Raw genomic sequence first — 72,089 nt, forward strand, 5'->3', positions numbered from 1 at the left:
TTATATGTAAATTTTGTGTTCTGCAACTTTATTGAGTTTCCTTATCAGTTCTAATGGTTTTGGGGTGAAGCTCTTAGGTTTTTTAATATACATATTCATGTCATTGACAAAAAGGGACAATTTGATTTCATCTTTTCCAATTTAGACACATTATTTTTTTCTCTTTCCTAACTGCTCTGGCTAGAACTTTCAGTACTATGTTAAATAGGAGTTGTGAAAGTAGGCATTTTTGTTTTGTTTCAGTTCTCAGAGGAAAAGATTTGTTTTCCCTGTTCAATATGATGTTAGCTGCAGGTTTCAAATATATTTCCTTTAGTGCACTGAAGTAAGTCCGTTCTTTACTTAATTTGTTGAAAGTATTTTTTATGAATGTGTGTTGAATTTTGCAAATGTTTTTTCTACATCTATTGAGATGATCATATGGTTTTTGTCCTATATTATGTTGATGTGATATATCATATTTATTGATTTGCATAATTTGAACCATCCTTCAATCACTGGGATGAATCCTACTTGATTGTGCTGAAAACCAAATCAAAGATTCAATACCTTTCATATTAGCAACAAAGAAAATAAAATACCTAGGAATGTTGAGCTAAGCAGGTGAAAGACTTCTACAGAGAAGTTTTCAGCTTGACTGTTGTTGGTGTATATGGTGTATATGAATGCTACTGATTTGTGTACATTGCTTTTGTAACCTGAGACTTTGCTGAAATTACCAATTCCAGTAGTTTTTTTTGGCATAATCTTTGGGGTTTTCTAGATATAAAGTCATATTTTCTGCAAAGAGTGGTAGTTTGACCTCTTCTGCCCCTATTTGGATAGCTTGATCTTCTCTTGTCTAATTGCTCTGGCTAGGACTTCCAGCAAACTTAAGCAAAAAGAACAAATTAGAACACATCAATTTACCAGACTTCAAGCTATACTACAAGGCTATAGTAACCAAAACAGCATAGCACTAGCACAAGAACAGAGACATAGACCAACAGATCAGAACAGAGAACTCAGATATAAAACCATTCCTCATATCACCATCTGATCTTTGACAAAGCAGACAAAAATATACACTGCGTAAAAAAATCCCTATTCAATAAATGGTGTTGGGAAAATTGGATAGCCACATGTAGAAGACTGAAACAGGATTTGTACTTCTCACTACTCACAAAAATCAACTCACAGTGGATAACAAACCTAAACCTAAGGCTTGAAGCCATGAGGATTCTAGAAAAAAATGTTGGAAAAACTCTTATAGACATCAGCCTAGGCAAAGAATTTATGAAGAAGAGTGCAAAAGCAATCACAGCAACAACAAAAATCAATAAATGGGACCTGATCAAATTAAAATCTGCACAGTCAAGGAAATAATCATTAGAGCAAACAGCCTACAGAATGGGAGAAAATATGTGCATGCTATACTTCCAATAAAGGGCTGATAACTAGAATCTATAAAGAACTTAAGAAAATGAACAAGAAAAAAAATCAAACAATCCCATTAAAAATGGGCAAAAGACATGAACAGAAACATTTCAAAGGAAGATACTAATGGCCAATAAACACCAAAAAATGCTCAACATCTCTAAACACCAGGCAATTGCAAATCAAAACCACAATGAGATATTGCTTAACTCCAGTGAAAATGACTTTTATCAAAAATTCCAGAACAACAAATGCTGGCATGGATGCGGAGAGATAGGAACACTCATACACTCCTGGGGGGACTACAAACTAATACAACCTCTATGAAAAGTAGTATGGAGATACCTCAAAGAACTGAAAGTAGACCTATCATATGATCAGCAATCCCACTACTGGATATTTACCGAAAGGAGAAAAGAACATTTTATGAAAAAGACACCTGCACCCGAATGTCTATAGCAATACAATTCACAACCATGAAGATACTTCAACCCAAGTGCTCATCAATACATAAGTGGATTAATAAAATGTGGTATTGTACCATGGAGTAGTACCATGAGGTACTACTCAGTCATAAAAAAAAAAAAAAAATGTTGTGCTAATACCTCTTGTATTAACCTGGATGGAACTGGAGACCATTCTTCTAAGTGAAGTATCACAAGAATGGAAAAACAAACACCACATATACTCACCATTAAATTGGAGTTAATCAAACAGCACGTATGTGCACATATGGAAATAAAACTCATCGGAAATCAATCAGGTGGGAGGGGGGAGGAGAGGATGAGTAAATTCACACCTAAGGAGTATAATGCACACTTTCTGGGTGATGGGCACACTTACTGCTTTGACTCAAACTATACAAAAGCAATTTGTGTAATGAAAATGGGTATACCCCATAATACTCTGAAATAAATAAATGAATAAATAGAAATTACCAAAAAAAAGTGAACTAAAATAAAATATTAAGCACCACCAGCCAACTGACTGGATCTCCTCTTGGCCAATCGTATTCCAGAAATACTCTAAAGCTGAGTTGCTGGCCATGAGAAGGGTAGTCAGACATACCTTGTCCTGCCCCTCCCCCATTCTTGGAGATATCCTTTGTATCTTATTAATAGGATGAAGGCCATTCAAAACAAAGCTTAAACCACACCTGCAGAGCATCATTTTACTTAACTGATTACTTGATTACTTGAGCCTGGGTATATGTCCGGGCTTTTCTTTAATTAACAGATTTCCTTAACTTAAAATATTTGATGCCTTTAGACAGAGCTTCATTTCTTTAACCAATTACAAATCAAAAACTCTTTAAACCCACCTATAACCTGTAATGCCCCACTTTGAGATATTTTGCCTTTTTGGACGAAACCAATGTGTGTCTTCCATGTATTGATTTATGACTTTACATGTAATTTCCGTCTCCCTGACATTTATAAAACCAAACTGTAGCCCAACCATGGTGAGACCACTTGCTCAAGGCTTCTTCCTGGCCATAGTTACACATATTCAGCTCAGAATAAATCCCTTTTTATATAAAAAATAATAATAAAAGGAGAAAACAGACCTACCATAGCAAATGTGAGATGCAAGTATTGTTTAAAATTATAAAATATGTAAGACATTTAATTTAACCAAAGATAGCAAAACAAATTATTTTTTCTGGTTATAAAATATAAAATTTAAAGCTAAATAGCAATAAAAATATGAGAACATTTAAATTATTTAAATTGATCTCAGTTACATAATAGATCTGTCAAGGTCACAGAAATAAATAAGAAAGTAAAACTTATGTGAATATTACATTTAAATGCTTGATATCTCATGTAAATAAACCTAATGTAAGTGGTCAATAATTATGCATGAATATAACATAAATTTAGATATAAATTAAAAATGATAAGATTATTTTTACCAGTAAGTTTAAAATCCTAGATTAAGTAATTTCTTAGAAAATATAAAGTATTAAAATGAAGTGAAATTGTCTATTTGCTACAAAGCAATAAACTTTAAAATGATTGAAGATTTGACATAGGAACAAAACTCTATAATCACCACATTTTATATTAGGTTATTCCAAATTTCAAGAAATAGAAAAATCCTTATTTTGTATAAAGACTTTCTGAGGCTATTACCTTGATATTTGAATGTTCTTAATATTTACCAATTTATCTTTTAAATAGGCATAAAACTCTATAGTACATTATTTTAAAATGACTATCTTTTTTAAATAATCACATTACCATTCTACACTTCAAAGCATTTAATTAGACTTGACAACAATGATAATAGGATTAATTTGATGCTCATAATAAAAATGTATTCACAGTAAAAATATAATCATAATAGTAAACTCATATTCATTTCAAGTTCTACTTTCTATTTTTTAATCTTCAATTTTCAGTAAAAACAAATATGTAAAACAGATGCGGTAGCTTTCATTGGATAGACTTCTGGATCCTCAAATGTCAGAATTTTGAATGACTAAGTTTACTTTTACTAACTTTCTAGCATATACTTCATTGTGTAACTCCTAATGAGTCTGTTTTTCATTTTTGTGACTTTTCTTTCCCCAATTAGACTGTCAACTCCTTGAAAAGATAAATCATTTGAGATACTACCTTGATTTCATGAGAAATGAAAACAAAATGTTCTATTTAATAAACAGTGCAGTTTTAAAAGTGTGAAATAAGATTATTGGAATACATTTCTCTAGTGAAATTACTTCCATATTTGCAATAAATAACCTTCAAATAGTTTAGACTTGTAATACAATTCCAAATTTTCAACTTTAAAATTTTTACTGAACCAAATTGCTTTCTCTTCACTCAAATGAAATACTTATGAAATCTGATTTTTTTCCTATCTTTGAATGTTGTCTTTGTTCTTATAAGCATTTTTTGTCTTATGTCACAAAATATTTCAAACTGAATTTTCAACCTTTTTGAATAAGGTATTTATCTTTTAACGTCCATTACTGTATTCCATCCACTTTGAAACAGATTATTGACTTGCTGATTGTTTTATCACCTTTCTTCCTAACCCTGGACACAACTATCAATAAATAAAAAAAAAAAAAAATGAACTGAAGGAGAAAACAAAAATAGATAAGTGGATGATAGGAGTGAATTCTGAATTTGGAAATCAAACATTATTACCACGTTTTTTAACAACAGCACAAATTTCCTTTTTTAAGAAAAAGTTACTTTTCTTGAAAATATTCCTCTTTAATGTGTATGCATATCAGGAGGTCTTGTTAAAACTGTATTGGATGCTAATTTTCTTTTCTAATTAAGTGAGGTACGCAATTGTTTCCACATGGTATAAGCTCTTTAAAGATATGCTGATCAATGTGTGGTTCCTAAACTAACATCATCATTATCACCTGGGGACTTCTGAAAATACAGAATCTCATTTACATAGAAAAAAAAATAAACATTACAAACATTAAGTGAATGTTACTGGAATCATTATTAATCTGTGCCAAAAAACCTATTTATTCTATTTTATAATCCTTAATTATATCAGCTTTATCTGCTTTACATCTTATTCCAGAATTACTCAAGGTGAATTCTAACTTGCTTGCTTTTGACTCGATTATTTGTGTCGTATTCAGTTACCATAATCACATAAACTCTTGGCCCAATAAACTTTCAGTGTACTTTATTTTACTGAAATAAACCAAGGTCATTTGTTTTATATTTAAGATTTGCCACAAAATGTTTCTTAACTTTTTTTTTCACATTATTATGTTAATACTTCTTTATATAAATACTGTATTCCTGGTAATCTGGCTGGTCTTCATCCTTCAAACATGCATTATAGTTTTCTAGTTTTAGCTTTAATTTTTTTTTTTTTAAACAAAGTCTCACTCTGTTGCCTGGGCTAGAGTCCCATGGCGTCAGCCTAGCTCACAACAACCTCAAACTCCTGGGCTCAAGCGATCCTCCTACCTCAGTCTTCCAGGTAGCTGGGACTACAGGCATGCACCACCATGCCCGGCTAATTTTTTCTGTATATTTTTAGCTGTCCAGCTGATTTCTCTCTCTCTCTCTCTCTCTCTCTCTCTCTCTCTCTCTCTCTCTCTCTCTCTCTCTCTCTCTCTCTTTCACCCTCCCTCCCTCTCTCTCTCTCTCTCTTTTTAGTAGAGACAGGGTCTCTTTCTTTCTCAGGCTGGTCTCGAACTCCTGAGCTCAAACGATCCTCCTACCTCCGCCTCCCAGAGTGCTAGGATTCTAGGTGTGAATCATTGAGCCCGGCCTAGTTTTAATATTGATTCCAGAAAAGAATAAAAGGTATGATTCAATGGTGCAAAAAAAATTTTAAGGAACCAAAAATGACTTCTATGTTTTATTTGAAGTTTGTCTTGTACCCAGAAAAACATCATATTTCAAAATACTAGGATATCTCTTAAATGAATGTAATTTGCATACATTATAAAGACCTGTGAAAAATCAGAAAAATATTTTTAAAAAGATAGTAATAAGTAGGGAAGAATTTCATTTTTAGGTAGAATCAAATATGTGCAAATCGTACCTCAATTGTATAAAAAATTATAGCAAGGATGTTGACAGAGTTGGCAAAGTTATTCATTCACGTAAGTTTCTAAATAGTACACACACACATGAAAACCATAGAAGACAAGAAAGCAGGAAGAAAAATGGGTTTTAAATTATCTGGAGTGATTTCTTTTGTGGTATATGTGTTCTTGCATCTAGTAGTTCAGATTAACACTTTTTCGCTTTTTTTGCAACTGTGAATCCGATTTTCTCTAGTTCTTCAAGAGAGGAGATGAGATTGTCTGGTAAAATATCCTTCCCTTTTATTCTTTCCCTGTTCGCACAACTGTCATACATTGCACATTTCACCCCTTATTTCCTTTTGCATGCCAGATTCAGATTTTCATACTTCAACTGGTGAAAGAACATTTTGAGCTATTACATGATGCTGCTGCCTGCTGGCTAACAATTATATTTTGGCAATGTCACTAACTTTTTACATCAGTATTTGTGTGCTTCTGAATAATTTCATTCTTATCATGTAACATTATAAAATGAATATAAAATGAAAACAGATATAAAATTCTTGTATTAGTTTTAAAAGCATGATTTATTTATCATGATTTATTTATCAAGCATGATGAAAGTAGACCCAAATTGAAATTCATTAGGCATGCCTAAAATTGTTTCCCTGAACTGGACAATTTCTGACTAAAAGTAGTCAACTATTGATTCAACTGTGAAGAAAAATAATGAAACTAAACTGTATGTCATTCTATAAAGATAGCATTAAAAATAATTTCTAAAGCAGCTGGTGTGATAATGAATTTTATTGTCTGTTTCTGTGTTGTGAACTCTCTAGAAATAGAACAGCACTTAGAATATTACTTTAATATCTTGATTTATTCAGTTTTTCTAGAATTTTTGATGAAACAAAATAAGGAACTTTAAAAGTCTTTTCATTATGTTAGAATACTTTTCTGTCATGAGCTCATGCAGCTCTTTTGCCATTAGTCCCTTTCTTCATGACAAGATTGACAGGGCTTTTCTGTAGTCCTCAGACTTCACTGTCGTTTTCCTCTTATGTCAAATAGAACCTTCCAGGGCCATGCTAGCCTATCCTCTGCTCTAGATAAGACACAGCCATAGCCTTTTGTGCCTATGGCACATAAACCTCAGGATAGTTATTCTTAAACTCTTTTCAGTTTAAGAGTAGAAAGGATAGGATTATTATATTCTAAAAATTCTAGCAAAAGCAAATTTTGCTAAATCTAGGAGTTTATATTTAAAGTATTTATTGTTTTTGTTTTCATGAGTATATTAAAAACAGAAAAATAATTCATTTTTTATGGCTGAAGAGTACTCTGTACCTTTGGTAGCAATCTGGATGGAACTGGAGACCATTCTCCTAAGTGAAGCATCACATGAATGGAAAAACAAACACCACATGTACTCACTATTAAATTGGAACTAACAGAACAGCACTCATGTGCATAGATGGAAGTAAAACCCAATGGAAATTAAGCAGGTGAGATAAGAGAGGAAGAGAAAGGTGAAATCATACCTTACTGGTATAATGTACACTGTCTGGGTGATGGGCACATTTACAACTTTGACTGAAGCCATACAAAAGCAATCCATGTAACCAAAACATGTGTACCCCCATAATATTCTGAAAGTTTAAAAATCAGGAAAATAAATGCAAAGAGCCTATACTTAAGAGCATATGTGGTACATGCATAAAAATGGACAAAATGAAAATTTATATTATTGAAGGAACCAAATATTTTTCCATAGGATTTCATCCAGAGTCAAAGTAACTGATAAATCTCTCCAAAAGGTAGATGCACTGTTTTTCTTTTCATGTCTATCTAGCAATGGCAAAGCGATTTTCTGTGTATCCTGTATATACTATATGAAAAACATATATAATATTTATATTTGAAGCTCTAAAATTTTCTAAAAGCTTAAATTATCTCATTAGCCTTAAGAATTTGTTGATTAAAAATAACATGGAGATATATGGGTTATTTAGAAAATATATTATTCTAGACTCTAAAGGAAATTTCAGGAAGGACTCTTAATTATCGATTATTTACATTGATCTATGCAATTGTTCATCTATCCACTACATGCCATCATAGTCTGCAAAGTTACTTTAATTAAAAAAGTGCTTTTAAATATTTTAAGACTTGAAGAAATTGATTTCTTTCAACAACCTAAGAATGACCTTGATATTTGGGATAGTCTAAAAGCTATTTTATGACTAAATATTTCTTCATATGATATAGCAATTTTCTTATACTTATTCTTACCTTTGAATTTAGAAAAATCTAATTTACTTGTCTTTTTATTGGAGTGCTTTCTAATTGACTAAGCTCCAATACAGCCAAACTTTCAATCATATTATGCATTATACTTTCAAGGTTCTTTATATAACCTAGTCATTCATCTGAACATTCTGCTAATATGTAGTCAATGGCATTTTAATATTGCTGAGCTCCCATAACTGTATATTTGCAAATGCTGAAAGTTCCTTATGACCTTTGTGAAAATTATAAAAATGATTATAAACGTCTGAACAGCTAGACAAAACAAACAGCACTGAGTATTTCAGGAGTGTAATATATAAGCCACAGAACATCTGTGCTATGAATGTTTAAATCCACATGAAATCTGCCTTCGTACAGCAAGCACCTAGTATACATAATGGAGGCTTTGTGAAACATATAGGTCCCAATGCAAGGATAGTCTATCTAAATATAATCAGAATCATAAAATATTTGCAAAGCCCTGATCTGGGTAGGATGGTATTCTGGTCAGAGCAGTGTATTTTGCCTTGTTAAGGTTTCTGTGAGTAGATAATTTTGTGTAAAACAAACAAAAAATGATTATTATCTTTTTAAATTGTCCTACAAATAGTGTATGTTTACCTCATATTAAAGAATCTTAAATATATGTCATTTTAATGATATCTGGTCACATCACATTAGCTGTTTCTTTGTTTTGTTTTGTTTTGTTTCATTCTATTGTCTGTAAACCACTGATTTGTATGCTTCAGCATGTTTATAGATTAAGGAGTAAACTGCTAGAAAGTAGAAGTTTTCATATACCTTTTTTATTTGTTTAGTAACCCAGTATTTCTCACATATTAAAAACATAGATAATATGACTCACAAACATGATAATGGACCTTAAAGTTAGTGAATAATTTTACATAGAGATAATATTGTTAATGAGTAGGAATGATTTTAACTGTTGAAATTTCAATATTTTGCAATTTTCTGTGTAACAATTGTGCTAGATTTTCTAAAGGTGCCTGGTCATTTATCGTGGAGAAAGTTAAGCATATTTGTATTGACAAATAAGAATCATGTTTTGTAAGAACTATTGGATAAATATACTCGTAAATGTAGAAGCATTCAAGGAAAGCTCATGTAAGTAAAAGTCACACCTAGCAACAAATATTGCTAAATCAAAATACATTAATGTCTTATCCTCCAATTTCATGAGACTAAGTAAAAACTAATATTAACTAATACTTCTCAAGAGCTGTGCTAAGTCTTATTACATCATTCATTTCTCTAAAAAATTTCATAGAAGCAATTATTAGTTCCTTGTAATACATCATAAAAGTGAGCCTTAAAAGGTAGGTAACTTGCTTAAGGTGCCATAGCTAGACCATGATGAGTCTCTGGATAGAACTCATCTGAATGCAAACTTTATGCTCTTAACCACTCGTTCTACTAAACATTCGGCAACTAATAATATCAATTATCAGGGACTGCATCCCCCTTTTTCTTTCAACACATTTTCATGCATAGAAAATGCTCTTCCATTGTTCTATGATTTTAAATTGAAACATAAATAACATAGGAGAAAATTTTCACACTAGTTCCAGTTGTACTTCTCACATAGACACTGACAGAAGGAAGCCATTTTATCACATTATGATTAGTCACACTTGCAAATGCCATTTGAAGTGTCAAAGTGAAAAAAAATCTGCTCTTTCTGCTGGTTTCCTGGATGAGTTATCTCTGTCATTTTATTTTAAAAAGCAAACGTATTGTCCTATACTGATGTTTCTGTTTATATATAAGCATAACAGAAAATGTCATGAATAGACAGTTTGTTTCTCACATGATTTAGATCATACTATGATTAATTAAAATTTCAAAAGCTGTCATACTATAGTGATCTTGTATGATTTGTATTCTCTAATTATCTTTAAGTGTTATTTCTCCTTTTATCTATATAAGTAAAACACAGGGCAGATCTGGAATTTGGAGAGTTGGAAACAGATTAAAAGAAAAACTTAACTATATCTTCATTTGATTTCCTTTTAAAGATATTGTGCTATTATACCCATAGAACAGAATTAAAATGTGTATACTCAAAATATTATGATTATTTCAATAGAAGTAAGATTTCTGATGTGAGGGAAAACTTTGAATTTTTACTAGTGAATGATCTACAGCAACCTCATTAGTCTATATAGAAGGTTTAAGAGCAAAAAAGTATACTACTAGTGCCATTGCTAGTACCATATTCCAAATTTCACTAATTCTGACTTATAAGTGTGTGTATGTATGTGTGTGGGGGTGTATTTTCCTGCTGAGAATATAGCATCTATAATGAACTATATTTTTTGATTTAGTCCAAGTGAGGCATAAGTTTATTTGGACTCCTTGGTAGTTATAATTATATTCTTGTAATGATAGGAATTTTGCATTTGTAGTTGCCTCCTTTTTCATTTCTTATGAAAACGGAGAAAATGGTAGATAATACTACCTAATTATATCAGTAAATGGAACTACCTCCAAAAATGTTTTAGTTATCATTAACAAGGTAGTCTTCCTTTTACTCACAGCATTCACTGGTTCAATGTAATTCGGTTTAATAAATCTATAATTTTTTTTCCATGTGGAAAGATAGTGTTTCATTATAGACTGGTTTTCTTTCATATTAATAATGGGCTATAAGAAATACATCTAATTATTACATTGAAATTCTGCAATATACTGTATTATCAAGTTTTTGGAATATAAGATATGAGTGTACAGGATTATAATTCTGTGCTCTTTTCTAAACTAATGCTCATATTCTTCAAATTCTTAAATGTACTATACTAAATCGGCTCTCTTAACACATTTTAGTGATGCTTATCTGAAAAAGAAAACACAAACCTGATATTAGACTAAACTGATTTTCCTAACTTTAGGGAATCTCATTCTTATTTCATTTTTTTTAATTTTTACTTTTTGATCTACATTATTACACCAACCATATATACACATTTCTAAATGTTTCTCCCTCACACCAAAACAAACAGCTTTATTTGATATTGTTTTCTGTATAGACACCCAAGACTCTTTTTTATGTAAGCTATGGGTGCAAAGTATTTTATAAAAATTCATTTTGATGTGAGCAGGGACCTAAGGTAATTTGTCAGAAACTAGCTATTACTTAGTGAAGAAAGTTTTTTTCACTGTCTGTGTAGTTAGTCCTGCCTGAGAAAGTCAGTCATGCCACTGCCAGAGGTCAAAGTATTCAGGAGAAGAGAGAGTTATTGGAAAGATTAATGAGGGCACAATAGAAAAAGTCAACACACCTGTACTTGGTAGAGGAATGCAGCCACTGGGCAAGAAATATATAGATATTAGAGCTCATCCTGGCTTCCAAAGCTGTCACTGTGGGCAATCTACAAAGCCCCTCTGCGAATATTACACAGGGTGTTTGTGTATATACACTTTAATGTTCCTCCCAGTTTAGTAATTCATCTTAACGTTTTATTTTCTAAAGACATCTCTGCTGTTATTCCATTCTAAGAAATGATAAGAAGGAAGGCAGAGAAGGGAGGAAATTATCCATCATTGATCCTGATTATACTGTAACTACCAGCATTGAATTTTAATAATAAAGAGGAAAGAAATCACACCATAAGCTGTGGCAGAAATAAAGGAGAAAAAATAAAGAGGAAGTTCCCTAACACTCAGTCATAAACTTATTGCTTCATCTCAGGCACCCCCAATCTTTCTTTTAAATGTCATCATGGGGAGACTCTCATAGGTTTCTACTTTTCCACACAGCTGGGTATGGTACAGAAAAGATTTATTTGGACAAAGTTAATTTGACACATATGATACCACCTGCTGCCTGCCCTGTATATGTTTTTGCTTCTTCTGAAATGCCTCTGATGTATCATCTTGTCTTCAGGTACAGAAGGAAATAAACCACCCCCCGCCACTACTTTCCCAATTTTGCCTTACCTGCCACTAGTTTCCCAATTATGCCCTCCCTTTTGAAAAACATGCGGCCATAAAAAGATGATTTGAGGAACTGGAATGAAGATCAGAATGTTATTTTTTTATTATGATGTTAAGAATGAAGCCTGCAATGCATGCACGGCCGGCCGCCAGCATTCTTTGCTGTGTGAGCCCAGCACCAAACAGAACAGTTGGCACTCGGTCCTTCTCACTGGCACATGTCTAGTCATTCATTACTGCCTCCTTCCTCCCACTTCTCACCCCTCCAGGCATGTCATAAACCAGTTATTAAGAAGCTCACATTTAAAAACCACCTAACCTGCTGCCTGATAAAAGGATGTTGAAAATGGACGGTCTGTTCCCTGGGAGGACATTATCAGCCGTGAATATGAACTCTGGAGTATTTTGTTATAACATCTCTGTTCCGTCCTCAGAGCTCACTTAGCAGCTCTCAATAGCTCGCTTCCTATCAAGCTGCGGATTGAAATTTGCTATTGTGAGAGTAATATTACTTCTTTCTATTTGTCTTCATCCTATGGTTTGAAAATTGGAAAGGATCACAGGCCTGAGAAAAGAAAAGAGGGTGGCCTGGTGAACAACCCAGGGAATCTCTGTGATGGGATGTCTAGGTGCTACCTATAAACCAGAGCAGGAAGGGCCACTCTTAATCTCTGCTTTCTTTGAGGCTTCCGTGGGCAGGAAACTCTGCCACCCAGCTGACAGCCAAGCTGAGATCACTCGCCACCTGTTGGCACGGCTGGAGCCCAGCCCCACTGAGACCCCAGCTCTGCTCCTATGAATGCAGCTTCCTCTGCCTCTGCTCATCCCTCTGCCTGGTTCTCGGCCTTCGTCCCAGACAATGATTCTTTGGTATGTATATTTGCACTTTTCTTGCTCACTCTTAATAATATTATTGTTATTTTCCACCCTCCCCTGTCCCGTGGTTTGTCCCAGGCCTCCTCTGGCAGGCAGGACCTCAAGCCAGCTAAGCTCCCCCATGACTCTGATGTGGGCCAGGAACTTCCCTGCCCAGAATCTTGGCCTGAACTCGGAGCACGTCCCTCCCATGGGTGCAGGGGTGCCCCACAAGCACACTATAGCTAGGACCCACACTGCACTCTGCCCGATGATCTGCCCCTGCGGGCACCTTGGAGACTAATTCTCAAATATCCCCTCTGTGCCCCAGGCAATGTAATCAAGACCTGGGTGTATGGGATCTGGTCTGTGGGCTTGTCCCCAGCCCCCGGAGATCAATCTCTGACCATACCAAGGAGAAGGATGCTGGTCCCATGTCACCCACTGGGTGTCCAAGCTGGTTCCATGTTCTTCTGCCTTGGGGTGTGCCTTGCTCTGCTGGAGTTGCTGGGCAAGCAGAAACAAGGAGGGCCAGTGGGCAGGGAGCTCACAGAATGAGCAACCCTTAGTCTGTTGCAGGACCACAAAAGGAAAGATCAGAGCCCTGTTACCTGTGGAAGCCACCATGTTGTGGCTTAAGTGTCTCTCTTGGCAGCTGTGGGGGCGGGGGGAGGGGAGCCGCAGCAGAGGAAGAGGTAAAAAAGAATCTAGGTGATTCTGCACCTAGTCGTCTAGGTGCAGAAAAGTCTGCACTCTGGTCGTCTCTGACCCTGTCTCCTCCGGGAGGCAGTCCCCCCCAAATGATGTGGCTCTGGAGTCACACAAATCACCTGGACCCCTGTGGCTCCTACAGTCTGGGCTAGAGTTGGGCAAAATGCTTTTTAATAAATATGGATTGGAATTATTCTAACTGGGAAAAAATAAAAGTGAAATGAATAGTTACTACCTATTACTTAAATCGAACCGAGTTCATGTGGATTTTTGGAATCATGACAATTAAATTGGAATGCTACTCTTGAAAAAAGTTAATATTATTATTGAATTTAGGGGAGTCTACATTTTATTTGTTTATAATTTTTGTCCTTCCTAGGGGCAGCTATAAAAATGTGCCACTCAGAGTTCGTGTGGGAAGAAGTATGGTTGGCTGACAGCTCCAGCTGCAGCCCCTGGGGATCAAGACCCCATTTGCGCTGAGTGAGGCCCAACTTTCCCAGATTATTCCCAGTTAATGACTGGGCATGTGAGGGCTGCTAGAGCTGTTCCATGCCTGTAGCTCACCTGCACAAACAGGCAATATTGGCTGTGCACTCGCCATTGTCTTGACAGAAACTTTCTGAGAACTGTGCTGAGACAGACTACACAATTCTCCTTTTCTTCCCCTGCGCTACTGTAGGCCAGTCCTACTTTGCAGTCCATAGGCTTTTTCTGCCAACTCCTGTATCCTCCCCCCTCTCTCTATCACAGGCATTTCCTCCCAGTAAGTGCCCTGCACAACTTGCAGTATCTTCACATCTACTTCTTGGAGAATCCAAACTGATGTATTTCCTAATTCTATAAAACAGTTGATATGACTTATTGGGAAAAAAAGAATAATGACATAAACACATGTAAAATCAAGTATAAAAAAAGAAAGTCTGACAGATCTGAATGTATAAAAACCAAAAAGACTCTGGGTAATAAGCGATTATAAACCAAGTGAGATATTTTAAATAGAAAATATAAATACAAAAAATATAAGGAAGGTAAGTGTAATTTTCAAATTTTATTCTGACCTTCCTGGAGGCTAGGGAAAAGGATACATGCAATAACTTACAAATATTTCATAGTATAAACCTTACTTATTTAGACCATGTGGTTAAAAAAATTTTTCCTCAGCTATAGACACTTGGCTGTTTTACCACATGATTCTTTTGGAAAACTATCCCTTTGGAGTCTTCTCCCTCCACTACCATCCTGTTTTCTGAATAGAAGCTTCCTTTTCTTTCATCACTGCACCTCCCTGGCTGCAGTGACAGTCTGACACGTAGACACATGTTCACCACTCTGGACCCAGTGAGTGGTTCTAATAGATGTATGATTCAAGGTTTGCCAACCAGAGTTCTTGCCTAAGATCTTTCCACTGAGGGTGGCAGGCAAAGTTCTTTTTAGTTCTTTGGCTGGACCTCTGCAGTCATGTGCATGAAGATGCCAATAATCACAGAATGATTAAAATAATAAAGTCTATATCTTGAAAACAACTGAGGTGAGAGATTTGAGTGCAGATGGTACTCGAATCAATAAGTGTTACAATTCCTAAGGTCAGCTTTGTTCCTATTCTGTCTATGGTTTGACTATATTATCCAATTAGTTCAACTTTTTGCTTAAGGTATTTTGATTTGATGTTCTATGGGTATAAGCCATAAGACTCATGTGCTATAATTGTCATTCTAATTCTGTTACTGTTTCCTTCAAAGCATCTCTCTAATTCTCGTTGTGTGCATTATATCCTAACAAGCCCTGCAGATATTTGAAAGAATATAGCGCTTGCACTTTATCTAATGAAATATTTCATTAGAAATATTTCATAAATTATCTAATGAATTTATTTCATTAAGTTTAACCATTTTATTTTATATTTTATCTTGTATATTATTTAAATATCTAATAAACTTTAAAAAATAGTGTTAGGTTTACAAAAATGTTTCACAAATTTTAGAGTTCCTGTATTTGCCATACCAAATTTTTCCTATTGTTAACATTGCAGTGGTTTATTTTTCACAATTAATGAACTGATATTGATACATTATTTTAACTAAAGTGAGCACTTCATTTATATTTCCTCAATTTTTTGCGCTAATGTCTTCCTCTGTTTCAGAATCCCATCTTAGTTGCCACATTACATTTAGTAATGTCTCTTAGGCTTCTCTTTGTTGTGATTGCATCTCAAATTTGTCTTGCTTTTGATGATCTTGACAGTTTTCAAGAGTGCTGGTCTGGTATTTTTTAGGATGTTCTCAGTTGGAATTCATCTGTTTTTCTCATGACAAGACAATGGTGATGGTTTTTTGGGAAGTCCACAGAGGTAAATTGCCCTTCTCCTGACATCGTATCAATGCATGTGCTGTTGACATGCTTTATCACTATTGATGTTAACCTTGACCACCCCACTGAGGTACTATTTGTCAGGTTTCTTCACCATAAGGTTTGTTTCTCTCCTCTTCTCCTTTTACATGGTGCACTCCTTGCCAGGACGTCACTATGTGCAGCTACACTTAAGGGCTCCAGAGTTTTATGCTCCACCTCTCTCCAGTAGAATTCTTCTGCACTGGAAATTTTTTTATTCTGCTCCATTTATTTATTTTGAAATGTATTTATCGTATGAACTCATGAATATTTATTTTATATATTGGATTATAATTTAATACTATGTTATTTTGTTTCTCAAATTATTCCAGATTTTGTCACTGGGAATTGCTTCAGAGTAGCTCTTTTGCCACTTTTACTTGCTTCTATGATCGTTTGTTTTTGTGTGTGTGCATGCACTTCCTTCCTCTCTGGCAGTGCAGGATAGTCCAGGATCATTTTGTATATTTCCTATCTTAGCTCTAAAATCGCTCATTATTTTTCACATGGAATCTAGTTTGTTTTTATTAGAAACCAAGATTTTGGTACAGAGATATACTCATTTACCATTTTGAATGCAAAGTTCAAAAAAGTAGTGTAAATACAGATAGAGAGCTAAGCATATTAACAGTTAGATGTGCGCACATATATACATCTAATAAAGGAGGGATTATGAGACAATGTAATTGTTGATATACTTGTGAGAAAGAATATTTCTTTTTTGTTTTCTTTTGAGACAAAGTCTTGCTCAGGCTGGAGTACAATAGTCATAGCTTGATGCAACCTCAAAATCCTAGGCTAAAGTGATTCTCCTGCCTTAGCTTCCTGAGTAGCTGGGACTACAGGTGTGTACGCCCATGCCCTGCTAATTTAAAAAAAAAAAAATCATAGAGTTGAGGTCTCCTTATGTTGCCCAGGTTGGTCTTGAACTCTTGGCCTGAAGTGATTCTCCCATTTCAGCCTCCCAAAGTGGTAGGCTTACCAGCATGAGCCACTACAACTGGCCTTATGTTTTATTATCATGAGTTTGAGTCTACTTTCTGACATTGTGTTTACACTATTATCTCTTACATTGCTTTCTTATACTTTTGTTATTTTTTGTCTAAATAACTTCCAATAAGCTTTGTGTCCCTCTTAGTTTGCAGAAGTAGGTGAAAAATGTTTTGGAAACGAGTCTAGCCCTCTATGTGTAAGGAGCCTTTTATAGAATTAAATATGCATGATATTAAAGCAGACATTTTGGCAGTCATTTACTCTGTTCCGAGTTCTTCCTTTTTATTCTTTTTGCTCCTTTTTCACTCCTTTTGTGTCTTGGTTTTTGCAGTTTTATTTTGGCTTTTATTTATTTTGTGATCCAGAGCCGCATTTTGTAGGACACCGTTAAAATAAATTTGATGTTATTGTGTGGTCAATACAAGTATAGAATCAAACCAACAATTTGTTCTTTCTCTGCTTTCAATTACTGCAGCAGGTAGTAGCAGCTCCAAACTTGGGGCCTTCCCATTCTTATCATGGCCCACATGGATGAAAACATTCCAAAAAATGTTAAACATTAAACTTCACAAAAATACATCAAATTCAATTTTAATATCCCCTATCTTTTAGGAAAATTTTGTATTCTCACAGGATCTTGAAAATCTTGCTTGCTTTCAATACTTATATGACAAAATGGCTTTACTCAAAATCTATGACTTTGCTATTACATTAAGAAACCCTTCTCCCTACATTTATTCAATTTGTTATTTATTTTCTGACCAACTATGTCATGATTAGATTTTTTTAATTTTTAGTTCTAAAATGCATATTGTACATCTTCTGCATCTCATTTCATGTTCTTAATTTTAATATATTTAACTTTGAAATAGTTTATACAACTTCTCAGTTGCATATACATTTTCATTAATGCCACTTAAATGTTATTTTTATGTCCAATTGATTTTATGTCCGAGGTCTTCTATGCCTCAGTTGTCAAAAGTTAATTTTTAGCTGTTTTGTGACAGTTCCAAGTTACCTAGACTATGATAAATGGCCTCAATTGAGATGTGAGGAAGTTGTATAAGATGGAGGTTAGGGAAGAGGAGTCTTGACAAGTTGACTATGCATCAGCCCTACCTAAAATGGCCTTAAATCTTATCTTCGCTTTCTTTTCAATGTGCTTATACAGCTGTAATCCCCATGAATGTCCTACTACTAGAGTATCAGCATCAGCTGGTTCTTACAGGTTGTATCTTTTCTTGCCACTTTCCCAGGAACCATGAGTTAACAACAATGCAGGAATCCTCTCTTTGCAGTTCTGGTCATACAAGTAGTGGAAGATAACAAGCTAAATCTGGTCCCGTGGGAGAAAAAGTTTACCTTTCCCTATTTCACTCCAGATATGTAAAGCACTATGAGGATTTAAAGATGGAGAACTGCCTCTGCTTCCACATCTGAGCTCTCGTAAATTTTATCCCCTGCCTGCTGAATGTGTGTAAGACTGGAAAAGGCAAATATAGCAGTAAATTTTAGAATTATTTATTGCCTTTCTGGAAAGAAAATCCCATTTACTATGTAATCTTACTTTTATACTTTCAGATGTTTGTCTTTAAATACATGCCAAGGGACACTTTCATCACAAATGATGGCGAATCTACATCTGATTAAGAGCATTTTGTTTGTATTTCATTCAGCATTAATGTTCTTGAAACACGTTTCCCAGTGAAGAATGATAGCAGATCATTTATCATTTTCATTGGTATCCTCCTACTCCAACTTTCTCCTGTTACCTTAATCAAACTAATTCATCATCTAACTTTCCTTTGATATTCCAGAGATTCATATATCTCTACATGAGTGTCGTATATTTTCTGATTGATTTTTCCCTATGTTCAGTATAAGTATTATAACTTCTGTTGGTTTTGATCTAGCTAAATTCAATGTTTTAAATTGAATTTTAAGTTATTTCTAGGAGAATTGAGATTTCACCCTGATCAGCACTGCTGAGAGTAAAATTAAAGAAACTTCCTAGAGCATTATTATGATATAATATATTCATGGATTTTATTGAGCACCGAAAAGGGTATTACATTAAATTTTATTTTATAATTATGATTTACAGACTGACTCACACCTTTAATGAAGTGTAGCCATAATTCAGTATGCATCAGTTATATATGGCAGTTAATTTATATGTGGAGTTGGTGGTTAATGGTGTTCTATGGTCATTGTTGTGACAACCTGACCTGAGACAAAATTCTAGGGAAACCATCTATATTTTAGGAGGCAATTGTAGGTTATATTTAGGGAGCAGTGTAACATATAATAGAGGATGCAAAGTTTTGTAGTCATAATTAATAAAAATGTTCAACATCAAAATATCTCAAACAAAATAATGGTGTCCCATTAGGAAAATAGAACATGAATAGATGTAATTATAAATGCAGGAAAGCTGTATTTTGTCATTTAGTTTATCTTCCTACAAATACTTGTATGTTAATATTTGGGAATTAACTTCAATTTTCAGAAAATAAGCTAGAAAAAAACAAAATAGGAATCTAGATCTGGAAAATGAATGGAGCAGGATAGTCTACTGGAATCTGAATTCAGAATCTGAACACACCTTCTGTGGACTGGGACTTATTAATTGAAACTTAGGCACAAGTACTTGGTCATTAGAATGCATGTTATAAACTAACAGGGAAACCAGTAGTTAGAATTGGCCTTTCTCATGCTGGGTCAGAGTTTTGACAGGAGCACTGTTGGGTCCAACTATATAAGCTGTAATTAGCCTCAGGATGTGGCTTTGTTAATGAGCTGAATAAGGAATTTTGTTTAAGAGCAACCCCCATTCATAGTATTAAAATTCAGTAGTCATTGTAAATTGAATTATCTAATTTCTCTTTATTCTGATGAGCAATACTGATAAAGATAAGTCTTTGATTTCTAAAGGCTCATAGAGAGCAGTCTATAATATGTTGGAATGGAACTGAACCCTATTCTGTTACAAGAAAAACATGTAATAAATATTTCCAATTAGTAATGGACTAAACACTAAAAGAAGAGCATAGCAGTGATTTATTACCCATATATAATCTGGGAGAAATTTTTCACAAGTGTTTGTAGGTAATACAAAAGATTTTCTGACTCAGAAAAAGAGAATGCTAATATTAATATACAGTGGATATTTCTACATGAACAACAAATCATCCATTCTTAAGTGCTTTTGAGTTGTTTCATGTATTATATAGGCAATTCTCACCTTCTAGAATTTTATAATAATCTTCATTTCTATTTAATGTTTCTCTGCATAATTTAATATCTTTTAAAAAGACAAATACTTAGAGATGAAGGTGTTGAAATAAAATGTTCCTGTAGAAAATAGTTTCCTCATTGCTTATACTGTTGTACACTCACCCCTCAAAAATTATAATAGCAGAGGAACAAAAAAGGCTTAAGTGTTTTGCAGAAGGCCTGGTTAGTTTTGTTAGTTCATTTGTAGAATAGGTAGGTATGAAATTCACACACCTTGATTTTCTGTCCAGTGCCTAATATCCTCATTTATTCTATCTTTGATTTTGTACTTTTGATCAGCAATATTAGAATTCTGAACAATTTGGAAAAATTTTGGAGTATCTACCACTGGTAATAATTGTTTCTTTTAGAGTTATATTTCAATTCTTAAACAAAGATAATATTTGAAATTACACCAAAATATGTAAATCACATCATCCTCTTTAATTCCTTTGAAATCATCAAGACTAAAATATTGCCACCCTAAAATATGATCATATTCAATTAAATGGCCTTTTACTGTGTTTAAAATTGTTTGCAATATTTTTCCATATTTTGCACATGAGTTAGGGAACAGTCACCAAGACTCTCCTGTCAATACAGCAAGTTTGGAAATGGCCAATTCCACCTCAGTTTTGGTAATTTTCTAGAAGTAGTCACAGAATTTAACTGAAAATTGCTATATTTACAATTACAATATGTTGCAGTGAAAACAGATCAAAATTAGCCAAAAGATGAAATGCATGGGGCAGAATCCAAGATAATTCCCAGCATGGAACATCCAGTTTTGCTTTTCTATGGAGTCAAGGAAACTTCGCAGGGCCGTGATGTATGACAATGTGCAGAGAGCATTGTCCACTAAGGAAGCTCTCTCAAGCCTTTTTACTGGGCTCTATCACGTAGATACGGTCAACTGTCCACATGAGTGACTTAAGTCCCTAGCCCCTCAAAAAGTATCAAGTAATACCTGGTCATTCAAATCCTCCCACCATAAATTACACTGTTAGATTATCTGGCATGGCCAAGAACAAAGACATTTTTATAATGCAGGATAGTCCAAAGGTTTAGAGATTACTTCCCAGGAACCAAGTTAAAAGGCCACACCTCTCTCAGGGCAGGGTTAAATTCTTTACTACACACTGAGAAATGCTTTACATGTTGTTTTCTCCTGTATGAAAAAAATCACTTGTAAGATTATTTCTAAATTAGAGTATAATAGAAAGTTGAAAAACGCTATAATATAGGCATGATTAGGGATAAATACATAGGTTACCAAAATAAATTTTGTAGATTTAATTTGCTGACCATACACAAGCATTTCTCTCTCTTCTTGTAATGCTGTTATATAACAGAATGTCAAGGATCATCAAACAAAGAAAGGAATGAAAAATGTCAAGAAAAGGTAGAAAATTGAAAAACAACAACAAACAAGAAAAAGTCCTAGAACCATGCTCCCAAAGAATCTGGTGGATGAAGGCAACTGGCAAAACAATAAACTCTTAGTCTAGATATTGGAAAATGTATTAAATTAAATTGCCCACCTCCCCAAATGAGAAAAAGATGTTATCAAAATAAAACACAGCTCTTAAGTGCATGATGACTAAAACTACATGTAATACATGCAGTCAGCCCTCCCTATTTGTGGATTCTGCATCCATGAATTCAATCAAGTGCAGATTGAAAATCTTCAGAAAAAATGTGGTTTCATCTGTACTGAAGATGTAGAGACTTTTTTTCTTATCATCATAATTCCCTAAACAATATAGTTTAACAACTGATTAAATAGTATTTACATTGTATTATGTGTCATAGGTAATCTAGAGGTGATTTAAAATATACAGGAAGATATATGTAGTTCACATGAAGTATTACACTATTTTATATAAGAAACTTGAGCATCTGTGGATTTGGTATTATGGGGGTTACTGGAACCATACAGATGGAAGACTGTATCTGTATACATATATATGCTTGTAAGTGTGTGTGTACTGTGCTATAGAGACATTATACTATACTATACTATACTATACTATACTATACTATACTATACTATACTATTAAGACAACAGAAAATGATAAGATGACCTTGTGGAAGTTATCACTTATATATACTCATCACTTTTGTTAACTTTCTTTCCTACTAGTCTTCTAACAAAGTAAGCTCTTTTCTACTTCATGCCCTTCTCGTTGTTTTACTCCCTTCCTGGAAACTCTTCATAATTTTATACACTACTTTATAGAGTTAACTTTTCCTCCAGTTAAAAATAAAATTGCTTCAGGAAAGCCCTGCCTGATCAAATATGCTAAGTAATTTTGTCACAGCATGTACATACAGAGATATGTGCATGTACATATGAACACCATCCTGCCATGCATAAATAAATGCCTATATGTAATTATATATTTATATGCACACACATAGAAATATTTATATATGGATATCTGTATATGTGTCTGCCATCTCACATTTTGCATTGTGCTTTAGGTTTTCAGTTCTTATTGCAAAAATAGCAGTTGAATAATTATTGGTATAACAATATTTTTTCAGATAAAAGCAACAGTGACAGAACTATATTAATCTTGATCATTTTCTACCTGGAAAATAGCACAGTGACTGGCTCATGACAAGATTTGAATTAATACTTGTTAATGTTAATATCTGTTGAAATAATAAATATGTATTGTTTATTTGATGTATTAGACATTAGAGTGATAAGAGATAATGGTAAATCAATTAGAAAGCAAATACATGGATCTATACTAGGAAAACCAAGAGTCAGTTATCAGAGAGGACAATTATGGATTCTTTCAAGATCAGTAGCAACATATGAAAAAATTCAGATAAAATATAATTGGATGTAGACATTATGAGTTCCTAAATTATCTTTAGAGATCATTTATAAATACTGTAATTGTAATTAAAAAGGTACTGTTTTAGAAGTGTAATCACCAAAGCCAAAATGCAATAGGCATAAGCTGTTGTCTCTCTGCACCAAACTCAAATTTCTTTATTGGCTTTGTGATGGTGGAACTGAGATCCTGAACACCACATGTTAAGATTTACCCATAGGGGGTCCTGGAAGGAGGCTGTGTGGCTAGAAGAGGAAAGGGGGACTTGCTCCTTCCTCTCTGCTCACTAGGGGCATCTTCTTGGCTTGCAATTCACATGAGCATCGCTCCAATATAGCCTATTCACATTGCAGCAGGTATGCCTCATTGTAGCAACTATTGAACCCAGTTACCAGTTTTTGCAAAATGTGCCATTCTAGCTTCACAGCACTGGCCTCTCAGGAGTTATCTAAGCAGTGAGGCCTTCCACAGGGCCCCTCTTCCAAGCTCAGATACACCATCACCAGCTGAACTGCCACTGCCTTCTCAGGGCTCTTACTTCATTCCTTGCAGAGATCTGTGTAAGTTTCTAAGTTTTTAAAGTTAAATAATTCCAACATCTGCCTTCCCTTGGTTCCCTCAGCCCTAGGGATGATATTTGCTTCCTTAGCTCCTAACACCATGCTACATTAGTTTCCTGTTTACCTTTTAGTAATACATTTATACCTCAAGGTAAGAATTTTTTTTTAATATCAAATTCTCTCTTTCCAATAACTGGATAGGTTGGTTGCTTGTCCGGACTCCAATCGATACACAGAGGAATATATATTGAAGAAATAAGTAGAACTGAAGATAATTTGATAGAAGTGACTTGGCAATAAAGGAAAAAGAAACAGATGTGGCTTAAAAAAATTGATGCAAGGCATAAGGCAGATCTGAGAATATTCTGGGACAGAAAGAAAATGCTAGTGGAACGTGAAAGCCTGAGAACTGATGAAACAGAGGGAATGAATGAGGCTAACAGCCCCACAGGCAAGAGAAGTCATTTATTCTAATGAATAAAGAAGATGTGATTAGTCTGAAAACAGACAGTGTTCCCTAGAACACTGGAATCTTCCCTAGAAAAAGAAGAAAAGGAACAGGTAAAAAGCCATTTAATGATATCGGGAGATTTTCAAGGGAGAAAAGAAAAACACAGGTATAAAAGAGAGGGAGATTGAGAGATTTAATTCTGACTGGAGAAAAAGTTTTGAACATCTGCCCAGATGAATAAATGCAACGGATTTGAAAAAAATAGTAAACATTTGGACTGTTTGTTGTGTAGGCTTTTGTCATACTCATCAGTAGACAATTTATAATATTGAGTTTGAATTATATTAGCCAGGGGACTTTTGGTTTCAAGTAAAGAGGCCCAATTTGATCAAGAACAATGATAAAAAATGAATTTAATGGGTATATGTCAGGGTAGCTTTCTTGGGAACTTACAATCCAGGGACACTCACATTTTCCCTGTGGGACAATGCAGAGTTTGAATAGCAACCCAGACACCATCAGCCTTCATACTTGCTGTGGTCATTTATTTATGCCTCCCTTTGGCTACAGACTCCCTTTGCTCTTTTTCTTTGATAATTTTGTTCATCTTGCAGGAAATACAGCCATAGGAAACTCCAAAGTCATATTTTTTTTTTTCAGATAGAAAAAAGACATCTATTTCAATGCAAGAAACCCAAGAAAGACAAGTAAAACAGCCCAGGTGCTCTGGGTGAGTTATTGGCCTTTAGCAATCACTAGGACTCAGGGTGAGTGATGGCCCAGTGTGGGTCAATTGCTCACAATGTGGAAATCTGGGAAATTTTCAATTCCCTTGCAAACATCCATTGGGTATGTATTAGCTTTCAGTTCTGTGTAACAGATGACTGTGAACTATTTGCATAAAACAGCACAAGTTCATTATCTCAGTTTCTCTATGTCTGAAGTCCAAGCATAGCATAGCTAGATTCACTGCTCTTCATGTCACCAAACTGAAAGCAAAGTGCCAGCTAAGGCCAAATATTCAATGGGAGCTCAGGGTCCTTTTCCAATCTCGGACCGACTCCTGGATTCTACTTCCTTGTAGCTGTAGGAAAGAAATTTCTGATTTTTTGCCAGCTGTCAGCATGGGGTTGCTCATCACATCAAGAGGCCACCATTGAGTCCCAGCCATGTGTCTCTTCCATAGGCAGTTTATGACATGGCTGTTTGTGTCCAGGCAACCAGGAGATGCTCTACCTTCTTTTAATGAAATCACCTATTATGTCAGGTCCACTCAAGATTAATCCCTTTTGATTAACCTAAAGTCAATTGTTTATGGACCTTACTTACATCTATAAAAATCCCTTTCCATTATTCTATAGCATAACCATTGGGTGTTATTTCATCATTTTCATTGGTGCTGCCCACACCGAAGAGAGGACATACAGAACTTGTACATCAGGGGTGGGAATGTTGCAGGCATTCTTAGTCAATTCAGGCTGGTATAACAAAATACTATAAACTGAGTAGCTCATAAACAACAGTAATCTATTTCTTGCAGTTCTTAAGGCTGAGAAGTCTGAGATCAAAGCACCAGCAGAATCAGTGTCTCATAGATGCCACCTTCTCACTGTGCCCTCACATGGTGCAAGGGACAAGGCAAATCTCTGAGGCTTCATTTACAAGGGCACTAACCTCATTTGTGAAGTCTTCCCTCATGATATAATCAGCTCCTAAAGGCCCAACCTCCTAACACCATCACATTAGTGATTAGGTTTCCAACATGTGAATTTTGGGGAGATACAAACATTTATACCATGGAAGGCATCATCTGAGAATTCTTCCTACTATAGTCTTCTTCCTAGGCCCCAGTGACTCATATCTCCCCCACAAGCAAATTTCATTCATCTTCTCTCAACATTCCAGAGTTTCATCTCATTATTTTATTAGCTTAAAATCTAAGTCCTCATCATCTGTTCATAGGGCATCTGTTCATTAAGTACAGCCATTGGGCACCATACTCCTCCATCTGTGGACATGTGAAACTAGAGACACAAGTTATTTGCTTTTAACACTGCCAACAAACAATAGTGGGACAGGCATAACACAATAGTTATACACATTTTGTTTCAAAAAAGTAGGAAAAGGAAGGTAAAAAGGAGAGATTGGTCTGAGTCAGTTGGGAAGTCTAGCTAGGCAGAAAATGCCAGTAGAATTGTATAACTGGATTTCAAAGACTGGGAATAAGCAGTTATCATTTTGACATAGTCTGTAGGCTTTTGATCCTATTCTTCCCTCCTTTTTCATGGAAGCAGCATATGTTTGCTGCTGAGTAGTTTTATTAGTCTTGTCAGAATTTTTGGGTCCAACAGCTTACTTTAACTTCATCTTCTCTCAGTCTTCTCAGGCTCAGCTAGGATTATTTCTGCTGAAACAATGTTCTCAAGAACTTTGTGGCCTTTATGTGAATTTTGCTGGGTTTTTCTTCATTGGTCAAGGGCATACTTGTAAGATATTTTAAGATAATTTCTTCTCTAGCTTTGATTTTCAATGAGATGGCTGAGGAGCAATATACTTAAACCTCCTAAAGGCCCATTGGTTTGATTGAGAAGATCTGTGAGACATGTCCTTAATCTCCCAAAAAGAACTTTTGTGATATTGAATACTTTGACCTTTGGTCTGCCTGCTGTTTTAGCCAAGGGTTATATAGTGACACACCAACTTTTTCTCTGTGCCAATGGATGATTTTCAAAATCTTCTTTGTTAAACAGCTCCTCTCTCAATTTCTCTCTCTACTCATAATCTTACTAAATGTAGCAAGAGAAATCATAGTGGCACCTTTAGCACTTTGATTGGAAATGTTCCTATCTAAGTTCTTCACTTCAAAATTCTGCTTTCAACATAGCATGGTTTTGCTGAGTTTTGCTCCACTACATGAGAAGAATCTCTCTTCTTCTAGGTTCCAGATTCCATATTGAGCCCTGGCAGGCAGCATCCTTAAAGCCCCAGTTTCTACCAGCAGCCTGTTCAAGGCATTTTAGATTTTCTATAGTACACTATTCAAAATTATTCTATCCTCCACCCACTGCCTGATTTCGAAGCTGCTTCCGATTTTATCAGTTTGTATCAGTAGCACTTCACTTTTCAGTACCAAAGTATATGTTAGGTTTTTTGGGTTTTTTTTTTTTTTTTTTTTTGGTGCTGTCACAAATTTAGCAGTTTAAAATAACACAAAATTATCATTTCACAGCTTCTGTAGACCAGAAAGTCCAGAAACGGCATAATTGGGTTGTCTTTTTAGGACCTCATAAAACTGAAATCAAAGTGCCAGCTGGGGCTCTTTCTCACCTGGAGCTTGGAGTTATCTAATCTCATTCAGATGGTTGGCAGAATTCAGTTCCTTGTGTTTGTAGGACTGAGATTCCTGTTTCCTTTGAGTTTGGGCCATTGGTCACCCCAGAGACTCCTAGAGGCTTCCCCCAGGTTTTAGTCACATGGCCTCCTCCCTACACAGTTTACAACACAAATGGCCATTTACTTTCTTTTAGGCCTGCCAGAAAGCATTTCAGTGATACTTCACTGTCTTTTAAATATTCCACATGATTGGGTCAGGGCTACCCTCAAAGTTAACTGATTAGCAACCTGCCATGAAAGTGTTATGTCATCATCCTCAGTGGTCTCACCCACACTGAAGTGGAGGGAATCATGTAGGGTGTGTACACTAGGGGTAGGAATTCTGTGGGCAAGCTTAGATTTCTTCCTGCTGTAGGTGGAGACAGTAGCAATTATTCACATTCTCCCTATAAGTGGAAGTTTTGTTGTAAACTTAATATTATAGATATCTTTTAAGTGTCTGTTCCTTACTGCAGGAATTTTCAAATAAACAAATGGCAGCATTTAGTTTATTAGTTGAGACCAAAAAGTCATTCTTAATCTATCTCTTCTCTGCACGTTCACTATATAATCTATTAGGAAGCCCTATCTTCATTTTCTAACCCAACCAGCATCATTGCTCCTGAAACAGCAGTAAGATCTTCTAATTTGGCTCTGGATTCCTTATGATTTACTTTCCATGTTGTAGCCAGAGCTGTCTTCTAAAAATGTCAAATATATCTTTGAATATAATCATGTCATGTAAATCAAAGAAATTTACAAAACTTTCTGATGACTACTCATCAAACTCAGAATAAAATCCAAACTATTTATCATGGTCCAAAAGTTCCTATTGTCTGGTCCCTGCCTACATCACCTCTAACGTCAAATTTTATTACTCTCCTTACTTAACTCAGTCAATCATTTCCAGCCGCATTTTTCATTTATGCATTAGGATCATTATACTTCCCTTTTCTTTACATATGAGACTGACCACGTTGATCTTGGCGTGACTATTTCATCATCATTCTATTGTTTTCCTGACCACCCTGCCTGAATTGTAATCTCTCATTCAAACTCTTTGTCATCAATCTGACTAGCATTTATTTTATCTTGCCTTCTTTTTTATTAGATAATTCTTTACTGCATGTTCCTAACTTCTATCCCGATGTATGAAAGTCACTCTATTCCCAAGGAAGGGCTCAGTTCACTCCTGCAAGGTTGTGTCTCACCTTTCCTCAAGAAGTGAACGTTTGCTTCCAGCCTGTTTCTCAAGACCACATTCCACACATTCTATTCTGCTATCATGGATCGTATTATGCAGTCCCCTTTGAGGGGAAGAGGACAATGATGGAGGTGATGCTATTATAGTAGGAAGATAAACTTCAAAAATTAGAAAGTGAGATGATTTACATGTCATATTTTGTTTAAGATACACACTACTCCTCAAATACAGGCATCTGAGGTTTATTTAATTCATTCTGTTATTTCTATGCTTTTTTTTTTGTTTTTGACCCAGAATTACTTTTATTCACAGCTTAATACTGGTTGTCAACTTCATTTAATTTGGGGTCTTATGATACATGTAACTAAATGCAGATATTTTATTTACATTTAAATACTAAAATGACCTTGAATCTGAGATAGTTTTCAATTTTATATAGCAAATGTTTAACCTTAAAGTCAGTAAAAATGTTCACTAACTCTCAAAGACAAATGTATTCAAAGGATTTAAGCAAGAAAATTTACATTTACTTAAATATTTATTGCAAGATAAATTCTCGTTCAAATGGATAATAAAATAGCTGATCCATGTTCTGTAAGGCATTATGTTACTTAGAGATTTAAAAAATACACTTACAAAGATGCAGTAGGACTGTAAACATAAATATATAAATATAGGTCATAGCAGTTTAAAACAATCTGATTTCAAGCCCTATTTTTGCATACTAGTCACAGAGTTCACTAGCTGTGTTGCTTCTAGAAAGTTACTTTTCCTCTCCAGATTTCAGTTTTCTCATCTGTAAAATGGAAATAATAACATCTAAAACATAGGATTTTGTAAAGATTAAATTTATTCAGAAGTCCCTTGCTAGTACTGCTTACATAATAAACCCAGTATAAGCATATAATCAGTCATGTAATTAGCATAGATTAATGCTTTGGAAAACTATTAGTTTCCTATCGATGTCATAACAAATTAACACAAATTTTAAGACCTTAAAATAACACATTTATTTTCTTATAATTCCGTTTTTAATAAACTCAGTCCAGGTTTCACCGAACTAAAATATAGGTGCTGGCATGGTAGAGTTACTTTCTTGGAGTTCTAGGGGAGAATCTGTTTCTTATTTGAATTGTGGGCAGAATTCCATTCCTTGCAACAGTGGAACTTAAGGCCCATTTCCTAGCTCACTGTCAACCTAGGGTTGCTCTCGTCATCCAGACACTGCCCTCACTTCTGGCTCATGGTCCTTTCCTGCATCTTCAGAGGCAGCATCAGCAGTAGGTTGAGCCCCTTTCATGTTTTGAATCTGTCCTGTCTCTTTATCAATCACATCTCTCTGCTTCTCTTCTACTTTTCTGTCTTCCTCTTCTACTTGGAAAGGCCTGAATGATCTCAGTGGACCCGTCTGGATAATCCAGAATATTTTGCCTATTGTAAGGTCTGTTACCTTATGTGCAAGGTTCCTTTTGTCATTTAAAGTAACATATTCTCAAGTTTAGGGGATTAGGATGTAGACACCTTTAGCAGATATTATTTTACCTGTCACAGACATCATTCTGAAAGACCTGGTGTATACCTTTGTGTATAAAATCTATTTAAAATATCAATTTAAACTATTTTCCAAATTTCTATATCTCTAAACATATGTATTTCCACTAACTTTAAATCCACTTTTATGGAATCAATTATGCAGAAACATTACTTAAGAGTGACTGATTCAATGTTAAGCAATAAACAATATATAATTTATCAGAATACACACTCACATATACATATATTCACAATCATCCATCCATGCCTAAAATTAATACACAGATCTAACTACAGTATGATTCTCATATTAATTCATTCCACCTCATTTGGGAATTTATGTTTCTCTTCTTGAAGATGTGGTAAAGGAAGACATCACAGTTCTATTTGAACCTGTTGCTCATCTCTCTCTTTTGTTTCCTAGTTCTAAATTTTGAAGCATTTATTTGTACCAAATCAATGTCTTTATTAGAAATCATTTCCTTTATAAGGCTAATTTTTTGCCCAAGATTTCTCAATTTATTTGCCTGTGGATATAAGAATCCAGGTGCTCTGTATGGATTCTTCATGATCTGAATTTCTGAAGCTCAAGTTATTTCTTTCTTCCTCTCTATTATCTGCTCCACAATTCATCTCATCTGGACATTTAAAGAGGAATATTTTTCTCCTTCAATTTTGATAAAACTATGCCTGTCACAACTGCCTTTGACCACAAAGGAACAATTTCATCTTTGTGCTCTAATGCCAGGAGCAGAGTTGTAAAGATTGACCTAGTTTTGTGGAAGGAAAACAACATCTCGGCCGAGTCACACCTAGAAAGTATTTCCCAGGGTACAGCAAACATTTATTCTATGTATAATTGTTTTGTTCAAGAATAAAACACCCCTGCTGACTGTAACCACCTGGGTATTGCTGCATAAATGCTCCATGAACATTTCTGTGGACTGCTGTCCATCACATTTCTCTATTTTTATAAATGTGATCCTAGTCTACAGAAGTATGGCACTTCACGCTTAACCCCATACAGCAGCTTTCAGAAGCTAATTATTAGAGAGATAAATGTTACAGATTTTTAAATATGACTATTCAATATTTATAAAATGTGTATTTATTGCTTAAAGAATTAGGTACATAAATTCAATGAAATTGTTAATTTAATATTTATTTGTGTTATGGATCTATGATTAAATTAGTACTTGTTTTCCCTTCTTTGACTTGTAAATTCCAAAATTGATATAAGCATTTAAAAACAAAAATAACAGTGTTGAAAAAATGTTCTTTATTCTATACTTTGGATTTGATCATTTCTGTTATGAGTTCTGCTAGTGGTCACCTCTGTAAGTAATATATTTGTACATTGTTTTCTACTTAACAATAAAAACTCTCTTTACTTTCTGCTGTAAGAGATAAGATAGATAATTGACTTACATAAATTTCTCTTCCCACTTTTCCATTCTCTCGAATTGTTGTTGGATTTAATTTTGGTTTGGGTTTTCCTTTTTATCACTGTTATAAATCTGAATACTATATGAAAACATAATTTTCATTCATCAAATTTAGGTAATATATCTTTGTGTTATAGGAAATGCTAGAACTGGTACTACTATATCTTTGTACATCTCTTCCCTTCTTAGCTTGACAAGTGTATTTTTTATTTTATAATGTTGATATTTATAACACATTTCATTATATAGCTATGATTCTTTCACCCTCTGTTTTTAGATTGATTCTGAAAAATAAAAGTTCATATACACTTTTGATCACAATACAGTGATACAAATATAACATTTTGAACAACCATATTATTGAACCTGTAGAAGACATGAAATCTGCTTTCTCCAAACCACACTTTTTTTAAGGAGATTGATCCAATGCTCAAGACTAATTGAAATCAATTTGTAATACTCTATTAACTGCATAAAGAAAGTCATGTTACCTTCTAGTTTACTTCATATTTGGACCATAAATTATAAGAACAGATTTTTTTTCTCTAAATTTTTTTCATTTCTATTATTGACCAAAAGTGTAAGTAAGGCTTTCTTTACCACATCTCTAAGATCATTGAGCCTCTTTATCCTGCTAATTATTAAACAATGAATTTTGGATTGATCACACTACAGGTTTGCTGCAAAAGGTCATCAGAAGGCTTATTTTCAAGGCACTGCTAGGTGAGAGTCGTTGTTTCCTCAGTCCCAGAATACATAATTTCCTTCATCCTGGGCTTCCTTTACAGTAGGCTTGCAAATTCCTCCACTATGAATGTAGACTTCATATATGGAAATAGCTTTATTTTTTCCTATATTTAATGATCACTTTGGCTGTGAAGAATTTTAAAAGTACTTCTCCATCTTCTTCTAAGTTTTTAGTACTGATGTTGAGAAATTTGACAGCAATACAATTTAGCTTTGAGATTAGCATTCTTGTTTTAACTAATCCGATGTGTGATTAGGATGTGAATCAATGTGGGCAATTTTCTCAGCCTCAATGATTTATGGGCAGTTTTGAAATATGAAAATTCTCCTGTTTTTCTAGCTCTGGAAAATTCCATTCTATCATTTCCTTGAAAATTTTCTCTCCTAATCACCAATACTCTTTCCCTCTTCCCTCCATTTTGAATTGCATTTTAAATAGAAATTACTCATGCGTATTAATCCTTTTTTTGTTTTATAATATTCTTACATATTTCTTTATAATTTTGTCTTTTATTCTATGATGTAAAAATGATCTCAATTTTATCTGTAGACTACTCTGTTTAATAAATAGCAATAATTATAATTAATTGCAGCAAACATGCTATTTCAAGTATTATTTCTTATTTTCTAACTCATCTTTAAAAAATGGACTATTTTCAAGGATACTTGTACACAGAACTTTGTGGTTGTATGTATCATCTCCCTGTCTCTAAAGTATTTCTTCTGAAATTTATTCTCTAGCATGAATGGCCTTATATATTATTTTCCTTTGTGCATAAGTTTTCCTCAGCATCTGATTGTCTTGTGTGGGTGCATTACATTTGTGAAAGGAAGACTGTTAATTAAAGAGGTGGTTGTAATCATGGCAACTGTAACTATGGTTAATAGCAATATATTGCATGCTTGAAAATTGCTAAGAAAGTAGAATTGTTCTCACACACACAAAAATGATATACGAGGTATTGAATATGTTACATATATCAAAACATCATGTTGTATGCTATAAGTATACACAATTTTTATTTGTCAAATAAAAACATTTTTAAAAATTTTTAAAAAAAAGGTGATTATTTGGCCTTCTTCCACTGTTGTGGCTGGACTCCTTCCTATCATGGTGATGTTGATGGTGTGCTCTCTGTGGTGGAGATGTGTATGCACATGTGGTTTCACTCAAACATTGTGTAGGTTCGGATCCAGCAAGCTCATGAGTCCCTTCCCTGAAAGGGGTGTCACTCCTGCTTTGAGGTTCTCACTGTCACCTAGAAAGTAATCCTCCAGCCTGCTCAGAGAGCGCCCCCATCTGGGAACAATCACCCCACTGCAGCCAGAGTGAGGTAAGCCTCACCTTTAGTTTTATGTAACATGTGATTCCACTGATTGCCCTGGTGTCAGCCACCCCTCCCACTCCTGGTGTCTGGGCCTGTTGAGGACAAGAGAGCTTGACCAAGTGACTGCCCTCTGGGTCCTCAAAGCTGAGGCCTTTTGCCTAGAGTCTAAACATTTTCCTTAGTAATGACCCAGCTGCATTGAGTCAATTCCTATCCAGTGATCCCTACTGTTGTTCTGACACATAGAGTAGTAGCACATACAAGTTTAGGGTATCTGGGTGACCATGAAGATTTATGGACCTTGAGAAATCATATTTCAAAATGTGTTAAAATGCTTATATTCTGAAAAATTCAACACTTAGAATATACCTTATAGTCCCCAAGTGCAGTTGTTTAATCAGAACTGTCTTCTGAATCTGTCAGCTTTGTCTAGTGGTAGAGAATATAAATCGCATCAACCTTCTCCTCTCCCAGGTGTGCCCTCTACCTAGACTGCACCACAACATTAAATGGTCAGGTTACTAGTTTAAACCTACCAATGGGCCTGAATTGGATCATTCACCTTATAGCAGCAGTCCCCAACCTTTTTGGCACCAGAGATCGGTTTCATGGAAGACAATTTTCTATGGATGGGGGAGGGGGGTGATGATTCAAGCGCATTACATTTATCGTGCACTTTATTTCTATTATTATTACATGTGTAATATATAATGAAATAATTATACACACCTATCTGCTAATGATAATGTGTATAGTCTGTATTTGCAGCCACTCACCAGCATTAGTGTCATCATCTCAGCTCCATCTCAGATCATCAGGCATTAAATTCTCATAAGAAAACCACAACCTAGATCCCTTGTGTTGGCAGTTTACAGTAGGGTTCACACAACTATGAAAATATAATGCAGCTGCTGATCTGACAGGTGGTGGAGCTCAGGTGGTGATGCAAGTATTGGGGAGCAGCTATAAGGCTGTAATTACAGATAAGGCTTACTCACTTGCCTGCCACTCACTTCCTGTTGTGAGGCCTGGTTCCTAATAGGCCATAGACCAGTACCAGTCCATGGCCCAGAGATTGGAGACTGCAACCTGAGAATATTTGTGTAGCAGGCAAAAAACAAGTTATAAATTTGATAATTCACAGAAATTATTTGCAAAGATCTTTCCCCCTGCCTTCCCAATCTTTTAAACCTTATAGCTAGTTGTTTGAGAACTTATCATTCCTCAAACCCCACTCTCACATAAAGTCTTGAAACTTGTTTTCATATTTTCCTGTCACTTTTTCTTAGTTCCTCCCCTGCAATAACTCTCAACTTTCTTCTTTATTATCAAGCTAGTCCTACCTATGTACCTTCTCCCTGACTCAGATTCTGTCTCCATCCTTTCAGTTTCTTAATTTCTCATCACAAAGTATTGAGCATCTTCCAGTCCTCAAATCATGCCAGGTAAAACTCCTCTTAGAGGTCAAGGAAGAATGGGGAAGGAAGAAAACCCAGACACTGATAAACTGTATAATGAGCACATAGACAAGATGCAAGGACCAACAAATCCATCACACATGACACTCTTTCTCCTCTAAGCCTTTATTCATTACTTATATTCAATGAATCAGGTTCGCAGACAATGGTCATTTGCTCATAAACTGAATCAGCTTCTGGCTATTATGTAGGAGGGAGTCCTATCCTCTTTATCCCTCGCGGTCATTTATAATATAGCAATTTCCAGTTGCACAGATTAACACTTCTGTGTTCTTAAATTTACACTTCTTCCCATAGCACATTTTTTTCTGGTTCAATCCCACAATGAGTTGAAAGAAAAGACAAAGATAAATCACATAAAGAGTTATAAATGGGATTTCTCTGACCCTTTCTTTTACTCACTATTTCAGAACATTCAGGACCATTTAACTACTTCCCCCAAAATTTCTTAGGTAGACTCCTGAAAAATTTCATTCAGTCTCTACTTGTACTCATCATCCAGTTCTTGCTACCCATAGACCCCCGTGAGCATGCATCACAGCTCTTATGTGTTTCACCAAGTCACTATGATGATTCTGGTCATGTTTTGTAGAGAATTGTGACATCAGTAAAACTGGTGTCACTCAAGAGTACTGAAAGCCCAGTGGCACTCTATTACCATTATGTTGTCCATATCCATGGTGCTTTTGCTATTTTCTCTAGACACATATGCTCCCTAGATACTAAATGTCTATGTCCAGTGTACACACTGTACTGTAATAGGGAATATTCATTCATGCAATTCGTAGTTCAAAAATTTCAGATATCTGTTGAGGCTCTAAGAAAATAACCTTTATTTATTTGATTCTGTGGCTTTTTTTTTTTTTAATTTTTGTTGATAATTTGTTGTCTTTTTTTTTCTCCTAGAGAATTAGGCATAAGATCATAAAGGACCAGAGGAAAGGCTGGGTGTTAATTTACAAAGCTAAGTAATACTTAGATATTATTCTGTATTAGATACAGAATTAGATACTATTCTGTATTCTAGAATGGATCCTCAAACAAAAAACCCAGTTATCTAAAAAGAGCTACTAAGGGAGAAGTAGACCAGGCTGCCTGAACAGATAGTATGATATTATGAAAGGACTGCCTATCTAGTTTCTTGATTGGCATAGAAACTCAGCCCCTTACTGGTGTTGAAATGCATTTAGAACTACCTTCTTGATGGAAAATGTTTCAAATGACAACATTTTGTGAGGTGATAATTTTAATTTTGAGAATAGCTCTATCCAATTTTGATTATAGCTCAGGAAACCCTCTGATTTTGGAAATAGTTGTATTTATTGTTAGTCTAACTCTTTAACGTGGCTCACAAGAGACGACTTTCCTCTAAGTTGTCATAAATACATTAGTGAGAATTTGGGAGAAACTTTTTAAGGCTGTTAACTACATACTCTGTTCCCATTTCTAAATGTCCCTCTTTTTAAAAAAAATAAAAGATCTTGATTTATACCAGAGTGTGGTGTGTACCTTGAAATTTTATGGAAATGATTCTTTTCTAGTGTGAAGTTTATATCTGTAGATGAGATCTTTATAGTGAAGATTTTGCAAGACCAGTCATGGCCCATCCTTCTAATGATAATATGCAACTAGATAATATAGCAAAGTACTTTCTACAAAGGAGGATTTCGTGCTTTCATATTTCTATTTCAGTTAAAAGTAGGAATATACCTAAGGCTAAAATGTATTATTCAAAGATATCTGCCAGACAATAAAAATTTTAAAAAGCAATGCCAGGTGTTAAAAATGACTTCCTATGTGCAAAATGAAGTGTGAAGTTTGAAGTTTATGACAAAGTTTATAGCAGTGATGTTCCTTGAATTTGAGGCTTTATATATTTGTCCCATTGCATTTAAGATTCTTTAATTCTAATATCTTAAAAAGATGTTTAAAGTGCTATACTTTTTATTAATTTACTCTGTGAGGATTCATTTTCAGCAATGCTTAAATTTTTCCAGATTATTTAAATATCTTCCAAAAATTGCTCACTTATTTTGGACAGAATCTAGATTCTGAAGTAAATTTGTGAAGCCACTATGCCTCCTATTAGCTATAAATAAACAGAAATGAACAAACAATGTTTTTAAAATAATTGGTTATTTTTATTAATACAAATTGAAAAGACATTTATAAAAATGCCTAGCACAGGATCTGGAAGAGAGTTGGTGCATAATAAATGTCCATTCTCTTACCTATGCCTTTATAATAAAAAGAAGAAACAGTTTTAATCAGAGCAATACAATTTTACACTAAGAAAATAACTGTGCTTCATCCAGTCATAGTTTTTAGCCTTAGGCAATATAAACATAACAATAAATCTTTATTTAGTTCATCTAACTGTAAAAAAAAAAACCCTCCAGTATTGTATACTTAATACTTCTTGGAAACCACTAGCAAATTAACAGAATGTAACCTATTTTCGAGTCTGAAATAATAAGTAATCAGTTGTGGAAATTTATAGAGTTTGAAATTATACACCAAAGTTTTCTTGAGATAAGAGTAAATTGAATAGAACTGTGGTAACCTATCATTTAAATTCTTCTATTTACAACCTAAATATTCTGTGCTACATTAGGTAGTTACACATTATTCCCCTACCAATACTCCTCACTCCACTACATTTTAATAGTTTTCCAAAACAAACTCAAATGTGATAATGAGTTTGTTATTTGTATTTTACAGTTCAATAGCTGTGGAATCAAAATAGGAAGGATTTCTTGTTTGCATAATGTAGATTTTAAGAACATATATAAATATTTTTGTTAAATTTAAGAGGACGATTTATTTGAGTTGCCTGGACAAAAATACAATTTAAAAGTAAATTTTCTGGAGCTAAATGATCAGTATTTTTTCAAGCGTGTAATGAAACTGCACCTCTGTCCTCATTTTATGATTAATACATAAGTTAGTTTTTAAATATTTAAACGAAATATACTCGTGCTTGTTTATGAACTAAACAGTTCAGTAGTTCTTTTTAAGTCAAGGATATTTTTCAAGTAGCATAACAAAATGTTTCCAAGTATTCAAATTCCACATTGTGGAAGAAGCCTCATTTGAATTCAATGAAAAAGAATTTTCAATTTGTAAGGCAGATTATTCTTTTCAATTTTGTTTTTGACAAAATAGGAAAAAAATCACTTGTTTTGAAGCAAAGTTGGTTCTTTATAGCAAGAAGTTTTAAATATGAAAATGTTTAATAAATAAACGTTTGTAAATTCTTGTGCATATTCTGAAAATGCTCAATAACTGAACATGAAAATGTGAACATTATGTATTTTAACTCTTCGCCTTTAAACTAATAGAATATGATAATTTTAAGGATGGATATTGTATAAAACATAGCATTATTATTATCAGTCAAATTTCAAATCCTTAATTTTATAAAAGGCATACCATGAGATATTTACAGGGTTTATTTTGAAATTTTCTAATATACCAGAGTTCATGAATGTATAGAAAATGGAATAATAGAAATGAATAGATAAATAAAATTACATATTGGTACTAATTCTTTATATCTTCCAGGGATATACATGTGAACCATCAGTTTAACTGCATTTTGTTATTATAAGCATTACATTAGAAGGATATTTTCTTCTAGATGGATGACACAAGTACATTCATTAATTTGATTTTTATTGCCATTTAGAATTAAATTTAACTAGTTGAGAAAATTTAGTTTATCCAAATAATACATACATAAAGGAGAAAAGAAAGAAATGGATTTTACAGGACAGATCTATTTATTATATAGCTATCTATCTACCTATTTATCTATCTGTCATATATCTACCTATATTTATAACATTTATCAACTTTTAGCTAAGTAGCTTTGACAACTTAGCTATACTTTTCTATGGAAAAACAAGCTACTTTTTTCTGTGGAAATTATTTTTATCTTTCTTTTCTGCTCATCTGTAATAAATGAGATTAAATTATATTTCATTACACAACTAAAATGCTATAAGCCTAAAACCATAGCCTTTTTAGTTTATTACTATGACATATATTGCATATGTCTATAAAATAAATAGATATCTATCTAAAGATGGCATTGTTATAACATTTATATATATATATATATACCTTCACTAAATAGCTGCATTTTGGTAAAGGTGTTTACAAAGCAATTTTGATAAATCAAATCTTCTTATTAATTTTCTAGAGTATTTTTATTCATTTTTATTCATATTCATGCATGATGCTCTATTTAAGCTAATACTCATTTTAATAGAAAAGAGTAACATTTCATAAAATCTTTACAGAAATAGTATTTATCAGCATTAATTATAAACTTTTGTGTAATAATAGTTATGTTGTCCCAAATTCTGAAGATGTTCTATCAAAATTCTCTATATAAGATGCAAGCATTCCATTACTTTCTATCAAAATGTCAGCTGGTATAATGAATTTGCAATGAATGTAAAGTAAACATAATGAAAAATTTTAAAAGATGGAATATCTTGGTAAATATTCCCTTATCTACATTTATAATAGAAACACATCTATCTCCAGTCACATAGTATAGTATTATATATCTGTAGAAAATTATGAAAGTTAGATTATAGCAAAAGAAAATTATTCTCTGCCTCTTAAATTGCAGTTATTTATTACTTTCTTGGATCAATAACTAATGAATTAAATTCCAAAGAATGATAATAGAGAATTGTTAAAAAATATCTACAAAGAAAAAAAATATTTCAACAATCTACATACTACACTAGTTTCTGTATCATTTTCTCTAAGACATATCAAAAAGCAGCTTGCAGAAGCAGAAACTCTCAAACTATAATGGAACATACATGAAATCATTTTGTTTACAAAGGCACATCGATTAGAATGATATACCATAAAAGAGTGAAAATGCAACTATAAATAACTTCAAAAAATAATGAGCCTTAATTATTGCTGACTTAAAAGTATAATGTACATAACGAAAGTGTGTTTCCTGAAATAGTTAAAAGATTTAAAGTGTTTTGCTGCAGGAACTTTGGAAAGAAAAATTATGACTGCTATCTATGGATAGTGGAATCATATATGTTTTCATTTTTTCTCTTTTGTCACCATGTTTTCTAATATTTCTAAGTGACTGTGACAAAGTGGATAATATGAGAAATAATTTATTTTTACTTTTGAGCTACGAACTTTTCCTCAGAGAATGCTAAACGTTAGCTAATTTCACACTACAGAAGTCATACTTCAATGTAGCTGTGTGTCATCAGCTAAATATAGATCTAGGAAGGAAGTTGCAAGAAAAAGATGAATATCAAATTGGTGAAGAAAATAATTATATACTTTTCGAAATCATTTAGGGGCTCATTTTGGCATTAAAAATTAGTAAACACCCCTACCCCAATCAGCTACAAAGAGAAACCTATCATTGTGTCTATCAGGTAGGTGATACTAACATGTTAGGGCTTTGGCATCATGGTCAGTAGACTCAGCAAAATAAGGATTCAAATGTGATTTCTCCAAACAAGTAACTTCGAGGCTTCAAATCAGTAATTTCATCTCTCTGAAACTCTGATTATTCTTTCCATAAAAATTGATAAAATCGTAGTAACTGTTTGAAAGCCACCCTAGTTATTCTCAGGATTAATTAAAATATAATAGTATATGTAAGGTATCCATGAGGAGTATACATTTTTAAGAGTTATTACTTTTCTTTCCCTTTATAAAACAAAAATTAATAAGGTAATGCTATTTATTATAAAATTCCTCTCCCTACCCATCTTGTTTCCATCTCTGTTCACTTTCATTGAATTTGTAAATGTAAACAATCTCTGTGCTTTAAGTCTATGTTTTTGCCTGTCTTCTAATGATTGTATTTGTTGAAAACTATTTTCACTAGTCAACTAAGCAATTCATTTACAACTTTCCATAAAGTGTTAAAAATGTGTAGAACTTTACTTTTATAATTTGGAATTACTCTTTTGCTTTTGACAATTATTTTTAAAACAAAATTTACTTTGGTTCTGGTAATGACAGCATTATTTTTACTACAATGATCTCACAGATAATCATAAACTCTATACATGATGCAAAAATTATTGTATGAAAGGTCTACAGAGAGACCATACACAGGCGAGAGCTAGAGAAATTCAGCATACGATTAAAGGGTTGCACACGTGATTGCATTGCAAGGTCATCACAAGATTGACATGATAGCCGAAAATATAAAGGATTATTAATTTAATCAAATTGTTAATGGTTGAAAACATGGTTAAGAAAAACAAATTTTTTATAATGTACTTGCGAATTGCTCATAAGTTTCAGACTGTTTCAAAATAAAAATATGAAAACTGAAATAAATAAAAAGGTACAGTTTGAGAATTAATTGATGACAGCAGATCTACCATGCATAATAAGCACACAAAAGCTGGTCTGTGTGTGTATTAAGATAAAGCAAATTAGATGAAACAGATTGTCAGTAACAGAGATATGGAAGTAGCTGATGCAAAGGTACAGATCTAATTTTCCCTTAACAAAGGAATTTTTGAAAAGTGGTTTTAAAAATGGATCACTACATTTAGTGAATAAATTAGTGTAGTGTACAAATCCAGCCAGAGGCATGAAACTAAAGAGCTATAAAATCATCTTGTTGTAACAATTAGGCCCTACTAGTAAATAAATAAATAAAATAAAATTTTCTGTTTTCTGTGAAATAATGGAAACATTAAATGAGTATCCCTATCTGACATGACTCACAGTGTTACAAAACCAATTTTAACTTTAAAAAATCTACACAGAAATTTCTATATGTTAAATTGGAAAAGAACTTTTATCTGACACATTTCTATATACACAGCAAAATATTTTGCAACAAAATAACAAATGGAGTTTTTCTAAGTCAGGTTGAAATGTAGAGTGATTTTTATAATATTAGACAAGGAATGTACCTGTAAAGTCTGCTTAAAATCTGATTGCAGTGATTTAAATGGTAATACTCTATCTACTTTTCTTAGTGATCAAATATTTGAAAATAGAATATATCATTGAAGCGTGACATTTTGACGCATTGTATAAATCGTGCATTTTAAGATATGCAGCATCTTTATTTCCATATTCAAAATATATGAAAATCTGCCTTCTTTTAAGTTTACTTCTTAAAATGCCCCAAAGGGAAATGTTTTTAGACTTTATGGGTCAGGTTTAAATATCCCAGAATATCAGTTGACTTTTGGAAATGATTTTAATGAATCAATAGCTCTACCATTTTTAACTTGACTCAGCCTCAATTGCAGAGGAAGGGATTATGAGGAAAACATGAGAGACACTTTCAGACAGGAAGCTCTCTTCTGATTTTCTTGCCACTAGTAGCAATTTCAGTATTAAATATTATTTCCATCTTTGTGACCATAAGCCTTGAATTTTCCTTTGCTCTTAATTTAGTACTCTTCCATGCATCGTACTCTCCCCTCTCCACCCCCTGAGATCACTGCCTAGGCAGGTAGCTATCTGGAGCATACAGAAATTATATCAGATTGTATTGCAGTGTGGAAAATGACAAGTTACAACTGTGGTTACACGGGGATGTTCTCAACAGCTATATCATTAACTTTATCATCTGGCTTTCTGCAATATTTGGGTCCTCATCAGTTCTCAGTTTCTACCAGATCCAATTCTTATTAGAGTGCTCATCTTTCCACAGTTACCGCACTTTATTTTTTTTAATGAAATACCTACATGTAAGCAGTAGAAATTTCTCAAATGGAATCTTCTAGTAATCTGAGATTGTAGCTACATTCCCTGCGTACTGCAAAACCAGAAAGCACCTGAGCTAGACTAAATCAATCTTTTGTGTTCCTCTCAGCTCATTCTTTATTTTCTTACAATTCTCATTGTAATACTCTATTTCTGTTTATATAAGCTTGACTTTCACCCATATCAAGTGCTATTTAATATCTTTGACATTTTCCATAATATATCTCCACCCAGTTATGACTTTATATTTAACAAAACTATACATTTATGTGAATAAACTAAAACAAACACCAAACATCTAGTATTTGTAACAAAGTATACATAGAATATGAACAATTGGAAGTATTTCCTAAATGCCATTGTCAAAATCTTACAAATCTCTACCGTTGATAGCATCTTTCAAAAACATGACATCATAAGAATATTCTGGGCTTGCTGCATAAAGGTGCCCTCTGTGCAGAGCTGGATGAACTCCAGGTAGTTTATATGCTGTGGTTGGCACAATGCACAGATTTATACATCATTCTTTATTTTGACAGTATGCTGACATGGAGTTGAGCCAGCACACAGACCTTGCCTTGTACATGTGGCTCTGCCCCCATAAGGGGCTGGGACACTTTATGCCATTGTGCTTGTACCTTATAAAAGAAAAAAAAGAAAAGAAAAGAAAAGAAAACCACAATAGAGAAGATTCTAAGTTGCAAGCTTTATTCAGGAACTTTTCACAGAAGACTGGAGTTTCTATTATTGTTGAATTTCCTATCTGAATGGCTCGAGGTCAAGTCTGACTTCAGTACAATTCCTAGTGAGACTGAACTCTGAAATAATACAGTTTTTCTTTCATCTCATTCTCCCTCTTCTCTTGGTTGATTTACCCTGACTGCCAGCCCCACTGCAGTTAACACACAGATTGGGTACTATTTCCAAAAAGCAACTCACCATAAATGGCTTGGTTGTTAAACCGGGAAAGGATTGATTTAACATTCTTAAGAAACGTCTAACTTCTTACTATGGTAATCACAGTTTCTTAAAGATTAGCAGGTACCTAAAAAAGAAAAAGCAAAACATAAGTCATTTATAAGTTATTTTCTACAATGTGATCTACAATAGACACATTTTTCTCACTATCCAAAATAAGAATAAGCTTTAAGATACAAATTTTTTAAAGAGGACAAAATGCCAGCTAACAAAAAAGATTACTGGAATCTATATTAGCTTGGCAAAAACAACAGGAAAAAATCATACTCACTGTACGTAGATAGGTGTAATTAACATAAAATTATTTTAAAGTAATATAGAATTTGTATAATGATAAAAATAAAATATGAATAACAAATACCAATTTGAAAGTATCATGCAAAATATCCTCATTTCACCAAGATACTTTTTAAAATAACTTATTTTAACAAAGTTTAATCATATCAAGAGGATCTTTTTGACTCTTCAAAACTGAATTCCATTTCAGAGTATGATAAAAAAAAAGTTACTGAAGTGGCTATCATCATTGAAATCAAGGATTTCAGAATACATTTTTATCTTCTGGTATGAGAATATCAACTCTAGGTGTGATGACCTAAATTCAGAAATATCTCATTTGTAAAACTGTTGTATAGCTTAAAAATAAAAAATCTGCGTCTTTGTCTAGAAATTAGTCTATAGATAACCAGGACAGACTTAATGACCTTGAATTTCAAGGATATACAGTGTTCGAATCAAATAAATTTTGACAAATGACATCACCTTCAATTTTATATGAACACTATCTAGGTTGTCTCTAAATATTTAGCTATCTTGATTAGAAATTATTAAATCCATGCAATTGACTGTTGAATAAAGTTCTCAAAACTGACATGATTAATATTTTGGTTCAGATAATCATTTTAGGGGCCGTCCTGTGCATTATAGGATGTTTGCAACATTTCTGTCCTCTATTTACTAGATGCCAGCAACAGTGACAACCAAAATGTATCAATAAAAAATGTATCCAGATATTGCCAGGTCCTGTGCCTGGAGGGACAATCACCCTTGGTTGACAATCACTGCAGCAGAATGAAAGGGGCAGTGTTAGTATATATGGATACCTTAAATGTATAAATATCAACGTTTTTTAAATGCATTTGTTCTTTCTATGATACATCAATGCCATATTAGTTGACATTGGACAGGAGTTTGATTTCCACTACTCATCATTCCATTTCAGAAGTAATAAATCACTATATGATTCTCTTGCATTCAGAAAGAAATGTATATTTACTAATTTTCAGTATGTCATTAAAGAGATTATCAGTTTTGAACTACTTTGTTTAAATACTTCTGTTTGTCATTTTTTAGTATTTGAGAGGATACTACAGAATAATTTTTTAAAAATTTTAAAACATGGCCAGCCACCGTGGCTCACATTTGTAACCCTAGCACTCTGGGAGCCTGAGGCAGGACTGCTTGAGGTCAGGAGTTCAAGACCAGCCTGCCTGAGCAAGAACAAGACTGGGTCTCTACTAAAAATAGAAAAATTAGCCAGATTTTGTGGTACATACCTGTAGCCCCAGCCTCTTAGGAGGCTGAGCCAGGAAGATTACTTGAGCCCAGGAGTTTGAGGCTGCTATGAGGTACGCTAACACTAGGGCATTCTACTTAGGGCAACAGAGTGAGACTTTGTCTCAGAAAAAAAAAAAAAAAAAAAAAACAAAATTAAGAAGCTACTTATGATCACAAAATGTTATAAAAATTAGAGCTTAGATCACCTATTGGTCGTAATCATCAAACTCAAATAGAAAAAGATTCATAAAATTTTAAGTTTCACCATTTCTTAAAATTATTTCATTTATTACATTGTATTTGTTGAAATTTAAAGAAAATCAAAGAGTTTGCATTTTTTTAGAAAAATTTTTATTTCCTACTTATTGTTTTAGATCTCAAGATAATGAATGATATTTGATATATTTCATGCTTAGGTAACATTGTTTCTATTTTTATATGTTTATTTCTTGAAATAATTTAATGCACTGTATAAAAAGCTGTTGATAAAAATAATATACATCCATTTTTAAAAGATAAGATATAGCTAATGGAAGAGCTTCTTGTATGTTTTCACAAGATCATGGATCAGTACATGAGTACTAGCCTAGTACTACACAAGTACTAGCCTAGAGTATGACTTTCAACTTTCTTGATTGCAATGTTGATTCCATTAAGTAGTAACCTAATGTAGAGAACTGACTTGCTATATTGTAAACCAAAGATGACCTGTGAATGAAATCAAGTGCAAATGTACTGATTTTCAATTAACACATGCACGTTGGGGAGCATTATTTTCCTAGACTGTTATGTAAATAGTTTACTCTCCCAGAGTATATGGAAGCAATTCTGCTTCTTACTAAATAAAGCTAATATAGAAATTTTAGTGCATATAGTGAGACTAAAGAGATTGGATAGCCTTAACGAATACTAATATGCTGACCATCAATATATTCATTTTTTATACAAAATTAATTAAACACAATATTCTTAGCCTAAGGCTAAGTAGTTATTCGTGAGAAAAAGATTTTTTACGTTTCCTAAATAAATGTAGGCTGTTTAGGAAATTCTCTACCTCATATACTGCTAAAGATTATGGCAAACTTTAAACACTTAAACATTAACAACCTTAAACTGTGACAATATATCACGGTGCATATTTTTAATTTTTAATTTTGAAATAATTGTAGATATACAGGAATTTGAGAATATAGTACACAGATGTCCCATGTACCATTAACCCAGTTTCCTCCAATGGTAACGTCTTACATAACAGTAGTTGACAAACATGATTTCCTTGACCACACTCTAGCCAGGTGAGCCTCTGGCTCTCTGAGTCCCCTGAGCCCTCTTTTCAACTAGCCCTCAACCTTAGCATATATAGACTTGGACAAACACTAACAATAGTTTCTAATACTTCAAGGCCACATTCTTAGGATGATGCCAATTCCCCTTAAGGTGCCTGTCTGAGAAAATTCAAAGCTGCCCAAAGAATTTACTGGCTATTCTAGCCATAATTTAATATCCAGGTTCCCATCTCCTAGTCTCTGTGGGAGGACATGAGCCTACCTTCCAAAAGCACCAGTAGCAAACCCATATGTGTTTCACATGAACCAAAACCACCCCCGGCATTTTGTAATTTTCCACTTTCTTGGCATTGTTTAACCAATTGAAAGACCCTTTGGGTTGTTTTAAGTTTGGAGCTGTTATAAATAAAGTGTCTTTAATCAGTCACATACATGTTTTTGTATTGACATAAGCTTTCCTTTTCCCCGGGATAAAAGGCTAGAAGTAAAATTGCTAAGTCAAGAGTATTTTCAGTTTGTTTGCCTGTTTTCTGTTTTTTTCTTTTTTAGTAATAACCACCAAACTATTTTCCAGAGAGTCTGTACCATTTTACATTCCCACCACCAATGGATGAGTTGGTCTGCGTCCTTGCCAGCTTCGGATGACATATTGCATTGCATCACAGAGTAATTAGTCTCGTGATGAGAGAGGCCATAACAACAGTACACTTGCAAGATACACATTCTCACATTCTGAATGATTTTTTTGAGCAGGAACTGCAGGTAGCCTCCTGGATCTGAAGGTCTCTAGAGGCTGAAGATGGCTTCTACTCAGTGGCTAGCAAAAAGCTGGAGCTATCAGTCCACCAAATGCAAGGAATTTAATTCTGCCAGCAATCTCCACAAACATAGAAGAGGAGTCTTCGTCCAGTTGAACTGTTATTAGGCAAACACCCAGATTGCAGCTTCCTGAGACACTGAACAGAGGACACAAGTAAGCCACACCAAGGCTACTGACTCGAAGAAATTATAAGATCATAAATGTCTTATTTTGCAAGTTTCTTAATTTCCTTTAATTTTTTGTTAAGCTGTTAAAATTTGGGTAATTCATTATACCACAATAGAAAATCAATATAGAAGATTTTGGGCTAAAAAAATAAAAGCTAACTTTGTAAAGTAATGTGCAGTAAATATTTTTCATAACAGGCTTTGGTTAAGGAAAACATTTTTAAAAGAAATAATCATCACTTTAGTTCATATCAAATTACTCTCAAATAAGAGGAATCATGGAAGTTAAGCCTGAAGGAGATGACACATCTCCTCAGCTCTAAGAGGAGATTGAACCTGGAGGCAGGTTTTATTAGCTAATTGAAAAATAATTTCTTGTTGTGGAAGGAGTTAGTTTCAGAGGCAAGAGAAATTTCCAAGAGCTAATAGGTAGCCTGTTAGGAATTTAAGAAGGAGTTACCCGTTCATATGCCCATTGTGGCCAGTGAGGGAACATAAATAAATGATATGGGGCAAGAATGAATGCTTATGCAAGTAGTAGATGCTGCGAAGTAGGAAAGAGAGCCCTCTGAACAAGATGCCTGCTATTCAGTCCATGGCCGGCAGTTGCTATTTGGAATGATTGATTATGTTCTTGGCTTGGGTTCCCATCATTTTAGGAGAATTCAGAAGCATGTGTTTATGAATATTAAATAAATTACATATTTTTAAAACTTATTTTTAAAAATATACGTGCAGGCCAGCGTTTTGTGGCTCTTAGTTTACCACAGGTTGCCTTATGTAATAGTGGATGGGACATCAGGAAACAGCTAAAGGGAAATGACCCACAAGGAAAATCTTCAACTTGAAAAAGGATAAATCATTTTCCTTACACTGAAATTGTAGATCATGGATGCAAGTTTGCAGGAGCAACTGTATTAAAGTGATGTTATCACTAGACATAGAGGGATGATGTTGAATTGACACTTTGCAGGGTTGCCTTCCACCAATTTTGGAAGGAAAGGGATAAGTAAAAACCCCCATAATATGCTGAAATAAAAAAAATAAAAAATAAACGACTGTAAGAAGGCATTAGCACTTATACCAATTGTAAGTATGTGGTAATCTATTTAATATTTCTTCCCTGCTCTGACATATAATTTACTAGTTAAACATGGGAGGTATAGAGTGAGACTATTTAAAGTAAAATATGATCCCCAACTCTTATTAACTCTGAAGCCTTTGTATTTATAGATGTGCAGGTAAAAATGTTCCCCTAGAGATAAAAGAAAATCTTCCAACTTGAAGCCAGCGAAGTAATTGCTACTATGAAGGAATAGGATTTACAAGTAAAATCAGTGAAGATAGGAATGGGCATATGTATGTGTGTGTGTGTGTGTGTGTGTGTGTGTGTGTGTGTGTGTGTGTGTAGTGAGTTAAATGTTGGCCTATCTGTGAATAGATTGACTAGAAAATTACTGTGATGTTCTGATATCTATACCATTCCTTCCAGGTTATATTGTCAACATCTCCAAAAACATTTTTTGCTGCTCTTAACTTATGACTATAATTGAGTCTTGTTTGAATATGTCAAACAAAATGTATTACAGGTATGGAACTTTTGATATTGATTAAAATGCATTTGGAAGCATCTGGGATATAGCACTTTAACCCTTGGAAACAATTTGACGTTATGTATGACCAGATTGTACACCAATCTGAATATGTATGATAGGAAAAGTAAGCTTGTTTTTTTGTTAGATATCCCTATAAGCCACTATTTTAAGACCTTGAGGTGTGCTTCTAACCATCACCTAAGTAAAAATAGATTTGTACTTAAGCCAGCTGGATCTTATTCAAGAATAAATTTCAGACAGGCAAAGAAACAGCTGGAATACAGATTCTCATACGTGGGGTGCCAAAGAAGATGTATGGTTAGGTGTCATACAAGTATGGAAGGTATTAAATGCCAGATGCTTAAAGCTTTTTGTTTTAATAACATGAGGCAAAAGAATAATGATAATATATTAAGCCTGAAATATTCTTTATCTGCAGAAGTATGAGATAGTATTCTAATAATATTTAGCTCACTAGAGCCCAAAATATCTTAAAAAGCGTAGAAATCTTAAGCATGGAGTGTACTTTTCCAAACTAAACATGACCACATAATCAATAAAGAGATAAAGAAATAATATAACTTATGGCTGCTCTCACTTGTGGCTGCTCTCAAGAACTATCCCCAGTTCTAGTCCCATTTATCTCTAAAAGTAGTCATTAGCCTAATTTTTAGCACCATAGGTTAGTTTTTACTTTTATAATACATTTTTGTCTACTTTCTTTCAGACAATATTGTGTGTGTGTGTCCGTGTGTGTATAATCTAACCACTTTACTAAATGAAACTTTTTGTTTTCTTTGCATTTTTTATTATTATATAAATATGGTACATTGCATTGTACCATTATACTAAAATATATGCAGTCTACTGTGATAGGGCAGTTGGCTCCTTTCCAGTTTGGGACTATGGCAAATAATATTTCTATAAACATACATGTACATGCCATTTGATCCACACTTTTGTCTCTGGTTGATTATGACAGGGAAAAGAACTTCTGGTTCTGGAACAAATTGTCTAATTTACAATATGTTGCTGAATAGTTTTCCAAAATGATTATGTAAATATGAATTCTACCAACTACAGCACAAATAGTATCACTATCTCCTGTAATTTATCATTTGTTAGTTTGCTAAGTTTGGTCATTTCTGTTGGTGTGGCTTATCACTGGGATTTAAATTGAATTTTCTTGATGGTTAATGAGGTTAAGCACATTTTTCATGTCCTCAGGGCATTTTCATATCTTTTTTTCTTGAATGCAAATATCACATTGCCTTAATTACTGATAATTCACCTTTTTGATTTTTCTTTGGCTCTTAAGATTTCCATATAGATTTTAGAATCAGCTTGTCATATTTCAAAACCAAAAACCTAAGATTTTGTTTACGAATGTGTCAAATATACAAAGCAATTTTGAGAGATGTGACATTTATAACATTAAGCATTCCAGTCCATGAGCACTGATAGTGATTAGACTTCACTAATTTTTCTCTATACTATGTTATTGGTTTCTGGTTAGAATATTTGAACAATGTTCATTAGGTTTATTCTTAGGTATTGATGTTTGTGATGCTGTTGAAAATGGCTTAGTTTATTAATTTCATTGTAATTATTTGTTAATGGAATATTAAAGCACATTTGAACTTTGTATATTGATCTTTAATTAAGCACATTTCAGAAAATCAATTAGTGATTTTAATAGATATTTGGAAATATTATTTTCAAATTTTTCTACACAAAATAATGAGTGTGCAAAAATGACAATTTTATTTCTTCCTTTATGTCCTTATGTTTTTTATTTCTTATTCTTGCATTGTTGAACTGGATATAAGTCAGAGCAGCATTTTGAATAGAAGTTGTAAGAATGGATATTCATGTTTCCTTCTCAGTCTTAGGGAGAACCTTTCAGTACTTCACCACTGAATATATTCATTGCTGCCAATTTTTGGTAGGCACCTAAGTTAAGTAGAATTATTTCATAGCCCATGATTTCTGGCCTCTGAGATACATACACCTTCTTGCATGTATTAAATCAAGCACTAACCTAGTTTTACTCTCAGTTCATTGACAGATTTTTATGATTAATGGGTTTTAAATTTTATCAAATGATTTTCATTATCTATTGAGATGATCTTTTTTCATTTTCTATTAATGTGGTAAATTAAATAATTTGACTCTTACATTCTTAAAATAAACTTCACTTGATCATGGTGATTATATTGTTCTTAATATATATATATCTCCATTTGCTTTGCTAGTATAACAGGGTTTTTATTTATTTTTATTTTTTGCTTTAGCATATTACAGGGGTACAAATGTTTAGTGTACATATATTGCCTTTGCCTCACCCAAATCAGAGCTTCTAGTGTGTCCCTCTCCCAGATGGTGTGCACCACATCCATTAGGTATGAATATACCCATCCCCTCCTCCCCTCTTCCACCTGCCAGACACCTGATGAATGTTATTACTCAATGTGCACATAAGTGTTGATCAGTTAATACCAAATTGATGGTGAGTACATGTGGTGCTTATTTGTCCATTCTTGTGATACTTCACTCAGAAAAATGGGCTCCAGCTCCATCTAGGATAATAGAAGAGGTGCTAGATCACCATTGTTTTTTATGGCTGAGTAGAACTCCATGGTATATACATACACATTTTATTAATCTACTCATGTATTGCTGGACACTTGGGTTGTTTCCACATCTTTGAAATTGTGAATTGTGCTTCTGTAGACATTTGAGTACAGATGTATTTTTTATAGAATATATTTTTCTTTTGGATAGATGCCCAGTAATGGGATTGCTAGATCAAATGATAGTTCTACTTGTAGCTCTTTGAGGTATCTTCATATGTTCCAAGTGTGTTTTTATTTTAAATTATTAGAGGGATTGGCCTCTGATTTTCCTTCTCTTGTTATCTTTGTAAAATTTTGAAATATTAAGAATTTAGAAATAGTTAAAGTATGTGTTTATATTCTTAATAGATATAAGGCTATTCAGTTTTTCTATTATTTATTCTTGTCATAATATTCTGTATTTTTTTCTTCACAGCTCTATGACATAGTCAAAATCTATGATTAGTTTCTCAGCTCATTATCAGCTACTTTCTGCTGGACTTTCCAACTCCCAATTAAATTTGGCAAATACTTTAAAGAAATTTCTCCCACATTTTCTTTAGAGCTCTCTTTTGATAATTTGAGTCCTAAAATTCTGTCTTTGGGGATAGATTTCTTGGGGTTTCAAATGAATTTTAGCATATTTTAATTGTTTGATATTATTTTCCAGCTTTTCTGGACAATCTTTGCTGGTATTATTTTGTCTTATTTCCATCTATTATGTCATAGCCAGAAGGAAAATCTGGCCTAATTTTAGTAAACAGAATAAGTATTGAATAAAATGTTGTAAGGAAAAATGATTTAAAAGATTAGAAAAGCAGTAGAGCGATAAAACTTTTCAATGTCCTTTTACATTGGACAATGTATATTTACAAATATACACTGTATATTTTACAAATACACAACTATTTAAAAAATACTCATATTTTACTAGGATTTGAAGTAATTACTCAAATTTTCTAATTAATGCATTTAGAAATATATTCTGTGATCATTTTTCAAATCTCATTAACATTAACCCAGCATTCTCTTTCACAGATTACTGTAAATAATTTATAAATATTTTTCTGAAATTCATGAAATGTTTTCTATTAAAAATAGCAGCATCCAAACTTTGAATTGAAAAACTGTTTCAGAGCTTTGGAATACTCTTGTCATCCATGGCAGTTAAAAGCTGCCATTTTAACTCACAGGTGACTCTAGAGATTTTCTTCTCACCGTGGTGCAGATTTGAGTCACAGTCCTTTAAGTGTGCTATGTGAGAGCACATTTCTCAGCTACAGTTAGCCTAGTTCATAGTCCAGACTCAACATTTCCACCTAACATTTTCTTTACTTAGAAATACATCTGTAATACCAGTAAAAATGTGGAAGATTTCTTTCTTTCTTTCTTTCTTTCTTTCTTTCTTTCTTTCTTTCTTTCTTTCTTTCTTTCTTTCTTTCTTTCTCAGTCACAACCTATTGTATCTCGTGGGAGTATTATATGGCATAGTATATCTACAAATAAGAGAATTTTCAAAGCTTTGAGAAATTTTTCTATGTTAATAAAATATTCAAAATTTATTGTTTGAAAATAATTGTAATTTTTGTCTTCAAAAACATGACACTTCTATCAATGAACTTGATGATTATTTTAAATAAAGCCTAAGTTACCTTGAGGAATTAAAGATAATCTAGTGATAGTAGTCATACATCTTCCTGAATTGGATCTCTGTTTAAGAAGAATTTACCATTCCGTTATAAGAAGTACAGTAACTTGACAGCTCCCAACTCTAGTGCTTTCATGAATCACCATTGCTTTCAAGTCAAAGCAACACTTTCCTGGGCAGTCCCCAGACAATGAGTGAGGGAAGCCAGGGTGCTAGGGCTTTATCTTCTTCCCAAATTTGGACTCCTGTAACAGTGATCCTTGTTCTAGAGCTGCACAGTGGATTGACCATCTAATCTGCATCATTGCTAAAGACTCACCCTGCCCAACTATACTTTATGCTCAACCATGATTCCTTCACTTTTTCCCACCTTTATCCTTCATAGAATTACCCCCCTTATCTTCCACATAATATCATCGTACTGATTATTCTGTCTCAGCATCTGCTTCCTGAAAGACCTTACTGATACTCTAGTTTAAACCTCTCCAACTCATGCACATGATTCAATCAAAACGAACATTTTTTAATACTGGACATTTAAAAAAGGACTTGGGTCTAATAAGGGTGTGAGAAATATGGTGAGAGGGCACAAACTAAAATAAAGACTTGGCTGAAACTTTATTTTCTCCTACCTCACACTTCCCTTCTAGTTCTTCAAGCTTAATGGAGTAGATGGGATGTTAAACATAGACTTTGTAATTAGTTTATCTGCTGATGGGTCATCAATTTCAGCATCTTACAGAAAATGTCACGTCAGGTAACCCAGGTGTCATAGATACTTTGAAACAAGTACTTGCCATTAGAAGGAGAAATGGTGCCCAGCATATTAGAATTCCCTGTCATCCTGCTCTTTCTCTGAAGCTTCACAGTATTTGCTGATCAAAATAGGACCTAGTTTTCATTGGCCTGTCTCTCTTGGAAAAAGTACATATAGGTGCTTATTTTAAATCTTACAAATGGCTCAGAGATACTGGAGTTCAAGCATTATTGCCTCAAACTCTTTTTTTTTATTAGAAAATGAAATCTAAGTGATACACAAAAACTAAATCATTATTCATTGGCATGATGTTTTCCTTTTAAAAAAAATTTAAATTAGAAATTTTAAAACTAAAATTTAAAAACTAAAATATCAAAACATAAAGACTGAGAATGATTCTAATCTCTTCTAAGGTAAAATCATCACAACAATATTCTATAAGAAATTCTCTATTGTAGGTTAGTATCCATTTTTCCTTTTACCAAGTCAAACTTTAAATAACAATAAAGAGCAAATTAGAGATTTTCAACTCTAAATGAAAAACATTATTCTGTCTTATGTCATAGGATGTATTAATTACAAAGAGTTTTTCATAGTCACACCAGTTGGAATTTCTCTGTGTTTCTACCCTGATATCATCCTACTTTGAACTGATCTTGGCTGCTGTTAACTTGTAGTACCAAAGAATAATTTTGTATCTCTCCTCTACTCATATTTTGTTCACTAAAGCTGAGAAGGGAGTGACTATCTAGCCATAGCCCACATGAGTAACTTTGCTACATAAGCATCTTTCTAACTCCTTATTCAAAAATTATTTATTTGTAATAGTTTTGTTCTCACAGCCAAGGGAACCATTTTATTCTAACTGTGTGGAATGACAACAGATCATGTAATCTGTTGTCATTACATGATCATGTAAGTCCTCTCATATTCCAGCTTGGATAGATGCTGAGGAATAAGGCTTGTAGATACACTCTTCATCAGTGCCCTAGTACCATGAAATACCCCAGAATTACATTGACCCCTGGGGAGAGAGGGGTTAGACTAAACTGATGAACTCCTAAAGTTATTGGAATTAAATTTCCACAAACTGACACCATTAAAATTAAATTTAATTACAGAAAAAATTTTAAAGTTACACTTCTTGAACACTTGCTTCAAAGTAGAGTTTTGTATTCACTCTAATACATACACCTCCACACACAAACACACTTGACTTTTCTTATAAATGGTGAATACAGGATTCATATCACTTAATATACTACATAGCCCCTTCCATTTTTGCACAGATAGATTGATTTCTTTTGAAATACTTCAAAATATTTTATAACATAGATATAGTATAATTTATCTAACTATCTCCCTAGTGATGGGTACCAGGAATTTTTCACAAACAGTATTTTGAGATGCTTAATAACTACTTCTTTTATTTCTGTAGGAGAAGTGGGATTACTGGTCAAAGAGAATGTACATTTATCATTGTGAGACCTCTTAGTAGACTCAGTAGAGAGGAGATGATGGCTTTCTGAGACTTCTTAAAGATTTATTCATTTGTACTTATTTTCCGTTGTTAAAAATTAATTCAATCACTCTTGCCGTGAAATCTAAACTAAGTTATTTGTGTGGATAATTATTGCTAATTTCAGTTTGTTGAAGTGAAATGAGCATATTGTTTGTCTTTTCAGGCACTGTTGTTTTGTAATAGTTTCTGTTTGGGTCTTTTGTTATTCTTGAGCAGAGGTCCTCAAACGTTTTAAACAGGGGGCCAGTTCACTATCCCTCAGACCATTAGAGGGCCATACTATAGTTTAAAAAAAAAACTATGAACAAATTCCTATGCACACTGCACATATTTTATTTTGAAGTGAAAAAACAAACGGGCAAAAACCCCCACATGTGGCCCGCAGGCCGTAGTTTGAGGACGCCTGTTAAGTTTTAAAATTACCAGTAAGCCCTTCAATAGGTGGCATTTCCTGATCACAGATTTATATTCACAATAGTTTTTCCCTCTTTTCCTCAGGTCATTGTACCAACTGCATATCTTTTTTCCTTCAAATACTTTCTTGTGAGATTGAGTAGGAACCACTTAACAGTAAGTTCCCAGCAGAAGCACGTTAATTTGACTTTAGTAAAAATTTGTATTTTAAAAGGAATGCTTGTAACTAGAAACTAATGTTTCAAATGTTTCCTCCTGACATCACTGTAAACATAAAGGCTAAGATAAATTCAAACTTAAAAATTTGTAAGATTATGATGATGTGTCTTACACAAGAATAATTTCTATTTGAGTAGCAATGTCACCAGGGAATAGTGACAGTAGTAACTGTAACCAGGGTGGCCCATACAAAGCAAACGGAAAACTTTTAACAGTTTTTTTTCCCTTCTGATTGCTTTCTTTCCTTTAACAGTTTTTCTTTGTCTATTTATCTAAACGCACAGCTGCTCAATGACACCAGAAGGCCCCCTGCCAGATGCCAGAAAAAGTCCAGGGCTGTGCAAAACCAATGCAGACCAGAAAAGGTGAACTCCAGTTGCCTTTAACTCATTAACATATCATTATAATACTATAATAAAAATCACTCCCCTCAGTGACAATTGCCTCTATTTTCTGTATATGCCGTGTATGAAGAAGCATGTTCAGGAGGTGGGTCTACCCACTTGAAACCCTGCCATATACATCTTTACACCTGCTTCTCCTATCTTGAAATTATCCCTTTAAAACATTCATTTCTCTCTTTATTATGCCTTTATAGCCTAAGCTCCCTTTCTCCATTTTTAGTCACAAAATAAAAACCTGAATGCCTTTCTGTCTGGATATACTTTCTTTGTGACTAATATAAAGTAAGGGAAAAAAAACACAATTTTGTTGTTGTTGTTTATTTCAGAATATCACAGGGGTACAAATGTTTAGGTCACATATACATATGTTGCCTTTGTCCTGCCCGAGTCAAAGCTACAAGTCTGCCCATCCCCCAGACATCATGCACCACACCCATTAGGTGTGAGTTTACCCATCCCCCACTGCCCCCCTCGACTACCCAACACCTGATGAATGATAATACTGTAAGCGCACATAAGTGTTGGTTAATTAGTACAAATGTTATGGTGAGTACATGTGGTGCTTGTTTTTCCATCCTTGTGATACTTCACTTAGTAGAATAGGCTCCAGCTCCACCTGGCGAAATACAAGAGGTGCTAGGTCACCATTGCTTTTTTATGGCTGAGTAGAAAGAACTCCATGATATACATATACCACATTTGATTAATCCACTCATGTATTGATGGGCACTTGGATTCTTTCCACATCTTTGCTATTGTGAATTATGCTGCTATAAACATTTGGGTGCAGATGTCTTTTTTACAGAATGTTTTTTTCCCTTTGGATAGATGCCCAGTAATCGAATTGCTGGGTCAAATTATAGTTCTACTTGTAGCTCTTTGAGGTACCTCCACAATTTTCGGTAACAACATGACAAGTAAATATTAGAACTAAAATGAGCACTTGTGTATGGTGAAGTTAGATATTTGCATGTAATGTTGTAAATGTTTGGATTTAGAATCTTTGCTAATTTTTTTACACCTTTATTTTACACTTTTTTTTCTGCATTATCACTTATAACTAAACAATATGTGAATGCTTTGTTAAGATCTAGTTGTAATATGAAAGGAAACACTTCCAAAGATAATAAAATGTATAATTCATCTGTTTTATTTTAGTTTTTCTTTCATATCTGTTTAAGGATCATTTACAATAACTACAGTCACTATGGAAGAGAAAGAGTAACTCTGTGTTAAGAGGAAACTGAGGTAATGTCTCATTTGATCCCAGCAAATGTGATTCCCCAAGTTTTATGAGAAATAAATCTGCTGCCATGCAATAGGATATGAGAGTAAGAGTGTATAGTAATAATTAATAGTGTCTACAGAGAGTAAAAAAAAAAAAGTTCTTATTCTAATCCCAACTAAAGTTTTAAGTATTGTCACAAATTAATTTCTATAGCAGTAAGAAAGTGAAATCTTCCATACTGTACAATGGTATCATTGTATTCTCTTCTCTTATGGTGTTGCTATGTCAAACTTTATAAATGATTATCAAATATTTTGGAGTTATGTTTGAGGCTGGATGGGCAGAAAGTATGCAGACTGCTTAGGATGAACTCTCCATAGGTCCTGATTAAGGCACTTCAGCAGAGTCCAGCTAAGACAGCAAGGCTGGAGTGTTTCTCATGTGAATAGAGTGTAGCCTGTGTTATCTAAAATAACTCATTTTCGTTTCATATTAGGAGGAAAACAAAGTGGAAAAATCTTTGATATTTTCTGGAGGGAAGAAAGGTGTTTAAAATATGTAAATTGTACAATGAGGCAAAGAAAGGAATTACAAGTTATATCAAGAACAGGATGTGCCAACACTTAAATTTATAAATGTTAAGACCAGAATTTCTTGTTTCATATTTCATTATCACCAAAGAAGGACCTACAGCGCAAGCTGTAAACCAGAATATGCAGATAGAAGTGTCATGCTGAACTCATTTCTGTAGAAATAGTCACTACAAAATGTCTAGCACATGGTTGGGAGCTTCTGAAAAAAATTAGCAAGTCAGGACTAAAGACATGGAGAGAACAAAAACCTTGAAGCTATTCCTTTACTCGTTTTCTTTTTTTCTCTCTCTCTTCAATGTTATCTGATTATCCCTTACTATCATAAAAATTACTTGTTATTCTGTCTGATTTAGAATAATAAATATATATACATATAAACATCAGGCTTTGGGAATGCATCAAGCCTCGAGAATCACAAAATAAAGGTATAAAAATTAAGCTTTAAGAAAAGTAATGGGAACTAGGTGTTTGACCTATTGTGTAAACTTTCTTTAATAAGATAAGTTATCCAAGTGATCAAGGCTGAGACACTGAAAACAAAAATCCTCTAAACTCCCTATTCCTATGCAGCATAAACATAATGTGAAAGGCAGAATGCACTACATGATAAAGATAATTTTATTTAGGTTGTTTCATAGGAAGAATTGTCATAATGAGGAAGGTCTCAAAGGAAAGGAAGAATATCTGGGGTTTTATAATTGATTGCCTACTGAATATTATTGGTCATTCTATCTTTATTCTTTATCTTCTATTTTTCTCTTTCTCAGAGATTATCAACAAACATATTTATGACTTTTTCTCATAAGACAAACTCTATCTCAATAAATAGCATTGCCTACCATGTAATTGCATAATTCAGAGTTCTAGTAGTCATATTTAATTCCTCATCCCATACTCACTAATTAATTATAGAGGCAGGTAAACAAGGGAGTATCTGTGAGTCTTACTGGAGTCATCAAAAAGAAGGGACACCAAGACATATGGGAAAGTATAGTTCTTTTGAGGTTAGCTCTTTCTGTAACACACAAAAGAAGTGCTAGGAATGGGGGTAATTCTTACCATCACCATTCTCTGTGAGCACAAGTCCTAAGTTAAATTCAACATTCACCACTTTATATGACAACTCATTTATTCAGTTGCAAAACTACTTTTAACTGCATGGCTTACGGTTTTCTTTAGCATACATTGAATACTATCCCAAGTGATAAATACCTTGAAAAATTCATTTCTAAAAGAATAATGCCAATAATTCTGAAGAGTTGATTTCTCTTATTAGACAATGAAATTTATATAAAACAATTGTTATAGTTTTGCCTGTACCTAAGCTGAGAGCTAAACTGAATGTTCAATTACAAAAACTATATAGTAATATATGACACTATGTAAGATTCTCCATTATTTTCATATTAGTTATAAACATTACATATTTTACATAGTTTTATTGTCTGAATATATTTTTAACATTACCCAAAACTTTCTGGAAGGAAATTACATATAAGTAATACAGTTAGCTCAATGTAAGCAAGGGCAAGTCAGCTTCTTTTTGTTGTTTCTTTAAAGCTTAGCTCATATGTGTTAAAATTATGTGTTTATGAACTCTAAAGAAGAGTGGGGACCACAGGGGGAGGACAATAATTATGTAGCTATTAGTGAAAATAGGTATATAGGAGTTATCTGGGCAAATAGAAATTTAATGGAAGAATCACAAGATAAAGGGTTAGGAATTAAAAGAAAATAATTCCTAAACCATGTATTCTCAAAGATATACAAAATCAGTTCTTAGATAAAAACTCCTCAGAAATATTTATGAAGTCTTTTTCTGTCCTGTTTTCTTTACCCTGATTCTCATCACTTGACAAAAGGAGAGGAAATACCAAGAAAAGAACTTGAAAATAATTCAAAGGTAACTTTCTTGGTTAATTGGAACTCCTGCTAATCTTGTTACGGTTCTTTATACTTTTACATGATCCTTGCTCAGTTAACAAGTTAATATTCATGACAAGTTAATATTCACTCATAGGAAAAAAGGATTTGATAATTGATTGCCTACTGAATATTATTGGTCATTCTGTCTTTATTCTTTATTTTCTATTTTTCTCTTTCTCAGAGATTATCAACAAACATATTTACGACTTTCTCTCATAAGACAAACTCTATCTCAATAAATACCAATGCCTACCATGTAATTGCATAATCCAGAGTTCTAGTAGTCATTTTTAAATCCCATACTCAGTAATTTATGAACCTATGTATTGAGCCCCGTGTTCAAGATGCTCTTCTTATACATATCTGTAAAATGCTTCTTCTCTACTTATTCCTAATCAATTCCATGTATACACTTTGCCACTACCATTAATAAATGTATATTAATTGGCAGCTATAATTCTACTATTATTCTACTATTGGCAGCTATAATATAAATATCTATAAATGTATATGAAAAGATAAAACCATCATCACATTTATGGTCTTGAATATCATTTAATCACCCTTGGGAGAATTTAATTATTCTTGGAATAGCATCAGTGTTTGGTTCTGACTACCTCTTTGCATTTGAAACTCTCCCCTTTCTGTTATTTCTATAATGGAATCTATTCTTTAGATTCAGCACTTGCTTTATTTGTCTGCTAAGTTTATTAGATCCTTGAACTTGCTGTTTCTTCTGTTTCATCCTTCCCTTTATTCACCTGGATAGTTACTACCAAATTTCCTGGTCATATTCTTTTTATTGTCTCATGAGGAGGCCAAAGTCTGACATCCCTGTGGTACACTACCAAATTAGACTTGTGATTCCTTTCTAAGTGTGCATTGTATTGCATATGAATATTGAATATCTATGTTCTTCATGTTCAAAGGTAATTTTCAAAAGAAGGTGTGATACAGATATAAAATGAAAATATGTTAAATATGTTAATTCATTGTTAAGATGATTTAAAATTTTAATGGACAATCTAAAAAGCAGAAACATTTATTGTTCAGGCATCCAAAACAAGTGTACAAACAGAGGCAATGAAGGACTTTTACATGGGGATGAATGGAAGTCAATTGAACCTCCAATGGACATAATTTTGCACACCAATTGATGATAATTATTTTTGCATTGCTATTAGATACCCATGACTTGACTGAGTTGCATAATAATATCGCTCAAATGGGAAGAAAGATTAGAATTGGATAACCTAGAAGAGTGGGATCTGCAATGTACATAGACACAATTTTTTTCCTGCCTTCAGTAGACTGTCAACTACAAGGAAATAGGGAAACTGTCTCCTTTGTTTACACATTATTTTTCTAAAATTTATAAAAATATTGTACCTTAAAATAGTTAAAAAAAATTTGTCATTAAAAATTAGACAATGTCTTCCAAATTTTTAACCACAGCCCATGCCTCTCTCTTGAGATTTAACCAATGTATCTAATTCCTCCAGTAGATAGTCCATTTACATGTACCCAAGCAAATCAAACACAACATTATCAAAAATTGTATTATGCTTTCATTAAACCAGTTATTTCTTCAGTATTCGAGATCAGCTAATATTTTGCATAACAGATGAGTTAATGATTCAACAAACTGCCTTGCTTCCAAAAATTTAAATCTATGTGTCTGTCAGCTTGGAAATATGCACTTGGCATCTCAATTTCATAGAGATGTAGTTAATTTACAGGTTATTTTCTATTTATGAACTTAATATTTTTCATATCATAGCTCCAAGTGTTTATATTGTATTAAAACTGTGAAACTTCCATACATTACACTTGATTCTGTGATTTCTACCTTTCAAATCCTATAACATTAGAAATTCTATTCACCTGTTAAGCCTCATTTTAGTAATTTCCTCTGTGAAGCTTGTCTTAGGTCAAACCTAATCTACTGCACTTTATGCATTTTTCTCCACTGAGGAGAACAGCTTACTTCAACCTTGGTAGTACCACAATATTTGACATTGGTACATTCTTTTGCTTTGGTACTTCGATTGCTTCACTGAAATTATTTTGATTAAAAGTGTGTTTCCTTTAATAACCTGTAAGGTTTCAGAAGATAGAAAAATTATATTTCTTATCTTTGAAACTCAGCTGGCTAACAATAAATAAATCAATTAAAGAATGAATAAAGGTGCAGATAAATCAATTCTTATTATTTTTTGAAAGAGAACTGTCTATATTCACCTCTCTTTTCTTGGAGAGCAAAACAGCCTTCTTTAATATGATATACCAGTGGGAAAATAAAAGTTCAACTAAATTTCTTGGATTTCAAAAACATTTTCCATCTCAAAAACTATAATGATGGAAGAAATACGTACCTGGCATTCAAGATTGCAATTGGTGCCAAACCATGACCAAAGCTTTTTGCTTAAAACGGTTCTTGCAAACATTTCAATCACTATGGAATAAAAGACATCAAAGGCGATTTTATCTGGAAATACAGCCTTCAAAAAATCAGTCATATAATTTGTTTTTCTTTTTTTCAACAATGCAGTGTCAAATTGCAGTGTAATAGCACAGCATGGAAACATCTCTGATGGTGAGTTTCACTAAGGGTTATGGAAGCTGAGCTATAAGAGCTAGTATCTGGCTTCAGCACACCCAAGCCCCTTCTCTTAGAGAGTGTGGAAATATTGCACAGTATAATCATATTTTACAGAAAATCAAATGGTTTCTGAGGCAGAAGGGCAGACGACATTTGTATTTTATTCTTTTAAAAATTAGAGTTTTCCAACAAGTTGGCTTTTTCCCATAGCTCTGACCAATGACCTAGAGAAAGCACAGTTTGAAAAATCTTATTCTTTGTGTCTTTTTCTCTACTACCTTTACTACTGCAGTCAGTTCCTACTTTACTCATGCAAATTTTCAGAAAGAAGGCAGGTTTTGCATATTTAGAAATGTATCCTTGTTTGGTCAGAAATAGAATAAGAAATATTCATTCAAACTATTCCAACATTTCATTGACCGGGTAGGTTGTACACAACATTAGTATTGTGAGATTTCAATATATTAGGTAAAATTAAGAAATTTTAGATAAAATTAAGATTCTTTTTTAAAAGGATTTTTAAGATTATTTAATATAATTTGCTTTCAAAATCCCCAAGATAGCAAAGAGCACAACCTTTTTTTAGTCATATTTGATGATGTAGCCCTTTTCTTAGAAGCAATGTTAAATGACTATGTTTTATAGACTATAATAGGATATGATATTCCTCCCATGTAATCTAGTTTTGAAAATGAACATAAATAAAAGTACCTCATCCTATAGCATGTATTACTTCTGATTTCTCCTATTGTTATCTCTGCACTTGTCATTTTTAGAAATGTAACTAACAAAAGCATAATTATGATGTGTAGCACTTTACCCATGTAGACACATACAGATTTGTTTTTATGTTGTTCATCTGGTTGTTATTAATGTTGGCCAGGCTTGTTTTTTTGATGATTTGTTCAAATTTGTGCTTGGTTCTCATGTGACCTGAGCCATGAGCTCACCATTAGCCAGTGATCTAATATAAAGTATGCTTTGCTGAACAGTAGGAAATACATACAAATTTATTTTTAACATAGAAGACAGAAAAAAGTTGATAGACAATATTAATAGCTTTTCAATTTATTGTTTACCCTGTGCCATTGACTATGCTAAGTGTACCACTTAGATTATCTCATTTACTTTTCACAAGAACTGTAGGGTACAGATATCACCATTCTCTCTATGCCATAGATGAGATTTAGAATTTGGTAAGGTAAGCAGTTTGACAGTGATTTCCTGGTGAGAAACAGAACAGGATCCCCATTGAGGCAAGCTGACCCTGAAGCACACAGTTCCTGATGATCACTGTGTTGCCTCATAATAGTCCTCATTGTGCAATGGTTAGAAACAGGAGTGATTGTTTTAGTCAGCTGTAGTGGCCGCTTTTCGCTCCTGAGCTTGGTAGTGAAGGAATAATTACTCAAAACACATAGTATTTAGAAAGAAGGGAAGAGACCAAATTCTGAAAGGGAAAATGGAGTCCTCAGCTAAGTTCTTTCCCATATTTATTACCAAGGATACCTGCAGGAGGTCAGGGAGTACACAAGAGTGTGGAAACTCAAGCAAACATAACTCTTTGCAAATAGAGAACAAGATGTGTAGACATCAGCTAATAATTCTTAAAACAAAGAACTTAGCTGCAGGACAAAGGTCTAAGCTGTTTGCTAACCTGTTTAATAACATCCGTAGATGGTCAGCTGTTTTCAGCTGACCTTTGCACACAGAAAAAAAAGCAGCTTTGAGTAGTCATTTTCTCCTGTCCCTTCATTCACTCTGTTCACCTTCTTTCCATAAATCCATCCTTTCTTCTAGGCCCAGCTTCCACAGTTGGCCTCACTGGTGAATGAGGTTTCATAGGGAAAAGTCTAGTGGAAAACAATAGGAGAGATGAGAAAGGAGGTGCGTTTTCTGATCCATTGCTATCATCCTTTATTTGGGAAAGAAAGCCATCTTGAGTTGCCAGTTTACTTCCATGCCCTCCCCCATGGGGCTTCCTTGGTGTGTGGAATGGAGCTAGGGTAGTGATGAGGTGAACATAGAGTCCCCATGCTATGAGAAATTGGGTGGCATTCTAAGACTCAGTTGTCAGCCACCCAGCCACTGGAACGTTGCCAGAAGTACAAAAGTTCTCCTTTTCCCATCCCTTCCACAACCTTGGCTGCCCCAGTATGGCTGCTCACAGAGAACTAAGAAGTCCTTCAAGCCAAGAGTGAAGTGATAAAGGTGTAACAGACATCCTGGCCAGCCCTAGGAGTTCAACGATCATTTGGACCCATGACCAAGTCTATCCCCCAAATCAGATGAACATACACAATATTTTGTACACACTCTCCAAAAGACAATTATCTAACCACCCCAGAAGTTGGCTTTTACAAAATTGCCTCTATTTATAATAATTTTCTATAATCTCAAGCTCTTGTTTTTTTTAACTATAATAATGGCTTATTACTCATGAATACTAAACATTCTCAACTTTGATCTCTTAAAATATCATCTTTTGAAACCAGTAGTTTCCCAGTCTCCATTATCTATCTTTCTATTTGTTCACCAGCAAAACTCTCCAAATAGTACTATTACCTTTTCTGCCTTTTCTTCCAGTTATGACTTACTCTTTTGTTATTTTTCCTCCTACCAATTTTTCCTCCTATCAGCTACAGTCTTTGAGAGCTCAATTCACCAACGACCTACTAATTAACAAACTCAATGATCTCTTCTAGGTCCTTATTCCACTAGTCCTCTCTACAGCAATCAAAATCACAGACCACTTGTTCCTCCTTGAAAAGCTCTTCTAACTGGAAGAAGAAAATGAATGTCTCTTCCCCATAGAGAGATTGGGGAAAAGAATGGCCCTTGGCTAAGAATTTAATCAAGTACTTATAAGAAGTAATTTCAAAGCTTCCACTTGGTCTTAGTGTAGCTAAGGTAGCAGGCTGTAAAAAATGTGTAGTTCAGCATTAGCCCATTTATTATTCCAGGTAGACCTGAAAAGGCACATTTTAAAGGCAGGGTGGGGAGATGAAGGAGAGGAGGCATCCTGGCACTGCATAGTAATGAGATCACGCTAACTCTATTACAGGTATGTGGACTTGTGAGCTCTGAGGCAGTTGGGAAAGTGTTTGTTTTCCTATGTATAGTTGGCACTATTCTGGAAGATCTATGTGTGTCCATAGGTGCATATGATACAGAAACAGAGATTCAACAGATAATAACTGAAAGATTCAACAGATAATAACTGGAAAATTGAAGAAATAAAGTATTTGTGACTCCACCTAATCTTTGAAAAACAACCAAAGGATTCAAATTAAAGTACCCAAGGCCACTCTGCAAAAATAGATAGTTCCTGAGTGTCTCATTATATCCTATATGCTGTTATTCTATCTTGAATATGACTAGATTAGTGACATTTAATTTGAGATGAGATCAATCTTTATACATTAGCTGTAGAAGAAGAAAAATTTACTAAAATACATATAAAAAACAATGGGAACATCAGCAAGGGTTTTTAATATGTTTAAATATTTGTTTCTTCTCCATCAATTCTTAAGCTCTTGGTGGCACAAACATTCTAAGTCTTATAAGTGTGCTCAGGAAATATTTTTAGAATTGAATTGTTAAACTAAATATGTGTATGATAAGTTAGCCATACACTAAATTTATATTAACTTTGAAAAATATAATTATTTAAAATAAAATAAATGTAAAAAATACATAATTTGGAACTTATTAATATTAAATATGCAAACAATTATTTAGTGGCCTGATATAGAGACAATGTGATAGTGTAAGCAGCTACTTTGATAGTGTTGATGGCAGATGGAGAAAATAGGAGCTAAGCTAACATTCATTTAGTGCCTACAAAATATCAGATACTTTTCATTCATCTTTTCCTAAAACATAAACAAATAACCCTGAGGTAAAGTATTCTAATTCCAATTTACAACTGAAGATTCGATCCAAAAGTCAATGATGAGTAACTAGTTTGGGAAAGAACAGTTAAGTTTCAATTTTCTTGCAAAAACCTATCAATTTATTATGGCTGCAGAAAAATGATAAAAAAAGATTCTTCATGTATTTCTATTCAATAAGAAAGACTTCTCATGGATCAGCAATATCTGATTAAAACTCAGAAGGAAGAAGAGATTGTTCACTAGCAAGTATTGTTATCACTGCACCAGTCCAAAGTCAGAAATCGAGAATACGAGTGTATGGCCATGTGTTTTTATGGGGAATTCGGATTGGAAGAGGAAGCTAGTCAGGATTCTAGCTTAGATTTATATGCTACTCTCAAATATACCACTATTTCCACTATACCATTAATTTAACTTTAAGATCTGGGGAAAAACATTAATATAAATTTTGATGAATGTATTATTTATGACAGATGTCACTGAAAGAGGAGACTCAGGAAACATTAGTCCAAATTAAAAGTATTTTAATAGATAATGCTTTATGATAATTATTAAGAATAGGGCAGAAATTGGAAAGGGATAAATTGGAAATGCTTCCTTCATTCTTGGATTTCCAAGACAGGTTTTACCATTTTTATATCTAATAGTCTTTGTCAATCTGAGAATAAAAGATGTATCTAAACATTTTGACATAGTACTGTCACAAAACCAAGAAAATAAAATATATATTTCTGAGTTCAGGTAGTCTTTCCTTTCAGGCATTGGGTCATACTTTTTGAGCCATACTTGTCTTCCACCCATTGTGTGCCTTTGTCCTCCTCAGGGAGCTTTAGCACTTCAGTTTTCTTGTCATTGGTCCCCACACAAACATCTCCCAACACCTGCCCAGACTGTGGTGGCTGCAGGGGGCCAGTGGGTCCCGGAGGAATGGTGTGATCCCAGCAGTTGGATACTCAGAGTGGGCTACCTTCAGTGCAGAGGAGAGGAGAATGCAGCAAGCCTGGGTAGACCCTCAGAACAAAGGGGACCAGGGTCTCAGCTCTCCTCCATTCAGACTCCTCCTCCTCCTTCCATCCCCTACCCATAACTGCCAAGGCAGCTGTGGCATTCCCATGTGTGTTGGCACAGGTGCCCCAAGGGATGATTGAACCAGGTCTTTCAAGAACAGATGCTTCCTTTCTGTTGGCACACCCACCAGACAGAGGCTTCCACAGAGAGTGCACCCCACAGATAGTATGACCAGGGACTCCATGTCGAGTGGCTTATAATTAAATTTAACAAATGGAGAACACCAACATGAGATTGAAGGGCAAGAGTAGAGATTCTCCATTCTGGTTTGGGGATGCATTTTTGTCTGCAGCTGCATTTCTCTGCAATTAGGGGTTGGGTAGCACTTCCTCCATTGGTTCAAATTTTCACTGAGCAATTATAAAAATATTTCCTGTCCTTTTCCCATCAGATCTACAGATAGAATGGCTCTCTAATACTGCTACTATCTGGGTGCTTCACTATACCTTTTTTGTTCCCTCAATTCTACCTGAAGCTCTTGAGCAATCTTTTCAGTGGGGTAAATTTTATATTCTTCTGGGACTGTGACCAACCCAGATTGTGTCCTTGTTTTGGGGGGTATAAGCATTTTCTTAATTAAGTCTTGTAATTTGATTGTTTTATGCCTTGGATTTAGAATCTCTGGTCCACACTTTATCCTTGGTTGTCATGGACACTCTATCCAGTTTATCCTCCTCATTTTTTCCTTTCTCCTTCCTCCCCTTCAAAAGCAGTTTTCTCTAAATCTTAGTGTAAGCTAATCTGTAATATTAATCCATCATAGGATTCAAATGTGTGGAAATAGCTGATAATAGATAAAAATGTCCCGTTGTAGGTTGTATCCTAATATTTCTATTGGGGGAGTGATGATGCATTGGGAAGAGTCCTACAATTTAAGGGAAAAGGTCACACTTGAGCTAAGCTCTGGTATTACCTATTTCACATTTCATGTATCTAGTAAACACCTACTCTTCTGTGGTATAGCAAAATAGGTGGCTTTGAGTATGAAGCAAGTACTTTCTAACCTTAAAGAGCAATTAAATTTATTTTTTTCTTTCTGCATTAGGCTTCACTTTCTATTTATTTCCATTTATTACCATGTAATGATTTTTTTTTCCTGGGGGAGGATGATTACTATAGCTTATACTACTATACCTATTACTTAGTCCTTACCTAAATATGTGTGTAAAATGGAATTAAATTTTCTCTACCTTGTTTTAAATTGAAGAACACATGTTCTAAATCCTTCCTAATATGAAATTCTGAGGACCAATTATTTATTTGTAGCACTATTAAATATATTGATAGATTGACACTATAGACTTAAATTGTACTCTATTTAGATAAAATAATTAACTTTGTCAATAACTCTTGAATTACCCAGGAAAATGCAGAATCATGAAATATTCATTTCAGATTTATCATTAATACCAATCTAATGTTTAATCAAATTACCAACATTTATTCAAAGGTTTGCATCATGCAAATATAATAATTTTTTTGAGGGGGGACAGTGAATGTATTTAGAAAATAAAGAATAAATTATACAATGTTTGAATTTGGGTTTTAAAAGCTATTGCGTGCTTTAAATTCACATTACCCAATTTCTAGGATAATTTCACACATTGAATGGACTTTTTAAAAAGATTTCAAAATAATTTTGAAAGAAAGGAGATAAATTTACAGAAATCATAATGAGTTTATATAAAATGGTATTGTCTTATTTAAATTGTAGAAGTTTATATATGCTCTCTCAAACATAACTGAAGTATCTCAGCATTAGCATAAGCTATTTTTATAGTTTATTGATATTTGCTGAAATATCAATCTGTAATTTTGCTCTGTGTTAGATAGTATTTAATAACATCATATGATTCCATTGTTCTTGAATGATTGGGCTCTTTTATAAGATGGAAAATGAAATTAATCTAGTGTTATGTATTTTTTTGCTACTCTTGCTGACACAGTTTGATAGTGAAACAGTTAAGTAAAAACAAAGTTTCTAAGAAGAAGCACTGAAGTGCATGTGATCTAACATAATGTGCTTCACAGAAACTAGAAATTGGATTAATATTGCTTGCTCATGCTTGAAGCACAGAAAATTGCTCAAAGGCAGATGGATGGAGAGTGAAAATCTAAAAATAAAATTCCCAGTGGAAATGAGGATTTTCACAGTTCGGATTGGTTTTTTTCTAGGATATAAGTCTCATGACATGGAACAAAACTTTACACTCAGGGCATTTAAAAGTATTATAAGTCATACATACATTTGTACATATATGAGTGTATTTGTGTGTATGAGACAAAGAGTTGGAGGGGGATAGAAAGAGATCTGAAAGACATATAAACTAAAAAACAACAACGTTATAACTATTTCATTTGTAGCATAATTCTCATCATTTATTCACCTAATCTATGATTTCTTTTATAGACCTCCAGCAGAAGACTTTCAAAACTTAACCTACTATAATCTTAATGAAAAAATTCATAGACTTTGGAATAACTTTTGTTATTTTATTTAAATAAATCTATATGGGGAAAATAGTCTCTTTATGGTTTATACCAGGGGTCCTCAAACTTTTTAAACAGGGGGCCAGTTCACTGTCCCTCAGACCGTTGGAGGGCCATTGGAAAGTGTGGTGCACATTCCACACATGCACACTGTGGGTCCAGGCATCGGCAGCTAAGCAAGACAGGCAGCGGTGGCAAAAACACCTGGCAGGCCAGATAAATGTCCTTGGCGGGCCGCATGTGGCCTGCGTGCTGTAGTTTGAGGATGCCTGGTTTATACTTATTAACTTCTGGAAAGATCAAGTGTCTAAATGCTGTAATCATAATACCTACAGATAAATCAGCTGAACTGTACATAATCTAATAAATGATTACAGTAATTAGAAAAAAATGGATAATTCTGAATGAAAATTTATTGAAAAATATTTAAATATGCCAAGCATTGAAATAAACTCCTAACCAGAAAATGCATTAAGTAATAAGATATTTATGTTTTATAATATTACAAGGACAAATATATAAACTATTGGGTTTTGTTGTTAATCACATACTATCTGCTAATTTAGTATAAATACAAGGTACAATATGTGCCCATTTACTCATAATGTATTATTATTTTTTTCTTGTTTAATTCTAGAAATTGTACTTAAATGAAGATAGTTAACTCTTTTATTAGTGATAGGAATTAATAAAATTGTTTCATTTTCTTTACATGAAAATGGAGAAATTGCTTAAAAATAATACTTTATCTCCTCCGTTACCAGCCCCAAAGTATATAAAATACAAATGCAGTCAATAATTTCCTGCTGATTTATCTTATAGTAATTTTTTTCAATACATTTTAAATATATGAACTAACACATCAAGAAACTCTTTATTCTAGATGGAATTCTTAGACTATATTTAATGATACTCCCTTGTTAGGCTTCAATGGAGGAGATAACCAACTTGTAAGGGGTTAAGTTTTCTTTCATAACTTAAGAAGTTTGACTATATTCACTTATTTTCTGCTTGTCTTTCTAATGGTTTTGTAAATCAGCTTTAAGGGAAATCATGAAAAGCTTTTTTTAATTCTTTAGATTGAAAAGAAAAAGGCTCTGAGGTGACCCAGTAATGTTCTTCAAAAGACCATTCCTTTGGTCTCAGACTCACCACGGATTTACTGGTTGAATTTCAATGTTACCCA

The 72,089-nt window shown here is 33.8% G+C and overlaps 1 long non-coding RNA gene across 1 annotated transcript; it reads left to right on the top strand.

The window, feature by feature from the left end:
* Positions 1-29,149: 29,149 nt before the first annotated feature.
* On the top strand, positions 29,150-50,077 carry LOC142874957 (uncharacterized). Its single transcript, XR_012922542.1, has 3 exons — positions 29,150-30,124; positions 47,693-47,912; positions 49,419-50,077. It is a non-coding gene; the product is annotated as an uncharacterized LOC142874957 (long non-coding RNA).
* Positions 50,078-72,089: the final 22,012 nt, after the last annotated feature.

The sequence above is a fragment of the Microcebus murinus genome, chromosome 13, assembly GCF_040939455.1.
Source record: "Microcebus murinus isolate Inina chromosome 13, M.murinus_Inina_mat1.0, whole genome shotgun sequence".
In the NCBI taxonomy this organism is placed as follows: Eukaryota; Metazoa; Chordata; class Mammalia; order Primates; family Cheirogaleidae; genus Microcebus; species Microcebus murinus.